Below are 72089 nucleotides of genomic sequence, written 5' to 3'. Positions count from 1 at the left end.
AAGCCCTATGAGGAGAGGCTGAGGGAGCTGGGATTTTTTTAGCCTGGAGAAGAGGAGGCTCAGGGGAGACCTTCTTGCTCTCTACAACTACCTGAAGGGAGGTTGTAGCCAGGAGGTGGTTGGTCTCTTCTCCCAGGAAACCAGCACCAGAACAAGAGGACACAGTCTCAAGTTGCACCAGGGGAGGTTTAGGCTGGATGTTAGGAAAAAGTTGTCCACAGAAAGAGAGATTGGCCACTGGAATGTGCTGCCCAGGGAGGTGGTGGAGTCACTGTCCCTGAAGGTGTTCAAGAGGGGATTGGACATGGCACTTGGTGCCATGGTTTAGTAGTCATGAGGTCTGTGGTGACAGGTTGGACTTGATGATCTTTGAGGTCTTTTCCAACCTTATTGATTCTATGAATAATAAAAGCTGACTCATACAAGGGTCATGAAAACAAAAGCAGGGTTAGAGAGAGACACTATTCATTCCCCACAGACAGAACCAGCAGCACCAGTGCATACTTCAAGCATCACAGAGATGGATTTATAAACATCTCAAAAAACACAAAACACTTCAGTGAGAGGTCATGCCTTCCTAGGCAGCATGTCAATCAACCATAAGACTGATACATAGAAAACTTAGATTCATGAACTGCAGTTCTCACTGAAGAAATGCTTTCTTGATAGTTACTGAATGTGCATTCTCTACTGCCTTCAGCAGTCTTGATACATATATACCCTATGATGGGAGGCCCCCCTCAACTTCAAGACTCCATATCACCAAGAAACACCATTTTGATAAAGCAAAGAGGAAGAAAAAGGCTTCTGCTTTTAACTGACAGCTAAAGAAATCTGAAGACTAGATCTGCATTCCAGATCTACTAAGCACTTGAGAGCTGATTTTGGCTCAGATGAACAATTTGTATGCCCTACGGAGGTACGAGGCTTAACAAACATTGCTGCAGAAAATTAAGATCTCAAACAAAACTCGAAAATAAGCTATTAGGGGAATTTGTTAATGCCCTCGATGTCTGGTGTCTTTAGCTGCTAATGTTTTAAGATGTCCACAACGTTCTTCTGAATGCAGAGCTAGGGGGAAAGTTGATTACTACTTTTATTTCTGTTCCTGCAACACCAAACCAGTCAGCTTCTGGCTTCAGAAAACAGGTAACTGTGTTATTGACACAAGGCACACTAAGACATGACCACCACTTGTGAAAGGTTACATAAAAGACTTCAAGACTACATAAACAACCTGAAGTTCATCAGTACATCCTTCAATTGCTTGAGGTCAGAGAAAGATTCAGCATAAGCTGGAGGTGGGGAGATTCAGACTGGACATGAGGAGGAGGTTCTTCACCATGAGAGTGGTGAAGCCCTGGAATGGGTTGTCCAGGGAGGTGGTTGAGGCCCTGTCCCTGGAGGTGTTTAAGCCCAGGCTGGATGAGGCTCTGGGCAGCGTGATCCACCACTTCCCTGGGCAGCACATTCCAACGGCCAACAACTCTGTCTGTGAAGAACTTTCTCCTCATCTCAAGCCTAAACTTCCCCTGGCACAGTTTGAGACTGTGTCCTCTTGTTCGGGTGCTGCTTCCCTGAGAGAAGAGTCCAACCCCCTCCTGGCTACAACCTCCCTTCAGGTAGTTGTAGACAGCAATAAGGTCTCCCCTGAGCCTCCTCCAGGCTAAACAACCCCAGCTCCCTTAGCCTCTCCTCATAAGGCTTGTGCTCGAGGCCTTCTCACCAACCTCATTGCCCTTCTCTGGACATGTTCAAGCATCACCATCCCTGGAGGTGTTCAAAAAGGGATTGGACGTGGCACTTGAAGCCATGGTTTAGTAGTCATGAGGTGTTGGGTGATAGGTTGGACTTGATGATCTTTGAGGTCTTTTCCAACCTCATTGATTCTATGAAATACACATTATGTGATGAAACAGTTTGACTTCTCTGTTGTCCCTTTTAGCCACCATCAACCATTTCAGGGTGTTGTTACAAAAAACAAGCTTAAGAATATTTTTCTTCTCTGAAAAGTAGTAGGATTATTCCATTAGCTGATCCCATCACTGTTCTGGAAGGTGCCAGTAAAATGGCAACTGACACCTTCAAAGGAAATCACTGCCATAGCTCAGGTCACACAGCGTGACAGTGACATGCAAATGCTCATTTCTGTGCACACCAAACCTTCTTTTTCACTTCCATCTCTTTTTTTCTTTTATTTTGTGGGGTTTTTTTTCCAGCCATGTGATTCCAAGGATTTTAAAGTAGTGACCCTCAACCATCTTAATCAGACCTAGAGCGTGTGCAGCAAGTTGCTTAAAGAGCTGGAAAACACAAAGAAATAACCAGTCATTTTCAGGGCCTCTGCCTCTTCCACTTGCACTCTGGAAGAGCACTGTGTGGACAGCCCTCATGTTTGAAGTACCTGCAGACAGTGTTCCTTTCTGCTTATCTCATTATTGAGGCCAAAATTCTGACATGTAATCACACAGTTCCTGTTTACAGCTAACGCGGCTGCAGAGCTTAAGAGCTGCATCAAGGAGCAAACTGGTGGCCCTCCCCTGCATCCTGCAAGCATTAAGTGGAACACAGGCTCTGAAGAAGAGCAGAGAAAAGCTCTGGAAATGTATTCCCACCACACTGGAGCACACACACCACTCTTGAGAGGGGCCTTTTTACCTGACCACTTTTTTTCTGCCTACTTTCTTTCTAATCCATGTTCTGATTAGCTCTTGACAACATCATCTTTCTCTGGGAGGCATTGTTTCTGGAGAGCATCTTGCTGTGCTAAAAATCTTTAATGGTCTCATCGTACAGGTGGCCATAACACACCCTCTGACTGTGATTTTTGTTTCCCATAATTATGCTCCTGGATGGAGGGCACTGCTAAAGGAATGGAGAAAAAAAGTAATTAATACAGTAGCTCCTGCACTGGCAGGATAATATAATTTAATCCTCAAGCCAAATGGAAAACAGACAAACAAAACCCAACAACAGAAAACCAAACTCTTCATCTGAGTCCCTCCACCTAGTGTGCTAGTTTTGGGCTATGCCTTTAAGTTTCTTCACAGATTTTGAGAAGAAGACCTATGAGGAGAGGCTGAGGGAGCTGGGGTTGTTTAGCCTGGAGAAGAGGAGGCTCAGGGGAGTTGTCTACAACTACCTGAAGTGTGGTTGTAGCCAGGTGGGGGTTGTTCTCTTCTCCCAGGCAACCAGCACCAGAACAAGAGGACACAGTCTCAAGCTGCACCAGGGGAAGTTTAGGCTCGAGGTGAGGAACAAGTTCTTTACAGAGAGAGTTGTTAGGCATTGGAATGTGCTGCCCAGGGAGGTGGTGGAGTCACCATCCCTGGAGGTGTTCAAGAGGGGATGGGACATGGCACTTGATGCCATGGTTTAGTCATGAGGTCTGTGGTGACAGGTTGGCCTTGATGATCTTTGAGGTCTCTTCCAACCTTGGTGATTCTGTAAAACGTAAATACATCACTATTGGATGTGAAAAAAGGAACATAAAGATAATTCTAAACAATCCCCTTGGAGAGATGTTTACCATAAGATTGGTTGTACCAAACCAGTTTTCTCTTCTCACTTCTTTGCTCTGGAGAGATATTAACTTGCTTCTGCTTGACCTTGGCTGCGTTGTTTTACTTAAGTCTAACAGCAACTTTCCCTGCTCCATTCTCCCTTCTTTTCTACAGGGGGGTCTGGGTAGGCAGAAAAGGAGAAGCTAACAGCTTCTCCTGGTGCTTGACCAGGGGGTTTCTTGCGCTGTTTGTTACTTGTAAATATCTGTTAATACTGTAAATCCTGTCTATTTTGTACATACTCATTTCATTCCATTGTAGAGTGTAAGCTTTGCCTGTAAATACAGCTTTCATGTGCTTCCACCTGAGCTGGTCTGGCAAAATTCATGTTGTGGGAGGGGGTGGGGGGTGGAAATCTGAACCCACCACACCTAGTATGCAACTTTATCTGAGCATGAAGTTGCTGGCTCAGGTCCCTCTGTTTTCATTTTCTTCTGTGCTCTACTTTATATCCCAACTTATGACTGTATTCAGAGGCACACATTAGTGATTTTCAAATCATCAGCTCATATTTAGTCCCTATTTTCAACTGCACACTAGAGACCTGCACCTATTCCACAAATAGAAAGAATCCAAATGTTTTCCCCTAGGCTCCTGCTTAAGATTTCATTATTAATTATATTTGAAGGTTATACAGTTAAAATACTAACTTTTTTTTTTTTTTATTATTATTATTTGAACATTTATATTAAGCTGCAGAGATTTCTAGCAGCTTAGCAGCATTATTTCTGTGTAAGAGAATAAGCCTCTTAAATTCTGCACGCAGGCCTGGTGTTGAAAATGAAAGATTTTTAGAAAGGCACTGAAAGGCAACACTGAGTTAATGATGCTTTTTTAAACTGAGACCTCAAAGACTGATCACACAGAACTCTTATCAGCTATGCACCCCCTTGACCTCAAACTCTTTCCTATGCTCCCCCAAAAGCACCTGAATTTGAATAAAGTTTAGCAAAAAGTTAGAAGCAGAGGATGCCTCATTGCTAGCTGCAGCTCCTGACATGGGTTTATTATTTCCAGTGCAATAAAGCATTTAAATATTTGGTGGCAAATCCCAGAAGATTGTATTTAACCATTTTCTCTGGAGATGACATCATGGTTTGGGCCCAGCCAGCAACTAAATGCCACACGGCCACTTACTCACTCCTTCCCCCAGCCCCAGTGGGATCGGGAGGAGAGCTGGAAAAAAAAAGGTAAAAACTCCTGGGTTGAGATAAGGACAGTTTTAGAGGATGACACAAGGAGAGAATAAGAAGAACAATAGTACTAAGAGAATATATGAAGTGAGTGATGCACAGTGCTGCTGCTCACCACTCAGAACCTAGCATCCCCAAGCCATCATCCCTTCTCCCCACCCAGCTAGCTTTCCCAGTTTATGTACTGAGCATGATGTCATCTGGTACTGAATACCCCCTTGGCTAATTTGGGTCAGCTGTCCTGTATCATAGTGTCAGTCAGGGTTGGAAGGGACCACAAGGATCATCTAGTTCCAACCCCCTGTGTCCCCTCCCAGCTTCTTGTGAAAATTAACTCTATTCGAGATGAACCCAGGAAAGATAACCAAGGCCAGGTAGGACAGATAACCAAGGTCAGGTAGGACAGATAACCAAGGCCAGGTAGGACAGATAACCAAGGCCAGGTAGGACAGATAACCAAGGCCAGGTAGGACAGATAACCAAGGCCAGGTAGGACAGTTATCTATCAAAAAAAGGTGGAAATTAAAATAATGCCTTTTTTTTTTGCAGGTGTGGATGCTGGCAGACAGAGCAGATGCCCTCAGCAAAGAGGTCTATGCCAAGCAGCTACCTCACAACCCAAACTGAAATTCACAATTTTTAGATACCTGGCCAAATTTCTGTTTTGGATCTGTGGTAGTGTAAATCCAGAACACTTGACACCTGTATGACAACCCAGGGCTACTGCTGATTTATGACTACATAAGACAAGAGAATTTGTTTCACTGGGCCAATTTCCTTTCTAGTGCTGTTCTTTAACAGATATAAGCCAAGAATTAGATCACAGAATCACAGAATCACCAAGGTTGGAAGAGACCTCAAAGATCATCAAATCCAACCTGTCACCACAGACCTCAGGACTAAACCATGGCATCAAGCGCCACATCCAATCCCCTCTTGAACACCTCCAGGAAGGGTGACTCCACCACCTCCCTGGGCAGCACATTCCAATGCCTAACAACTCTCTCTGTGAAGAACTTGTTCCTCACCTCGAGCCTAAACTTCCCCTGGTGCAGCTTGAGACTGTGTCCTCTTGTTCTGATCCTTAATGTGTCAAGTGCTATAAAAAAATCTAACTAAATATTGTACCTCCAATTGACTTTCTCTATTGGTTTTTTTTTGCCCATGCTTTGGTTCTGATGTACACAAAAGTTTGTTTTTTCCAGGGCAGCTTCAGATTTCACAGCTAGACCTATGTATTTATAAATCTGTACAATAACCATGTGAAGAGTTACTGCTATTCACTTCCTTCCTTTAAAGGATTCTTGCCAGCCTGCAGCACTAAAGGCCACTCCCTGATGGCCACAACTAGCTACCAAAAAAATCAAAACTAACTTGATGGTATTACTTCCAAGATGACAGCCCCACAAAAACATTCAACCACTCTGTAAAATGAACACTTCAGAAAAAGACCCAAAGGGTTGATCCTCTTACCTTGATGAGATAGAGCATATAAACACAGCAAACCGTGCTCTCTTCACATGACTACAGCATGCTTTGTAGCAGGTGACACTGGGTCAAATCAAAGGTTGCCTCATTACAACCACCCAGCAGTTACAATTGCATGACACCCTTGAAATCTCTCTCTTAAAATAATATTACTGAAAGTATCAAATAATAATATAATTCATACACTTAGAGCCTATTATACTGCCCAGTATCTATTAGAATAGAATAGACCAGACCAGACCAGACCAAGTTGGGAAAGACCTTTGAGATCGAGTCCAACCTATCATCCAACACCATCTAATCAACTAAACCATGGCACCAAGTGCCTCATCCAGTCTCTTCCTAAGCACCTCCAGGGATGGTGACTCCACCACCTCCTTGGGCAGCCCATTCCAATGGGCAATCACTCTCTCTGCATAGAACTTCTTCCTAACATCCAGCCTAAACCTCCCCTGGCACAGCTTGAGACTGTGTTAACTAATTAATGGTAGCTATTAAAAAGAAAATAAATGTATATGTTAAATGGTATTTCAACCTTAAACTGTATCAAAAACCTCAGTGCCTTTAGTTCCAATTTAAACAGACATGTACAAATAGCTTGATGGATTTCTCTCCACATAAAACTAACAGAGAAGTTATGTAAAATTCAAATACAAGTCCGTCCAAATTTGAGACGTGCAAGAATACAGAGGGCCATCAGGGTGCTCCTTCTGAAGCAAGCCAGAAACCAACCACAGCACCATTTGCAATAAAAGGCACAAAATGCTGGGCCCTTGTCCTTGCTCCCTTTCTGCCTCTTAAAGGAGCTGTACGCACCTCATCTCTTTTAACGCTGTCAGGAAGCTGCCTGAGGACAGCCGAAGTTTCAGCATAACTTGGAGAGACTTCATCTCCTGTGCCAAGTTTTAGCCTGGAGTGAATTTTTAACAGTTGAGTTATAAACCCGTGAAAATAGGGGCTTACAGCTCAACTGCTGACAAACTCTTCCCATAGCAGTGCACACGGCGCCAATAATAGACAAAACTGCCCCATTTTATAGGAGGCAGGAAGGCTGGAATTCAGCTGTTATCAGGGATAATAATAAACTGCTGCTGGTGACTCAGGCTCTCAGCCTCAGATTTACATTCCCCCTGTCACTAGGAGTTTTTAAGTTAAACAGTTTTACATGAAAATGCAATAAACAACATTTGTATTACCAATGGCATTTCTTTTGACTGCTCTTGCGCTAGAACACGGCACAGCTCTCCTCCTGCTCACCTCCTCCCCGCGCTGCCGGAACCGGGCACCAACCCACTCGTTGTTCCCTGGACTCTCGGGCAGCCGGGACGAAGCCCAGGGCTGCCTGTGGCACCCGGCCCAGCCCCAGGCCAGCTGCCAGATCTCATCGAGGGGAGAGGCTTGCATGCCCAGCACTGCCTGCCTCCATCACCCCCCCCCACTGCAAGGCAGTTCTGTGTCCCCTTTCTCCAAAAAGCAAAGGAAAAGCGCCACTAAGATTTTTTTCTTCTTCTTTTTTCCCCTCTCAAACACCTCTTGCATCACTCCTCAAGCCACCTCAGGAAGAAAAAGATTGGAAAAAAAAAAAGAGCTGTAGCTTCACATCGCATCCTACCACTTCAGCGTTTCCTCCTGCCAAAGAGCCAAGGTCAGATATGGCAACACCAGAGAGACAAGGAGGCTTGCTTCTCACGCAACTGACACTCGCTGTGGAAAGGAAGAAAACCTGGTCGAGAGGATGTGAGAGGCCTTGTGGAGCTGTCACCTACGCTGTCCCCAGTCAGAAGCACGCAGAGTCGGGCCACTCAGAGAACTTGTTGTGCACAGCTGAGCGCTCTGCCGAAGTTTCCTACAGAAAAATATCCTTCGCTCCACGAAGGAGCAGAATTACATCAGTGACCACCAAGTTAAATTTATCTGCCCAACGGCTGTATTTCATTTTTTAATCCATCTCTCAGGAGCAGCTTTTAATGCATTTGGACTTTTTGTGGCGGTTTGGGTTGGGTTTTTTTTTTCCCCCCCTGTCATAAAATATTCTATTTATTTCCCAGCAGCTGGTGTCACACACACACACAAAAAAAAAGAGTTGTTGTTTTCTTTAAATATTACTCTTAAATAAATAAAATCTGTTTTCCTATCGTGTAAAATTAGTTTTGCCTGCTGCGAGTTGGTGGCATTATGAAGTGATCATTTTTTTTTTTGTTTTTTCCCTCCCATGAATTATTCAAAACCAGGATGAAATAAAAAAGGGGGGGGGGGGGGGGGGGGGGAAGATGATGGACAATAGCATTGCCATTCAGTTGGTATAAATGCAGCAGTCACACTCATCGTGCACGACGTGCAGCGCACACGAAACCCTTTTTTTTCTTTGTCAAATGTAGCCAACTAACCTTAATTTAGGATTTCAGAGAGAGGTAGTGAGAGAGATTTGTTTCTTTCCTCTGTGTCCTCCTCCATTCCCCCCCCCCCCCCAACTTATCTAGCAGGGTCCCTTTTTGCTAGCAAGAGATCAATATTTTAGACAACAAGCTTTTTGTTACTCATCCTGGGTGCCATAGGCTACCATCAACTGGCCCTTGCGTGTTATATTTTTCATCTCTTTCTCTTCTATTTTAACCTATTCTTTGTTTAAACCTCTGGTTTGACAGTCTCTCTCTGTCTTTTATGGAAAAAAAAAAAAAAACTATTAGAATTGTTAACATTTCCTCTGGAGTCTTCATATTACCCTGTCTTTCAGAACTGCTGTAACTGCACAGCTGTAATTATTCTCACTTTGAATTCTGACTGTCGTATTTGGAAGGGGATGAAGGGTGGGGATTTTAATAAATCATTCAGGCTTCCCAAGGCACAGAGTATCTCACCAAATCTCCTATGAGCTTTTAAGGTGGAGGGGGCTTATAGACTGAATATATAGATAAACTGCTTAAGACAGAAACTGCCATTTTCATCATGAAGAATGGGAAAATGGTAATAAATTTGGGGGGGGAGGGGAAAAAAGTAAATTAGGGAAAAACCCCACGTTATTTCAAATGGTTTATCACTAAGAACTTCCCTGTAAAGGAATCTTCTCTTGAAACCAGAATACTTTCATTGAATTTCAGAAAATGCCTACTGAGTAAAGTAAGCCTAATGCTAAAGTAGGAGGTTTGAAATTCATGAATTTATTGCAACATGTAAATCACTTAAATTCTGCTTCTACTTCTTTGATCCATATAACATGGCAATCAAAATACTTGCATCACAACAATGTCCAGAGAGTCAGAGCAGAAAAAAACCAGTAGAGTAGAGTAGAGTAGAGTAGAGTAGAGTAGAGTAGAGTAGAGTAGAGTAGAGTAGAGTAGAGTAGAGTAGAGTAGAGTAGAGTAGAGTAGAGTAGAGTAGAGTAGAGTAGAGTAGAGTAGAGTAGAGTAGAGTAGAGTAGAGTAGAGTAGAGTAGAGTAGAGTAGGATAAAGCAAGTTGGAAAGAGAGAGTCCCTACCCCATACATTTTCAACAAGGATAACATAAGCCTGCCACACAATGTTCTCTGGACACATGGGCCTTCACTATGTCATACTTTGAACAAGAAGACATTTAAGTGTTCAGAAAGAAAGTGGGGATTGTTTGAAGGTTTAGTTGATTAGGTGGCGTTGCATGATAGGTTGGACACTATGATCTTGAAGGTCTCTTCCAACCTGGTTAATTCTATTCTAGTCTATATATGCTTTATGCCAGAGAAGAGTTTAGAACCAACATCAGCTTTGAAAGAAATCCCACATGGGTTTTGATGGATTACAATTCCAGTTAGAAGCAGGACCACTGTCCACTCTGCTTATGTTCACTGAGACTTAGCAGTGCATTCCATCCACAGCCACACAGAGAAATTACGGATTGCTCCTTCAAACATTAATGGTCTCTTGCTTATGTGGCTGCACCCTTAGCTTGATTTTTGCTTTATTCAGTTTGTGGTTGTTTTTTGCTGGTTTGTGTGTGTGTGTGGGGGGTGGTGGTGGTAGTGTTTGTTTGTGTTTTGTTTTGGTTTTGTTTTAGTAATACACATTCAATGCAAACACACTAAGTGAGCAAAAAGTACAGATCTTCTGACACATGTATTCTAACACTGAATATCCTAATGAAGCACTAAATCGTGGGGAAATCATTAACGTTAGTCAACTTGGGCTTATGGAAAAGATTTTATCAAACAAACCTGATTTCACTCGTTGGTAGGTATACATAGTTTCTAACCCTAAGGGTTAGGGTTAGAACTTGCAGTTCTGTAAGCATTTGACTTGGCACTACTACAGAACATTACAGTTCTGTCAATGAAAGTACATAAAAGCTAACTACTAGAAGGTCCCCATAAATATATTATATAGGGGTCTTCAAACATCAGTGATTTTAGTAAGATGCAGGTAAAATTAGTAATAACCCCACACTATTCAGCATTTTGATCAAGGACTCTTAAGTTATAAAATCACTGCTGACAAAAATTCCCAGGTGGCACAAAGACTGATAAAAGATCAGCACAGGGTATTGACAGATGGGGAACATCAACCATGTGCACAAGCTTCTATTCTTTCAAACAAAACCTTTTTAGTACAGCCTACCTTTAAGTAAAGAAATAACATACACTGTAGCCATGGGATTGGGCATAAGTGTGGTATGGGTGTGCTACACCCTGGAAAACAACGATTGTGAAAAGGATTTGGAGGTCAGAAGAAAGAAACAACTGGACTTCAACACCCAGTGCAACATGATGAAAGTGATTAATACATTCCCTGGAGGCATAAGCAGGAGGCAGTGGGTAGGTTTGGGAAGGCAGTTTTACTTTTCATTATTGCATTGATTTCCAAAAGGCTCTTCAATTGGGTGAAGGAAGGCATAATGAGAACAAAAGTCTGGAATGAAAAGCCAAGAAAGAAAAGTCAAATCAAACCAGAAACACATTTCACATTGGAAGCTGCATTGGAACAAAACTATCAATAGAAGGGAGGAGCTTTAAACTCCTGATGGTTTCAAGATGGAGAGCTGCTGTCTGTCCATAACTGGGTTCAAAACATGGGTGACCAGACAAATCTAATAGCTGTCAACACACAGGTGGTCAAAGTGGATGAGCTAACACTCTTTTAAGACCCTGAACAACACAATAGGTTTCACTACTTATGAAGATTTCTGAGAAGAACAACTCTGAAGTTTGGAGACAGCTTGGAAAGACACTGCTCACATCCTCTGAAAAAGTGCATTACTTGCTTTGTTTGTTAAGTGAATGCATTTCACCAGAGTGTGGCTCAGTGGAGAGCTATCAGTGAGAGCTCACATTCAAACACCTCCCATTGCTGGAATGTTTGCAATCCTCTCTGGGTCTGCTTCTGGATTCAACTTCACCTTGTACTGGAAGCCAAGTCTGGTGCTACCTGAAGGAATGCTATCCACACTGCATGGCAAAAATCTGACCATTTGTTGCCACAGTGGGGGTTTCCATTTATGACTCCTGGAATTCACAGGTCCTGAAACCTGCTTCAAGCTTCAGTTTCAAGTATATACACAACTCAAACTTTTAGATGTTGTTCTCTACTATTTACCACCCCTATGCTCCCAGAATGTATATCTTAGAACACTGCTACAGCTAGCAAAAAGCATTAGCAGGATTTGTATGGCAACACATAGCTAGATTTTCAGGTCCTACCTGAAAGGCAGAGCTACAGGAAGAAACAGACCCTGAATATCCTGCTGGGCCCACCATCAGAGCTGGCTTCAAGGGAACAGCACCACCTACTGAATCACTCCCACAGCTCCTTCCAGTCCTTCCTGGCAAATCTCTTGACCAACTACTGACCAGACAACTCTTAGCTAAATAAATCACACTCCAAGATGGCATAGCTGCAGGCACTGAAAGAGATAAGGGATGTTTTTCATTTCTAACTCCAGCTTGGAATTTTCCTTCTACCTGCTTTAAAGGGTTCAGCTTATAAACGCAATATTCCTTTTTTTTTGATGTCACTAAAACTGTTTTAGTTACAGTTACAAGCAAATGTCACTCATCTACACACTCTACCTACTGCCTGAAAACAATATGATTTAAGGAGTATGTCAGCAGTAAGAAAAGACTCTTCCCACTGGATTAAAAATGTGCATTTTAAGAAAGGAAACACTTTTAGAAAGAAGGAGAGGGAGTCTTCTGTTTCTGTAGTTTATTTTTCTGCTTAATGAAACAAGGTTTCCAGCTTCTACAACAGCAGCTGCAAAGGCACTTCATTAATCTCCCAAGTGCCTCTCCCTGCATACCTGTAGCTGCCCTGTTCTAGTCCCCTGAAAATTATCTGTTGGCATCACTTCAACATTCTTATGAAGTAGAAAAAAAATCCAGGAAAAAACAACAACAACCCCCCCCTAACAATCTACAACGTGCAGAAAGAATACATTAACCAAAGAGTTCATTGTTCAATACTTCTCTCCTTTACTTGAAGGCCTTTGGAAGCACTAAACTCCAGCTTGCTCCCATTGATAAATCATCAAAAGTCTATCCACAGAGATCCACTCAGGTGAACAACAAACAAGGAAAGAAGTCATTGCTGCAGTTTCAGTAGAGACTGCATCTCATGCCAAATGCTTGATTAGGCCACAGACTTCAGGGGTGACTGAAAAAAACCCACAAGAATTTTCAGAAGTGCTCAAGTATGTGAGGAACACAAATACCATAGGAAGAAAAGAGAGGTGATCTTCTAACACCATTTAGATGGTTTGAAAATCCCATCTGATGAGCTTTGGCCCAAGAATTTAGACAAACTCAAGTTTTCACCTTTGCTCTTATGAGACCCCCGCCTTGAATACTGCATCCAGTTCTGGTGTCCACATCATAAGAAGGACATAGAACTGTTGGAGTGAGACATGAAAAGGGCCACAAAGACGATCCAAGGGCTAGAGCACCTTGGCTATGGGAATAAGCTGGGGGAGCTGGGGTTGTTCAGCCTGGAGAAGACTCTGAGGGGACCAACACTGGAAAGGAGGCTACAGGAAAGTTGAAGAGGGACTTTTCATAAGGGTGTCTAGTGATAGGACAAGGGGAAATGGTTTTAAGCTGAGGGATAATAGGTTTGAACTGAATCTTATATAGAAGTTTTGCTGTACAAGGGTGATGAGACTCTGGAACAGGTTGCCCAGAAAGACCGTTGATGCCCTCTCCCTGGAGGTGTTCAAGGCCAAGCTGGATGAGCCTTTAAGCAACCAAGCCTAGCTGCGAAGCATCCCTGCCCACAGCAGGGAGGTTGAAGTGAGTAATCTCTGGGGTCCTTTCCAACCTAAGACATTCTATGGTTATTTACCTTGACTCACTTACTGAAAATTGGTAGGCATACATATATTATGCAACCTATTTTAAACAGAACAGCAAGAGTGTGCCTCAGACTTCACCATCTTGTGTTTCTTAAACACTAATTATAGAAGGGCTTTAAAGGGCTTTCAATCCTCTGCAAAGCCACACAGAGAAAATAAAAAGCCAGTGACAGGGCAGTGCTCCCAGGTCTGACTCCTAATTACATGTGCTTCTTTATATTTGTACCTGCCAGGATTATGATAAAGGATGGAGTTTCAGGTAGAGTTTACAGAAAATTTTATGATAGAACTCCTCACACTAGAGGAAAACACCACACTTTATGCACAAAGATATTTCATAGCATCCATGCCATGGCTAACCCATTGCATGAACAAAAAAATGATCTCTATGGTACAAAGCTTAGCTGATTGCAAATACAGGATTGTTTAATTGTGTGGAATGGGGGAAAAGAAAACTTTGCTTCAAATCCATTTCATATATAAGTTGGAGGGGGTTTTGCTGTTTGCTTGATTATTTTTCCCCCCAAAAATAATCATTATCCCACCAAGTGAAAATTCTGGCTCATGCTCTACTCAAGGCTTTAGAGAATGAAAGGGAAATTAATATGTACATTCCAGCCTATTCATGCAGTTACATTTTAACTCTGCAATGCAATCTCGCCTTCTTCACCATATCACAATATTTTTCCTAACTTATCTCCAAGCTCTTGAACTTCATTTCTGCATAAAACAGGACATGCTGTTTTCTACAAGTGTGCAGTGTACACAGTAATAAGGAAATAAAATGAAAACTATAGAAGCTGCCACAATGGAGATAAGAATGGGGGCTTCTTGGCGGCAATATTTTTCCCCCCACTGGTGGAGTAACTTCCACAATGGAATCCCTTCACTGGAAAAAAAACAATAAACCCCAAAATAGGTAAAATAGACATTGGAATGAGAAGCATAACTACAGGGAAAAGGTTTGGCAATGCTTGTTAATGCAGTAAAAAACCCAATAAGTCCCATTCTGCCATCAGGAGAATAAACCAGTTAAACACGCTGCTTTATTGTTTCATTTGCAGGAAAAACCAAAGGTGAATAGTCCCTCCCAGGGAGGAGAAGGAACTAGTCCCTCCCAGCAGCTACCCCCACTCCTCCAAATAAAGGGTTAAAATAAAAGAAAAGAAGGCCTTAAAGAATGGGCAGATGAACAGAGGAAAAAAAAATATCCCATGAATTGGGCAAAAGTCTGTAATATTGTCTAGAACAACAGCACAGCCATTGTTAGTGCTGCCAAGGCGCTGCATGTTTGCTGTATCACCCCAGGTCCTCAGAGAATAATAAACTAAGCAGATTAGACAGAGACTGATGTCTCTGTGCTGCTTCCACCTCCACTGAACATGGGCACTGGTTTGTGCTTTCAAGCACAGGCAGGCAGGTAAACCCAGAGAATGGGCACTCCATGTTGTCAGGGACTGGGGCGGGAGGGGAGGGGAGGGGGGCAGCTGCTGCCAACAACCAGGGCCTGTTTATTATTTAACAGTTGGTATTGCTAGAGGCCTGGCACTGCAATAGAGCAATCTCTGTTTCAGCACAAGTAAGCCTGATTACGAGAGCACAGAAGCCAAATCATGTTTACCATCAACGGCGAGAACCTCAGTGCCCCCAACAGGCATAGATTCATACATTCATAAAATGGTTTGGCTTGGAATGGACCTTAAAAATCATCTAGTTTCAACCCCTCTCCTGTGGACAGGGACTCCTCTGAACTAGACTTGGTTGCTTGAGGCCTCATGCAACCCAGCCTTGAACACGTCCAGGGAGAGGGCATCCCTGGCCAACCTGTTCCAGTGTCTCGCCACCCGCACTGTAAAGAATTTACTCCTAATATCTAGTCTAAAACTATTCTGCTTAAGCTTAAATCCATTCCCTATAGTCCTATCACTACAGGCCCTTGTAAAAATGCCCTTCCCAGCTTTCTCCTAAGCCTCTTTCAAGTACTGGAAGGCTACTGTAAGATGTTGTCAAAGCCTTCTTTTCTGCAGGCTAAACAACCCTAACATGGAAATCCTCACCACATCCTCCCTCCCTCCCTCCATCCATTTGCAGCCTTCCTCCCTTGGGCTAGGGATGGTGATCCCAGAGTGAGACAGGGAAGGAAAGATTTGGGCAAGATGATCCACAAAGCTGTAGGGTACCACCTGGAATAGCACTGGCCAGTTCATAACCTCCTCTCCGTTTTTGTGAGCCAATATGCCAGATTCCAATCACCGCCTCAAGCATCTTCAGTCACTCAGGGCTAAAATACATTCCCAGCTCTGGGGAGGGTGGGGCAGGAGTCAACAATACTCTTGGGCAAACAGCCTACTTTCTCCACCAGCAAGGACAGTGTGCCATAAAGCACTTTGAATGTGTAACTCCTATGATTTGCAGAAAGATACCAGTGACAAAGAACTTGGCACTAGAAGTTCTCTTAACTTTTACTGGAAGTCATCCTTGTGCATAAGAGAAACGTGGAACACCTCCCTACACACACAAACTTCCACCAACCCAATTTTTACAAACTGTTTACAGAAATGCTCATGCTTTAAAACAGAATTTGTGAAGTATGGGACCTACTGAGGAAATGCAATTATCAAGTGCCATGAATAAACAACAGTGGCTCAACCCTCAACCTATTGCTATAAAAGAATCAAGATAAAGAACGATCAGACCATCTTGGTGATATAAAGCCTTCAGTTTTAGCTTCTTGGTTTAAAGACCAGGTCACATTTGGGTATTGCATCTACTTCTCAGTCTGCATAGAACAAGCTCAGTGATCACCTTCCACTTCCTGATGAACAGGAGTCAACTTCTTCAGCATTTCTCCAGTGCTGGTGAGGCCCAGTGCAATGGTGGGCTCTTGAAATTTTAGTACAGTCTACATGAACCTCCACCACTGGCTTGCTACAAGAATCAGAGCTGGTAAAAAGTGACTTTTTTTGACATCCCCCTTCTTAAAAAGAGGATAATGAAAAAGCAAGGCATATTAACACTAACAACTGATGCTTTAATATTGATGAAGAGCTTAGCAGCACTGACATGGTACACGTGCTCATAAACACAGCATTTTATTGTATTTTTTCATCAGTAACAACAGATCCTGACTGGTCTTACCAGCAAATGGAAAAGCCTGTAGAAACTAAGGGTTTAATTGTAAGCTGAAGGCACTCCCAAGTCAGGAGAGCCAGAAGCAGGATCTGTGAATTCACTGGTTACGGTGCCACCATGGGGGGGACCATACTCAGGGAGAAGCGGAGCTGGCCCACGGCTTCTGGGCAGTACACAAAAGTGTTATTCAGACAGGTGGTTAGAAGCACCAGCCACCACCTGCTCCTAGATCTCTTCTGGCTGTTTTCCCCAGCTGACTCTGGCCCTCACAGCTTTCAGCTGGCCAACGGCAGCTGCCCCATACTGCTGTGAGCGAGATGGCTTCAGGCTGCTAGCAGGCAGCGGGGAGGGTGAAGGCAGCAGCTGTGCATCCCTTCCCTGCTGCTTACTAGCCTGGGTTCTCTCCTCCACTGGCCACTCACGCCTTATGAGGGGTACCTGACCTGGGCTTCTATTTAAATCCCCTAGATCAGTCAAAACTCTTGGCTGCAGCACAGATGGCCCACAGGAGGAGAGGGTACGATAAGCAGTGGGGGGGTTGTTTAATATTTGTTTAAAATTAATTCAGTATATAGGTTTAAAAGATAAACAAACAGGACTGCAACTAGAAAGCCCAAGATATTATAAAATAGATCCTTTGATGCTAGCAGGAGCAATGGCTGTGCAAGACTCTGGAGTGCATAGGCAGGTGGGCAAAGCACATTCACAGAATGGTTTGGGTTAGAAGAGATCTTAAAGTTCATCTGGTTCCAACCCCCACACTGGGGGAGGCAGGGACACCTTCCACTAGACCAGACTGCTTAAGGCCTTGTCCATCCTGGCCTTGAACACCTCCAGGGAGCGGGCATCCACAAGCTCCCTGGGCAACCCATTCCAGTGCCTCACCTCCCTGGCCGTGGCACTCACTCTATGGATACATACAGCAGACTTCAGTCCCCAGACCTGCCAATTTGGCACCAACATGTAATTTGTACTAAATAAGAACTCAACACAAATAATGTAATCATAGCAATTAGACCCTTTACCAGGTATAGCTGTAGCAGACCTGCAGTCCAGTCATTTCACAGAAGGTAAAAGCACTTGATGAAGGGATCTGCACCATCACAGGCACCAGTGGTGTGCAGGTATATGCAATAATTGCATTTCTTGTGTATTAATGTTTGCATATAAGAAAAGCATGCTGAGCTAGCATTACACCTCCTTCCTCAAATAATAACTAAGTTTCATACTGTGCCTGAAGTGCTCTTTATATAGTACACAGAAATGGGTTATGTAAAGATTAGAGCTGTGAGAGTTTTTCACAACATAACTGAAAAATCTAAGCAATGAAATCCAATTCTAGTCAACACAAAACTCAGGCCAGCTTCACAGAAAGGTCTGTGAATATTTGATTGGTTTGACACTAAAATCATACCAATCTTGTATGCAGGAAGAGAAAGGAGAACATAAGGAGAACAAGAATAGAATAATATGGCATGGGAAGAGGCTGGAAAAGAACATGGGGTGGAGGAGGCAAAGGAAAAAAAAGCAGCCACGAGCAGGTTTCTTCCCTTCTTCCTGTGCTACTGCTCTTCTTTCCCATGGTGGAAAGCAGAGCAAAAGCATTCAGCTTTCAGGGAACACATCCTGTTATACTGGAGCCACGATGTGATGCATGGTGCTCAGGGTGCTGAGCCGCTTTTGTGCGTACGAGCAGCGTTACTAGGAGATGACTCGATTTGGTACCAGGATAATATTCCACCATTGTGTGGCGAGTTCCCATCTGATGTTGCCTTTTCCTCAGTTTGAAAAAACAAAACCACCCAAAAACCAAAACCCCAAAACCTAATAAAAAAAAAAAGAAGAAGAAAATTAAAGAGAGATACAATAATTGTTACTGCACACACTAATGAATTATTGTGTTCAAGGTTCCTACCCAAAAAAAAAGAAGAAGAAGTAATATTATACTCGGCTTATGTTTTAATTGATTTATTAATATTTTATCACAGGAATGTAATTTAAGCTCCTCATGATTTAGATCTCATAAACCTTTAGCATTTTGCAAATTCAAATTCCAATTTAAAGCCAGGGCGAGCAATTAACTTTTCTATCATCTTGTCAGGGGAGAAGGTTCGTGTTTAATTTGAGACAAAGTGACAGAAATATATATACACTGTATGTATTACTCAAATTTAATTTATGAGTCAGCACCATCCACCTTCCAAATGTAGATTTAATGGAAGGGGAGGAGGGAGGAGGGGGGGGGGGGGAAAGACCCCGCTATGGTGGCACTTACTGCGGTATCTGCCCCAAACTCACGATGAAAAAATGTCACTGGTTTATGGAGGTACTGGGCTAGATTGATCACAGCTCCATTTTCAACCCTTTTGTTTTAATTTACATCCACTTTCTCATATGAAGCTCGTTCTCTCAAATGTCAGCTAGCAGTTCCCAGCCAGCAAGAGAACATTCCTGCCCCATCAGTCCCCTCGGAAGGCAGGCGGCAGGCAAAGAAAGGTCCTCATAGGATTGGCACAAGCTAATACCTGGGGGGACCAAATCCTGCAGTCCTCACTGATGCAGTTGGACTCGCTGAAGTCTGTATAATGCTCACATGATTATGGAGAGAACAGAAAAGAAACAGTGATGCTAAACTATCCTTGCTATTATTCCCCACTCAGAGGGACATCCCAACCTCTTTACATGTAACAAAGGAAACCTGCAGCCTAAATTTGCATGAACAAAAAATTTGGATGAACAAAATAAACATCTGGCTAGCATTTGCATGTGCTGGTTTAAGAAAGGAAGGGAAGGGCTAATTCGTGGCTACCTGCCAGAGATTTTTCAGATCTGCTGTCTCCACAACGCAGCCAAGAACTGCACAGGAGATAGCTCATGAGCTGCAAAGGTGGTCATTGAGAAGCTGCCCCACATATTACCTACAGGTCTTCATTGTGTCTTTACCTACATAAAACATGCTGTATTTCAGCTTTCAAGAGGAGGAGAGTTCTTTCCTTGATGTGGGAGAACTTTGTCATTACTGCTGATACTTTCAATAGAAATATCGTATTAGATGAGATGGTTTCAGAAGGAGATTAAGGGCTCAATTTCAGTACTTCCATACACAATCTACTTGAACCTCAAGACTCCCACAATCTTGCTACCACAGACTTGGGGCCCAAACACTCCAAGGCAGTGGAATAATCAGATCTTGTTCCAATTTACAGAGCTGTGACACACACTGCAAACAGAGATCCAGCTCTACATCCAAATCTCCCTCAGTATAATGGTAACCTGCAGGGTTCAACAAGCATGTCAGCTGAGTCAGAAACATCCTTCCTTCTCAGGAATACAAAGGAATACATAAGCCTGCAGTGTGCCCAGGCAGCCAAGAGGGCCAATGGCATCCTGGCCTGCATCAAGAACAGTGTGGCCAGCAGGAGCAGAGAGGTCATTCTACACCTGTACACTGTGCTGGTTAGGCTGCACCTCGAGTACTGTGTCCAGTTCTGGGTCCCTCAGTTTAGGAAGGATGTTGACTTGCTGGAGCATGTCCAGAGAAGGGCAACAAAGTTGGTGAGGGGTTTGGAACACAAGCCCTATGAAGAGAGACTGAGGGAGCTGGGGTTGCTTAGCCTTGAGAAGAGGAGACTCAGGGGTGACCTTATTGCTCTCTAAACTACCTGAAGGGGGGTTGTAGACAAGCAGAGGTTGGTCTCTTCTCCCAGGCAACCAGTATCAGAACAGTACCAGTCTCAGGCTGCACCAGGGGAGGTTTAGGTTGGAGGTTAGGAGGAAGTTCCACACAGAAAGAGTGATTGCCCATTGGAATGTGCTGCCTGGGGAGGTGGTGGAGTCACCATCACTGGAGGTGTTCAGGAGGAGACTTGATAGGGTGCTAGGTTGCATGGTTTAGTTGGTTGGGTGGTGTTGGATGATAGGTTGGACATGACGATCTTGAAGGTCTCTTCCAACCTGGTTTATTCTATTCTATTCTAAGGTTTCACCTTCATCTTAAAAACATTTGAAAAGAAAAATCAAAACTTCTTTGAAGTAAATGAAAAATCTCCACTAGTTTAAAAGGAAAGACTTGGTTTCAATAACTTCAGACCATTTAATTGGCAATTCTCAGGCATCTTTGGGAACATTTTCTTTCCTTAGAAAGAAATTTTCCTTACATAAATAAATTGTATGAAAAGGCCAACAAAAAAAACACAAAACAAAACCCCTCTCTTGTATTAAAAAAAGAACAAAACACAATTCCTAAGAAAAAAACAAATGTGTGTCTTGGACTTGATGATCTTTGAGGTCTTTTCCAGCCTTATTGATTGTATATAAATATATAGAATACATATATATTCTATATGAATATATATATGCATACAGAAAAGCTTTGGAAAAACTTTTGATCTCCAAATAATCCTTATGTAGTCTTTGATCATCTTACAGTTGAAATGGATGTAGTGAAGACCAGACTCAATGTACAGGCATTATACAAGAGCCAAGATGCAGAAGCTCTCTTATACTCGAGCCATACTCCACACTCAATACACGCTGGACTTAGAGCCAAACTTGGGGGGGTGGGGGTGGGGGGGAAATATCTTGTTTCATGCCTGATTCATTTATGAAGCTTCACTCTAATTCAGAGCCTGATCACTTTCTATATTCAGGTGAAAAAACAGCTTTGCTGTCATGCATATTTTTAGACAAATTATAGCAGAGTGTCTTGCAGTTTCCATTACGTTGTGGTGTCTGCACTGCTGATAGACAACATCCCACATTGGCATCACTGCTGAAGTGTCCTAATACTCCTCTGAAAAAATACTATTAACTGTACATCACAGGCATTTGAAGTGCATGAGAAAACCATAAACTTAATTACTCTGAAGGGCCACTCTGATCTCACATGAAATTTGAGCTACTGTTATTAAAAACAGAGAGGTTGCATTTACTTAATGCTTCTTACAGTAAACCAGTCAGTTTTGAAACTTTCAGGGTTGCACAATCAGACAAAACAATATTGGGGGGAAGGTGCTGTCTGTTGAATTTACTTGTACAAGCACTTCCTATGTCAAGCAGCAAAAAATGTGTTTTTTCTTCTAAAAAGAATATTCCTTACTATTGTATAGGAGATAGGAGAGTTATTCAAGGCTGCACAGGAGTTAGCAGAAAAGATTGGTCAGCATATAGCATTCTTCCTTACCTCACCCACAACCCCCCCCCCAACCTGTTCTGGATTTCAAATAGCTTTTTTAATTCACAGATTGCATCCAGGTGGAAGGGATCCTTAAAGGTCATCTTGTCCAACCCTCCTGCAGTAAACAGGGACACCTCTAATTAGGTAGGCCCAGGGTCACATCGAGTCTGATCTTAAATATCTCCAGAGACAGGGCCTTAATCACATCCCTGGGCAACCTGTTCCAGTGTTCTACCCCTTATATTGCAAAGAATTTCTTCCCTATACACATCCTAAATTTACCCTGCTCCAGTTTAAAACCACTGCCCCTTATCCTATCACTACAAACTAAACAGTCCTTCCTCAGCCTTCCTGTAGGTCCCCTTCAGATACTGAAATGTAATTATAAAGTGTCCCTGGAGTCTCCTCTTCTCCAGGCTGAACAGTCCCAATTCTTTCAGCCAGTCTTCATAGAAGAGGTGTTCCAGCCCTCTGATCATCTTTGTGACCATCCTCTGGACCTGTTCCAGCAGGCCCACTTCTCTCTTGCATTGGGGGTCCTAGAGGTGGACACAGTACTTCAAGTGAGGTCTCATCAGAGCCGAGTAAAGTGCCAGAATCACCTCTCTTGATCTGCTGGCCATACTTAACGCAGCTGAGGATGCAGTTCTCAGACCTGTTCTTAATGCTGTGTAGCTATTACATCTACTCATCATACCATTGTCGTCCTCTTCCATGTGCTACCTGCTCCTAGAGGGGGAAGAACTTCCTGGTTTTGCCTATTTTCTTCACTTTTCTTCTGTCATCTGAGATTTACCTGAGGGAGAGGTGAGAGGAAATGAGGGGAAACTGAGCAACCCTTCCACTTCCAAAACCTCAGCTAGGGAAAAAGTGGATTGTACTTAAAAAGGAGATTTTTACTTAAACTAGTAACATGACTCCATGGCATTTAGTTACAGCCAGATTTCAGATACTGAGCTCAGGAGATGCTCCTTGGAATGAATCATATCCAGAGACACTCACTTCCATATGGATACCCTAGCACTTGCCATGTCTCCATAAAGAGGGAGAGGGATTCTCTAGTAATGACTAGATGGATTAAAAAAATAAATTACACAATGTCTCCCTTACCCTCAGAATGGAAGAGAAGTTACATTATACAAGGCCATTAAACCATCCTTTTACTTGGAGAAAAGTAGAATCAGCCCCCCTCAATTTTTCTTCCCATTCCCACCAACTCTTCCCCAGACTCCCAGCCTCTTCAGTCTCAAGGACTTTGGTAAGGGAATGAATGTAAAGGCAAACTGCTTGCCAGGCAAATGCTCACCAAGCATGCCCAGCTCATGAAAATCAGGAATGTTTATGGTTTAGCTTCAAAAATACCTCCAAAGCAACAACAACAAAAAAAAAAAGACTAAAACAGAGTTCCACCTTTCCTAAATTGGTAATTCAGGTGGACAATAAAAGTGATTAAAACTGAAGCAGCAAAATAATCTTAGAGGTAAGGCCACTCTTTCTGAGGGGGCACTCTTCAAAAAGCAGCTTTGAAACACACCCACACAATTCATACACCACTTTAGTTAACGTTCCTTTTCATGTTTGCCCAGGTTCATGTCAAGGGTACAGCAATCTAGGGTGTTTCCACAGCAAACCTTCCTGCCTGCTGCAATTTTCCCTTTCAAATCCAATCCAGGAAAATGAAATGAAGCAAAATGAAACAATCTTTATACACCAGTTCAGCTAGCATTCCCTAGCCCTCATTGTGCTGCATCTCTCATCAGCTCTCATTTACTCAGACAAGACAGAAAAGATTTGCAGATCCCATTACATTTTCCCACCCTATTTCCCATTCTCTGTGTAATTTTTTCCCTTCAAATAATACTGATTGTGTCAACTGGAAGAGGGAAAAAAAAAAGGAGAGAGAAAAAGAGAAGGAAAGAAACAAGCACTCTTTGTGTTCTCTTCATAGTATTCAAATATGAAAAGAAGAATGTACAGAAAAACAGCTGAATTCCCAGTGCTTAGAAAATGGACCTGGCTACAGACAGAGAGAGCCTTAGAGGAGCATCTCCAACTAAAGTGTCAGGAAGCACTGTGTGCACTTTTGTCAGGGAATAGCGTGGAACATAGTGCACTTCCTATCAACTCTAGGTCAAAATTGTGGAAATTGCTGTTTTATAAATAGGAAGGGGGGGAAACAAAAATAATGAACCAACCAACAGTCCCAAACAAACAAGGGAGAAAGTCTTTTGGATACCAACAAAGTCACATGAAAGGTGACACCACCAGGGTAGGCTGCTGCTGCTACTACTGGTATTGGTATTTTTTCCTCCTAAGTAAAAAGAACAGAATGTGTTAAATGGCAGAATCATAGAATGGTTTGGGTTGGAAGGGACCTTAAAGACCATCTAATTCTAACCTCCTGCCATGGGCAGGGACACCGTCCACTAGACCAGGTTGCTCAAGGCCTTGTCCATATGGCCTTGAATGTCTCCAGGGAGGGGGCACCCACGACCTCCCTGGGCAACCCATTCCAGTGTCTCATCACACTCACTGTAAAGAATGTCTAATATACAGTCCGAATCTACCCTCCTCAGGCTTCAAGCCAGTCCCTCTCAAATAGTGAAGGGTTAAAAGAAGGGAACTGGCAAGGGAAGGCAGAAAGAGTAGCTTTATTTGTAATCTACCTAAAGATGCCTGATTTTACAAGTAATTTGACTGAAGCCTATTTTTGGCTTTAAGCACATGCATGCTCTCACCATAATGGTGAGAAAAAAGAGCAACCTTTCTTTCTCCACTATCACCTGCCTCATTTATTAAACATTTACCTGTGTTTGCAGTAAGTGAAGCAACAGATGTTAAAGAAAATAGCCTCTTATTAAAGAGCTGCTATTCAGCCTCAGAACAGGTCCATTAGGTGTACTATGAGAAGACTAGTTCCCACAGAAAACAGCATGTGATCACATGATTCAAAACTGGCAAAGCACAAGCAAGTTGAATTAAGGCTGCCCTGCCAGCTTTAATTCTAGTATTTACAGATACTTACTATAGATAAGCAAAATATTCGTTCCCCTTTTTTGTGTACTTATTTCCCTCAATTTTCAAACAGCCAAGTGACAAAGAGAATCTGCTACACACCACAGATCAGTGCTTTGTGCTAATCAAGGTTTGGCAACCTTCAGACCCACCAGGCAGACCTCCGCCTCTTCAGTTAGTTAAGAAGCTGAGAAAGGTAGCAGGTCACACAGAATCACCAAGGTTGGAAGAGACCTCAAAGATCATCAAGTCCAACCTGTCACCACAGATTAAGTGCCACATCCAATCTCCTCTTGAATACCTCCAGGGACGAGGACTCCACCACCTCCCTGGGCAGCACATTCCAATGGCTAACAACTCTCTCTGGGAAGAACTTTCTCCTCACCTCAAGCCTAAACTACCCCTGGCACAACTTGAAATTATGTCCTCTTGTTCTGGTCCTGGTTGCCTGGGAGAAGAGACCAACCCCCTCCTGGCTACAACCTCCCTTCAGGTAGTTGTAGAGAGCAATAAGGTCTCCCCTGAGCCTCCTCTTCTCCAGGCTAAACAATCCCAGCTCCCTCAGCCTCTCCTCACAGAGCTGTGCTCAAGACCACTCCCCAGCCTCGTTGCCCTTCTCTGGACACGTTCAAGTGTCTCAATGTCCTTCTTAAATTGAGAGGCCCAGAACTGGTCCTCCTTATTTTCATAGAATTCTTGTTCTATGAATCCTCATGAACTACTGTCAGGGTGGTCTTGATCTATAAGCATCAAGAATACCTGCCTGCCACACATGTCATTCAGCTAATTTTTTCATTAAACATCATTCCAAACCATGAAAAGCAAGAACTCTTAGATAATATTATCAGAATATTTTAGCATGAACAAACCCAAATATTTTCCTCTAGACTCAGATTTGTAAACAGTACATTCACAGCAAAATAAACTCTTCTTATGCTTAAAGCTAGGAAGGCTATCTACAAATATTTAATACTCAGTAAAATTTATAAGCAATTGAGAGAGGTTGTAACAGTAACTGCAAGGCTGTGAAACCTGCATATAATAGATGTAGATAATGTGCATGAGACACAGCAAAAAAAGATACTAGGCAGTGTCTTCTTTAAACAATTGGGAACAGCAGAAACATAATTTTAACTTGCACAAACATGACAAAACATAGATTCAAGGAAAAATCCACCTAATACGTTAAATGGTGCAAGCTGAACTCTTCTTACACATAACATCAAGTTCAAGAATCCATGCCCATTCAGTCTGGTGGACAGTGAAGTGCCTGCATCAGTTCCCATGTTTTCTGTGGCACTCCTACTGTCCTAGGGATTGAGATGCTGACTACAACAGTAAGTGGAAAAAAAAGGAGTAGATTTTGCTCAAAAACAAGAGACAACTGTGAAGCAGCAACAGAGGGGTGGGGAAGAGTGTTGGCCACAAGGAATTTTGTCATCTGTAACAACTTCAGTCACTTCCTTTAGAGAGAAAACACACACCATCCTCTTCATAAGAAAAACGTACAACTGTTGGAGTGAGTCCAGAGGAGACACAGAAAGAAGATCCAAGGGCTGGAGCACCTCTGCTATGAGGACAGGCTGAGGGAGCTGAGGTTGTTCAGCCTGGAGTAGATAGGCACAGAAAGAAGATCCAAGGGCTGGAGCACCTCTGCTATGAGGACAGGCTGAGGGAGCTGAGGTTGTTCAGCCTGGAGTAGATAGGCACAGAAAGAAGATCCAAGGGCTGGAGCACCTCTGCTATGAGGACAGGCTGAAGAAGCTGAGGTTGTTCAGCCTGGAGTAGAGAGGCACAGAAAGAAGATCCAAGGGCTGGAGCACCTCTGCTATGAGGACAGGCTGAAATTGTTCAGCCTGGAGTAGAGAGGACTCCAGAGGCAGAGAACTTATAGCTGCCTTTCAATATCTGAAGTGAACCTACAGAAAGGCTGGAGAGGGACTTTTCCCAAGTGTCCAGTGATAGGACAAGGGGAAATGGTTTTAAGCTATGGGGCAGTAGGTTTAGACTAGTACTTAGGAAGAAGTTCTTAAATATGAGGGTGCTGAGACTCTTGAATAGGATACCCAGGAGAGGTTGTGGATGCTCCCTTCCTGGAGGTGTTCAAGGCCAGGTTGGATGAAACCTTGAGCAAGCAAGTCTAGCTGGGTGGCATCCCCGCCCATGGCAAGGAGGTTGGAGTAGATGATCTCTGGGGTTTCTAAGCCATTCTATGATGATCATCACTGAACAAGCTGAGAGCCCAACACCCCTATTTCTTAATGAGGTGAAAAGCTAAACTAACTTGATTCCTACCAGATGAATTCTGCATGACTTTCCCCACACACCTACCTGGGTTAATCTGAGCAAAGAAGGCTCAGCTTAACTACGGCCTTGCCATTATGACCCTCTTTCATTGAGAGCACAAAGATGAATTCACTACTCTGGAAGAAGAAGAGGAAAAAAAGAAAAAGAAAATAAAAGAAAAGAGAGAAAGAAAGAACCAACCTAAAACTCACCCAGTATTCATCCAGTTGTGTTCACAAAAAGCACTACCTTGACCACACTCCCAGAACTGCACTGCTCCTGTAAATGCATACATTACAAATATACAGGTCTGGAATTTACAGTCAAACAAACAGCAATACAAACTACCACCAGAGAATGTATAAACACTTGGAGGAGCAAAAATACTCAGCCTGGCTGCACCCCACACAGTGTTTATTTATCTCCCTTGCAGAAGATCAATGGGAGAAGACATGCAAAACAACTTTTTAAACAAAATGTCACTTTGTGTTAGTTTATGTCAGTGGGGCTCCTTCCAAGTACTTGTGTCACAGTAAGATATGGATGTGTTTAGATAGTCGTGTTCCTTTAGTCTAGTCATGGCAGCTGGGCACAGGCGAGCAGAGAGGAGCAGGGCTGCTAGCTGGATCGAGTTACTGATTTAACATTTGGAGTCTTCCACAGCTCAAGAGAAAATTGCTGTGTATTTGTAACCTGAATGCAGGTCAGTAACTTTAAAAGGTCAGACTGAATATTTACATATTTTTTTGCTACTCATTCCCCACCAGCTCCCAGTTTTGTGAATGCCAACAAGCAGACTCAGCATCCACAGAACAAGACGACACAGTCTCAAGCTGTGCCAGGGGAAGTTTAGGCTCAAGTTCTTCACAGAGAGAGTTGTTAGCCATTGGAATGGGCTGCCCAGGGAGGTGGTGGGGTCACCCCAAGATGGGGCTGGATGTGGCACTTGAAGCCATGGTTTAGTAGTCATGAGGTCTCGGGCGACGCCATGGTTTAGTAGTCATGAGGTCTCGGGCGACGCCATGGTTTAGTAGTCATGAGGTCTTAGGTGACAGGTTGGGCTTGATGATCTTTGAGGTGTTTTCCAACCTTATTGATTCTATGATTCTAGACAGATCTAAGCACCAGTCTGCCTGCACCTCAGAAGACCAGGTTCTCAAGTAGAGGAGAAAGGAGTTTAGAAGCAGTGACTGTCTACCACAGAAGCAAATGAATTCTCTGCTTACTTGAGACCTGCTTCTTAAAGCAGAAGAGTCACAGAATTCTTGGGGTTTCTTCATTTGTTGCTAGCCCATTAGCCTACTGGCAAAGAACCCAAGTTTGCACCACACACTTACTTCACTTTTGAGAAATACAAAAAAATACTTTGGTGCCCCCTTGCACTAATTAACACAATAACACAAGATTTGTTGATACTTCTTGAGAACACAGTAAGCTCCCATAGTACTCAGCGCTTACATAACCCCTTTAAGCCATCACAAACAATCCATTTGTCTTACAAACTGCCCCTGCCGTGTTAGGTCTGTATCACAATCCATACCATCAAGAAAAATGAATGCAGAGCAAGGGAATACAATTTAGTTTCCTAGTTGAGTGGAATTCAACACTGGTCATGGTTGTGCCTCAGGTAAATTTACATTTCTAACATGCAAACACTAATGTGTGTGGTTTATGCTGCTGGCCTTTCAAGATTCCTCTGACTCTAGAGCAGCTTTTAAATGGGGAAATACTCACAGGAACAAGAAAATTTTGGGAGCTTCCTTCAACATGATGAAACTTCTGTTTGAAAAGATGTGGGGGATAGCAAACAACATACCTTAAGCATTACAATGACTTTCAAATTAATTCCTTTATGGTACAATATGCCCAGCCTCCAAAAGATGAAGAAATAATCCAGAATGGGCATGCCTGCTGGTTTTCTGTCAGTACAGCAACCTAAGCAAGCCATGTGCTCCCTGAAAGGCTGTGTGATGCCAAGGGATCACCTGAAGAAGCTGGAGTCTTTCCTCTGTTTTGGTAGACCACACATTCTCCTATGTTGTCCCATAAAAAAAAGCTGATGAAAGGTAAGATGAATGCACTGAAAGTACAAAAAGGCATTAGAGCCACTGACAATAAATGGATGCAAAATAGTAAATCTATGGAAGTAGTCTGGTTGTGGATCAGACTACTTCAAGACAAATTCAGGTTTGAGGCAAACAGATCAAGTTCTCCTGGAACGGCACCTAGAGAGAACAGTGACCTGATTCACCATCAGTTCATAGGAAGCTGCACATTAACTCCAGAGGATTCTGATCAGACAGAAATCATTTGATGTCTCAGGACACTGGTGCCTGCTGTATCTCCCTCTGGCTTAGAATGTGTGTCACATATTCTGCCCCTTCTCCACATTAAAAGCATTGGTATGTCTAGGTTCCTAACACCAGAATGAATTTGCAACAATAGATGAGTATTTGTGACTGCACCTTTGGGAGTACAGCTCTTAGGAGGGTCACTGTCTCCTGGGGTAGTCACAAAACCAATATGGCAATGTTACTAATTTCCAGGCTCTGATTTAAGCCATAATTTACTGATGCTTTGCTTCACTTCCTAGCCATACTTCCCATATGTGAGCACCTTCAACAATTAATTTCTCAAGGACAATTTCTCTGGCATTGTTGGTGCAGTAACATTCTAGTACCAATGAAGCAGGTGCTTTTGGTTTAGTGACTTCAAAACAATCTCTTAGCACCCTTTACTCAAGACTTTTCCAAGCAAGTAGCCCTCTCCTCTGGGTATGTACACGAAGTGTATACCACACCAACCCTGAAATACAATCAGGAATAAGGAATAGTGGTTAGATATCAGACACAGCACAGTTGAGAGGCAACACTGAATCCTCAGTTAATTGTTAGAAAAACACAGCTTACTGCTAACAGACCCTGTTTCACAGGAACACAAAATTCCAGTTTATAAGTTAGCACTAGAGAGGAAGAAGAAACACAGCCTAATGTACTGATAAGGACCCAATGTTCTTACAGTCTGGAAAGGCTGAAAGGAACACATTTTACATGCTCATGCAGTACCTTCAACCGTACAAACACAGGATCAACAGCCACCCGTGTTACATTAGCAGCGCTACTTACCAGCACTTAAAAGGCATTCTTACATTAGATTGAGCAAACTCCCCTCATTTTTATTTTCTTGCTATTCATCCTGACTTATCAAGTGGGGTAACCTGTATTCCACCCATTGCAAGACTCCTCTGCACTGTGTTTGCCCAAATCAGCAAACTCAAACTCCTGGAGAAATTATCAAACAGCGTGATATGGCTTGGAAGAAAGTCTGCCTTGCTGTGAAAGGACATTAACCCCACCAGAACTAGCACACTCAATGGCTTGCTTTCTTCTTCTTCTTTTATTTTTTTCTGAAATTCTTTTTTATTTAGTTATTTACTTTTTAATGGAAGCAAAGCCCCCTGTCATCTCACCTACTCCTCTTTTAATAAGGAATGACTGCCGTGACTACCCCCATCTAGAACCACCGTTCGCTGCCAGCACCTCTGCTCTCCTCGTGTGCTTGGAGAATAACTGATTAGCACTTTGCATAATTAACCTGATTAGCACTGTGCATAATCAAACTGATTAGCACTTTGCATAATTAAAAAGAAATAATAATAATAACAATAATAAGCAGTAGGTAATAGCAAAAGCTGCTAGTCCCAGGGCCTGTTCGTTAGGATTAGTTTGGTGCAGCAATATTTTATTCCTTAAAACTTTCCTTTTTTAAGATGCACAAGCTAACACAAAAGTTTCCTATTTGCTTTCAAGATTACTAGTGAAAATATTGGTTGTTCCACTTCAAGTCAGGATTTCTTACACTTCCCTCTGCAGCAGCAGAATCATAGACTCAATAAGGTCGGAAAAGACCTCAAGGATTGTCAAGTCCAACCTGTCACCCAAGACCTCATGACTACTAAACCATGGCACCAAGGGACATTTAACAGGACAATGCCTGACCAGATGGAGCACTGGTCCAATTCCCACATCCATCTACAGTACTGCTTTTGGATTCATTAATCACAGGAAACAGAAGCCTTGTGCCTTCTAATGCATGTATCTTCTCAAGATACTTCCAAGAGCAGGACAGCTATATTATTGTTATTGTCAAGATGGGCAAGGTAGGAAGATGCATATCCTCAAAAGTGCATATGCACTGAAGTCTCTCCTGCCCTAAACAATTACTCCAGACCACAGGAAGCTGAAAGTTTAGTTGATTAGGTGGTGTTGGATGATAGGTTGGACACGATGATCTTGAAGGTCTCTTCCAACCTGGTAGAGGACCATCATCAGATTCCTGCCCTAAGCCTGTATCACTCTTACCCCATTTGAGCATCCTTCTTGTATGTTTGTTTTGTATCCTGTTCAATAATGGGAGAGACAGAGGTGGGGTTTTCTTTCCCCCACAATCTCCAGTGTTATGTCCCAGACAAGGTTTCAGGATTACCAACCACCTCCCAACGTGTGATCTAGCTAGGTGTAGCTAAACTGTGTGATAGCATTGGTGTTAAACGTCTGCATCACTAGTGGCTCAGTTCTCCTAGGACATTCAATGCCAGCAGTGCCCCAAGTGAGTGGGTAAACTACTAACATTTTCTATTTACTGATGTGGCCCCATCACTCACAACAACCACCATGCACCTTATTTCTTCTCACTTTATTGATCTCATCTCTCTCTAGCATCTTTGTATTACAGCTCAGAGTTTCCTTCCATTCTCTACAGAGCAATTTTCAACTTATATAATCTATTATACCTTCAACAGTACCCAAATCATTCACTGCAAACCCTTCACCAGCTCCTTATGACGACCCTGCCCATGGTTCCTCCTGGATAGCAGACATGTTATGGCTTCTCTGCTGACTCCCCAGCCACTATGGTTGGGACATTGGGCACTAGGGAGTCAGGTTGCTTTGAGTGATCAGTCCACTTGCCCTGCAGCTGCCCAGACTGGAATTGCTGCTTCTGGACTGCACACAACCCAGATGCAGCAAATTTACAAGACAGCCACCTATACTCACCTATATTACACATACAGAATTGACCAGGTTGGAAAAGACCTTTGAGATCAATTGCATGGACTTGTCCTAGAACAGTGACAAAAATATCCCCCACTGTGCTGGAGTTTCTCTTATAAATGCTATCAAAGTAAGCCAGTAAGAAACAGTGAGGGGAAAGAGCAACAGAAGAGAATCTTAACATAATTAACTGGAGATCTATTGCTCATGCCAGAGACCTCAAGCTGGAAGAACCCATTTGAACAGCAAAGGCTGCAGAGCTACTCACTCATTTCACAAGTTGCTTAGTTTCAAAAAGAAAAAGTGTTGCTGTAGAGATTTTTCAAGTCCAAATGTTCCTGGGGAAGGTAGTTCCAGTAATTCTGGGAAGGAAGCCAATCTCTTGGCTTTATATGTAAATATTTAAACAACATTATTTTTATATATGTATATTTTTCTACACACACACACACATATATATATATACACACATCTTTAGAACTTCCAGACTTGCAAAACTGCAACAGAAAAAAAAACCAACATGTGCCAGGCGATGTGCAGCTGTTGGCTGAACCACAATAATTGACCAGCAGAAACAAAACACAACAAAGCCTTCAAAACAGTTGAGACGTGTCATCAACCTGTCCACCCAAACAGAAGAGCCAGAAAGAGTGGGACTACAGATCCTGTGGCAGAGAGATTAACATCTTAAACTGCATCTCCTCAGAGGTGGCAAGAACATAAGGTTCATCAATTTTAAATCTTGCAGAGAGGCCTGATGGATGCTGAGTGCTGCATCCATAGGTGTGGAATCTCCAGCTTTTGATGACACAAAGCTTCGCATCCCCAGCACCTCAGTGCTCTGACACCTGGCAGCAAAGCAGGCTGGATGAGGCTCTGGCCAGCCTGATCTAGTGTGGGGTGTCCCTGCCCATGGCAGGGGGGTTGGAACTAGATGATCCTTGTGGTCCCTTCCAACCCTGAATGAAACTATGATACTACATCATGTTTAGAAAGGTCACTGCTGCTTAAGTCAGGTCCCTACCTCAGAAGGGATTACTTGGTAGCAAATGTAAAGGGAAGAATGGAAACATAGCTGGCACTGAGATTCAGTGAATAAATAAAATGGGAAGGAAAAAAAAAACCAACCCAAAAAGCATTAAACATTAAGGAGGGGCTTGGCAAAATGGAGGAAGATGATTTAGTGAGAAGAATGTATGCAGTCAGAGCACATGACAGATAAATCAGCCCAGGAAAATAAGATTTACCATGTGGATTCCACCTGTACATGCTCCAGAAACACAACCCCCCCACACACCCTAACACAAGGTGCAAATTCAGAGCCACATGATCTAAAAGAAAACGTATTTATGAGCCTTTTGCATGTCTATTCATGTGTGCATGCACAGCACAGCCAGGGTGAGTTTTCAGATAACAGAAGTGTACATACATATACATTAAAAAAAAAAACAAAACCCTGAAGAAAAAAAAAATGACTAAGAGTAGGGGCAAATCTTTTAGGAAACATTTTAATGGCTTTATGAGAAGCCCTGACCCAAAGTTTGAAGGGCTTTTGCAATCTCCCATTTTTATATTGGAAAATACACCTGCTTTCTTTTCTTTCTTCCACCACCCCCCCTCCCCAAACTAAATATTTCTTCCATCTAATGACTCTCTTTATTAGACAGCATCTAATTTGCATACATTTACATACAATTTAACTGCTAGCTTGTGAGAACAAAGAAATGGCTCTGCATTGTACTGAAGGACAATACTCAGAAAGGGAAGGTATAAAAACCAGCTCCCTCGGTGGCTGTGTATTCTCTTTGTTTCAGAAATACCAGGATTTTTAAACACACCACTTAAAGGGTGAAAAAGATTATTTCATCAAACAATGAAAAAAGATACAGTGCAGCTTCCTTTTAACACATTCTCTCTCTGGCCTGGTTAATGGGATTTAAGGGTCCAATATTTCTTTGCTTTCTTCCGTCTCCTTTATTAGAACTGATGGATTTAATTCTGCCACATATTTTCTTTTTCATATTTTATTCCTGTAACAATCTATGCTCCAATGCCAATTTCAACACTATCTTCCTTTCCTTGCAGTAAGCCTGGAATACAACTGAAGAAATCTTTGATGGGCATGAAGCACTCTGCCCTCCATGCCCAGTGCTAATGGATTTTTGAGAGAGTCTGCCAGAATTTTACCTTGTGGCAACAAGTCCAGAGATAATGAAAACTTACCATGGAGCTGACTGGGAATCAACAGGAAGGGAAGCAGGGCTGAGCTCCACTTGTGAGAGCAGGGAGGGACTGTGGTCAGAGTAAATGCAGGATGTAAAGGATGTGTCAAGCCCTCTAGTTCCCTAAAAGGAGAAAAGGATATTTAAGATCTCACATGAAGCAAAAACCTTTAAAAACAGTTGGCAGCAACTCCAATACAGGCCCTACCAAAAGCACAATACATTGAGAAAGGTTTTTTTTCCAAAGGCTTTGTGGTGGGACAACCAATTTCAGAAGACAGCTACAAATCTAATCCATGGGGACTTAACATAAGTCTTTCAGGGAAAGAAAGTGTGATTTCAGGCTGCACGCTGCACATCTCCACGTCCCCTCAAACCTGTGAAACCCAGCAAAACAGAATGGTCTGCCACTTATTACTGCCTGCATAACAGAGCCGTTAGCTTCACTTCCAAACTCTTCTCCTTCCTAGCATCATACTTGTGCTCAGTGGAACAGAAAATGTAAAGTACCAACATTCAGTGGTGCAGGGATCAGGGAAAGAAGACCAAATCACTCTGCTGGCATGTTATATGAGACTGTCCTACATAAACACAAGGAGTGAAACCTTTTCTGGTGTAAGCATACTTATTGAAGCCTAATAGAATGGGATCCCTCATGGCAAACAAGCATTAAAACAAGTTAGCTTGCATACAAAGCAGATGTAGTATTTAAGGTTGATCTGTGGAAATGAACCCCACAACTCCAAGAGAGTTATGAAGCAGGTATGTTTATTACAGCACTGGGTACGGGGGGGATCTTTCCACCAAACCGGTATGCCCTAAGCCAGTACACACAGGTATTTATGTGATAAAAACATACATTAGCTTTCTGAGAACAGGTGGAGGAGGGGAGATTCAGACTGGATGTGAAGAAATTCTTCCCCATGAGAGTGGTGAAGCCCTGGAATGGGTTGTCCAGGGAGGTGGCCTCATCCCTGGAGGTGTTTAAGACCAGGCTGGATGAGGCTGTGGCCAGCCTGATCTAGTGTGAGGTGTCCCTGCCCATGGCAGGGGGGTTGGAACTAGATGATCCTTGTGGTCCCTTCCAACCCTCACTGATTTTCTGATTCTATATTCTTTGATTATACATTTCTCCTTCATCAGGGTCCAGCAGTCATCTGCCCCTTTCAGTCTGCCCCAGCTAGCCACATGGTGTGTGGCAGACTGGCCTTCTACAATCAGCAGAAGGCCAAATGTTAATTTGATGGGCATTCTCACCACCAGCATATGCAGCACAGTAACACTGTGCTTGAAGATACAAGATTCACCTCACGAGCCACACACAGAAGAAACTTGTGCTATGGCCCTGATGTGCTCACTGGCACTTTAAATACATTATAGATTATTTTCAGACACACATTTTAACTTAAAGCTGGCTGAAATGTTAATGAAGTTCTAGCTCTCTTTCCAAGGGGAGAATTCCCTACTGCTTACAAAAAAATGTTTTCTTTTTTCTTTTTCCCCACCTGATCTGCTTCTAATGACATAGAGCAGCCAAAGCCCATAAGAGAAATTAATCAAGCCTTCATATTATTTTCCATTTGCAAGGATGGAAAGGTTCAGTTGTGTGATCTCCAGAGTTTCTGATGTGTACAAAAATGTAGATTTTCAGAAAGCAGTGGAGAAACTAAATTCCAAAGCCACAGGCCCTTTAACTATCACATCCTATGCTCACAGCTATATCTTGCTGAAACCACTGGGTTATTATTTCCAGAACATTAAGAGTGAGACTGCACTACAATGTAAGCTGATTTTAATTGGACCTGCCACAATCCCACTCATTCCTCATCTCTTTTCTCTCCTCACTACATGTCCACAAGTCCATGCCTGAACCAGGACTGGATAAATGTTTGGTTCAGACAGCTCTCAGCTGAATGAACATTTCTTTTCTGTGTGTTTTCTGACACATCATCTCCCAGTTGAAGCTCAGCATCCAGGCATTAAAGTTGAGGGTTAAAGCCAAGAGAGCTGCAGAGCAGTACAACTGGAGGAACAGCAACAGAGCCACGTCAGCATCCATCAGTTTAAGCTGCTGTAGACCTACATCTTGAGAGGTCTGGGGCTGCTTTGGTATGACATGGAAGACAGGCTCTTATCACATAGCTGGAAGCCAAACCAACCACGGGTTTATAGGTTAAAAAAGGCCCTAACTACAATAAACTGGCAAGCCATAGAGATCATACAGAACAGATGCAGTCTGCTTCTGATGAAAAATAGTTTGAGATAATGGTGCATTGCTACAATCTGCACCAGGGGCAATTTCCAAGTGGCAGGTTGAATTAGCCTCAAGTGACATGCATTACAGCAACGCTTCCCTGAGGCAATAAAGCAAGGTCCCACATTCAACAGGAAAGAATTGAGTTTTCTTGCCAAAGGCAAATGATAAAGTGCATGATTAAGTGCCACTGTTACCAGGACATCCAGAAGCTCCTGAAAAAAAATAATAAAACTCTTTCAAGGACTTCAGAAAATACATCTGGAAATAAAGCACAGGCATTTCCTTTTACATCTCCACAGTTACAGTACGAAGTGTCTCTTTTGCAACTTTCCTGGAGCACAAGTCTCAATTCCTTCCCGAATAGAAACCAAATTTCCTAACCCTAAGCGTTTCTGAAGTCACATTTCCCCCAGAGCGGTGCAGGAGGCTGTGGGATGTGTATTTGGATGCCAGCTGAACGTGGAAGATTATTTTTCTTTTTCTCTTAGGGAAAGAGATTTGGCTGCTCTAGGTGTAACAAAAATCAGAACATTTTAAACCCTACAAGAAAGATCTTTTAGTCGTATGGAATAACCCAACACTGTTATCTACACGTCTTCAGGAGAAGGAACTGCTAAGGAATAGCTTCACTAGCAAGTTCATAGATTCATAGAATGGTTTAGGTTGGAAGGGACCTTAAAGATCATCTAGTTCCACTCCCCTGCCATGATCAGGGGCAACTTCCACTAGACCAGGTTGCTCAAGGCCTCATCCAACCCAGCCTTGAACACCTCCAGGGAGGGAGCATCCACAACCTCCCTGGGCAACCTCTTCTAATGTCTCACCACCCTCACTGTAAAGTTCCTTATATTTGGAAATTGCAGTAACTCAGAGGAATATAAGAATCAATGTGGACACTTGATCTTCACCCATTTTGACCAGCTCAACAACCAATACCTCCAGAAACAGAGGACAGTCTCAGGCTGCACCGGGGGAGGTTTAGGCTGGAGTTTAGGAGGAAATTTTACACAGAGAGAGTGATTGCCTATTGGAATGGGCTGCCCAGGGAGATGGTGGAGTCACCATCGCTGGAGGTGTTCAGGAGGAGACTTGACAGGGTGCTTGGTTGCATGGTTTAGTTGGTTGGGTGGTGTTGGATGATAGGTTGGACGCGATGATCTTGAGGGTCTCTTCCAACCTAGTTTATTCTATTCTATTCTATTTCAGTACTGCAGTAAGAATTTTTATACTCTGGCCTTAAGGACAGAGGACCAGACAGGAGTGAAGAATTTCTCTTAGTTTTTTGTTGCTGTTATTTTTCCTTCTGTCATCAATAAGCAAATAACATTTTCATACACAGCACTACATACCACCACACATGGTGAAGCCACATCCACAATGCCACGGTACACAGGTACCTCCAGCCATGATGGTCTTAACTCAATGGTTGGATTCAATGATCTCAGTTGGATATTTCAGTTGGAAAAGACCTCTATGACTCTATATGCAGAAGTACATAAAATTCTTTGGGCAAATACCTGCCATTAATATCTCATTATGACAGTATCATTGGCTTGTCATCACAATTATTTGATTAAATTAATTTTATTCTTTCCAGATTACAACAAGTGCCTACATCAGCTTTGATAAGTCTTTAGAATGATGATGAGAATCTAAGAATTTTAAATGATGCCAATATTTGAATAATTCCCATTCAAGTGCTCTTGATTGGTTTAAAAGTGTATTGCCACAATACCAGCCTCAAATTTTATCTTCAGTTTAACAATTCCTCTTGGAGCTAAAAGCAGTTCATCAGATTTCCCCCTTCCTTTTTGTTCTTATATACCCTGCTGAAGCCAAGATATGACAATGTGGAAGCTGGTATAAACAGAAGCATAATTCAGTGGAAAGTATCAACCTACTGAATTTTGGCATTTATGAAGATCCACTTTTTGTAAACAGCTGTCTCATTACATTTTGCATTAGACATTGGGGTGGGATAATCCAAAGGCATAGGGGCAGGATTCTCTTTCCACTCAAATCATAGAATGTTATGAGTTGAAAGGAACCTCTAGAGATCATCTAGTCCAACCCCTCTACAGGATCACCTAGGGCAGACCACACAGGAACACATCCAGGCAGGTTTTGAAAGTCTGCATGACTCCACAACCTCTCTGGGCAGCCTCTTACAGTGTTCTGGCACCCTCACAGGAAAGAAGTTTCTCCTCCTGCTGAGGTGGAACCTCCTGTGTTCCAGCTTACACCCACTGTTTCTTGTGCTATTACTGGGCACCATCAAAAAGAGACTGGCATCTTTGTCTTGACACCCACTCCTCTGATATTTATAGACATTAATAAGATCCCATCTTAGCCTTCTCTACTCAAGATAGAACAGCCTTAGGTCTCTCAATCTTTCTTCATAAGAGAGATATTCAAGTCCCTTCATCACCTTTACAGCCTCCATTAGACTCTTTCAGCAGATCCCTGTCTCACTTGAATTGGGGAGCCCAAAACTGGATACAGTGTTCCAGGTCTGGTCTCACAAGGGCAGAGCAGAGGGGGAAGAAAACCTCCCTAGACCTGCTGGACACACTTTTCTTGAGCATCCCAGCTCAAGTTGAATCCGCCAGCAGCACATTCAGGCCAGTTTCAAGTGCTTTTGAAAATCCTCCTCCTTCACAAGCTGCCTAGACAGTAGCAGAAACAAATAAAATTCCATCACGTTGTGTCTGGGAAACAACACCTACAAGTTGCAGCTTCTGCTGTTCTGTCAAGTTAAAGATGCTGAGAAATCCCTTTTAAATACAAACAATCTTTCTGAAGCTAGTAAAGTCTTTCAAACATTCCCTTTCATTTGATAAATTGTATTTAATACAATTTGCCCCAGCAGCATTTCAAACCACGACAGTCAGAGCACGGCTAGGTCATTTTTACACATAAAAGTTGTGTATACAGGCTAGATTATGTATGCAAGCCCACACTCTCTGAGATAACAAAATTACCCAGCTTGCACTCCAAGCCAGTCAGAAACTCTGTAGTCACAGATCACAAAGTCAAGCCTGAGCCAACCAGTCCTGCTAAGCAGCTGCTATCTCAGTTGCTTATTAGTTCACCATTACGCTAGCCACAACCAAAGGCTTCCGATGAGCTTACGGTACGCACGCGGAACAAAACCGTCTCTGCTTTCAACGTGCAACTACAGATGAATATTATCAAAGGTTGGAGAGAAATCTGGCTTGATTTTCCCCTCAAAACATTAATTTTTTTAACACTAAAGAGAAAATCCTGACTCTTGAATGCTGTGGACCCAAACAGCATCACGTTGTTTGTTGGCAGAAGGCTAAGTTTCATTTTATGCAGAAAGAAAAGAGAAATTAAATCTGTAGTGTAATTCCCCCCCCCCCCCCCCCCCCCCCCCTTCTAGATGGGTTTTAGGTCAACCTTAGCTACACACAAATGAATGTTTTGTTCAAATCACAGGCTAATTTTAATTAGGACATCCTGTTAAGACATCCTGTTGTTCCATTTAATGGACTTTCTCAATTAGGAGAAGAAACACCTCCTCCCCAACCCGCAACTTGAAGTAAAAATTGTGCTGAGTAAATATGCCAGGATAAAAAGGTAGGATAAAGAATACATAATTTTGATTTCTGTTAGTCCCTCTTTGGCAACTTCTGTATCGAAAGGGCAGAGTTCAGAATTCCACACCCATTAGACACCTGTTTAAAAACCACTTGAAACACCGGGACCGGCCAAATATGTCCCAATTAAGCAGATATGTTGGCACTGCTGTCCTGAGCAAGGAACACCCATTGCCATTTGCTCTCATTAGGTTAAATAGGTTTCTTGGGACATAGCTGAATTCCTGATTATGTGCATTGCAAATGGATGGAGAGCACCAGAACAATAACATTTAATTCGGCGTAGCCTTCTGCCCAGTTGTCAAGCACAGAAATTTGGGCAAAGTGAAAGCTGAGGCTCTGGGAAGCGGCTGGGAGTTAGATGCACTGCAGGACACAACAATTCTTTCCAAACCCTGCCCGCCTGACAGAACAGAAAGACCTGAACTGGGGTTTCTTCCTTGAAACTGCACCAAGATTAACACCTGGTTTCCTTTTTAACGCTTCCTCCTCCTCCGTACTTTGTATTAGTTTGATGCCTTCACAGAGTTTTGTTTGTCAGCTGTAAGCACACTAAGGTATCCTCTCTACTCACTTTAGTGTTAAATTGCTCACTGATGTCCTGATTTTGTACGTTTGTGAGTTGTGATGGAATGAAAGGCCCACAAAATAAAAGCTTTGTTCACAGATAATACTGCAAATACTCCAAATATTTTTGTCAACTCATTTAAAGACTCTTCTGGAGAGACCAACTGCACGGCAAACCAAAGAATTTCATCTCTATCATTCATTTATCATTCATTTAGCCTCTTGGCCTCCATCAAGGATGTGAACATCCTTGCCCATAAGCCACAAGTCAAGTGGCTGTTTTCCAAATATCCAACAATGCACTTCAGGGTGTTGCCATGAGAAAGCTGCTAGACAGAATCAGAGCAGAGTGGTAGTGATTAAAAAGTATGCCTGAAATGGTGCTAATATCCATGCTCAATCCTCTATAATCCCACTGCATTATTAATTTGTTAACTTTCTTTGCTGTCCTTTTGTCACCCTCCTGTGCCAGTCGCCAATGTATCTTAGTTTGAGAAGCACTCTATTCCACACGCACAAAAAGCTAGCCTACCTCACATAAAGCTAAACTAATCAGTTAACTGTTTCCAAGTAGAAGATATACAGAGTCTGTAAACAGACACCTTAAAATTAAATCTATAAAAAGGATGGTTCAGCACTACAAACACCACGTAATTCATAACTCATATAGCCAGGGTGGTAGCAGGCTGAACAGAACATCTCTATCTTTTTCTCTTCACTTATGCCACACAGACTTAATAACATAAATCCCATTTGTTTTCCACTACCTCTGGCACTTACCATAGAACTCACAATTATTTAGTGCCTACATTTCTAAAGTAAACTTTAGCACAAGTGAAAAAGCATTCTAGGAATAAAAGATATCAGCTAGCAGTTGCTGCTGACCTCAACCTATATTTATTTTCAAGACAACCATAAGACTGACAGATGCTTTATGTTATGGCTGGTTACAAAGGGCACCAAGGAATCCTAAGACAAACACTTGAATACTTACTCTCTGCTTGATCCCCCCCTCTGCCACTACTAATAACAAGTATTTTTTTATTACATAAACAACATTTTCTGCTGTGCTACTGCTCTTTATTTAGATGTTCACAAGTGCTGTATTCATACATTCATAAAACTGTTTGGGTCAGAAGGGACCTTAAAGATCATCTGGTTCCACCCCCAGTGCCATGGGCGCCTCCCATTAGACCAGGTTGCACAAGGACTCATCCAGCCTGGCCTTCAACACCTTCAGGGAGGGGGCATCCATGGACTACCTGTTCCACTGTCTCACAATCCTCACTGTAAAGAATTTCTTCCTAATCTCCCGTCTAAATCTACACTCTTCAAGCTTCAATCCATTCCCTCTTGTCCTATCACAACAAACCCTTATAAAAAGTCCCTTCTCAGCTTTCCTGTAGGCCCTCTTCAGGTAATGGAAGGCTGCTATAAGGTTTCCCAAGAGCCTCCTTTTCTCCAGGCTGAACAGCCCCAACTCACTGCGGTCTCAAAACCAGCTTTTCTTCCTTCCATATTGCTACCGATCTCAACAAGAACACAGGGTAACCAAAACACCTGAACAAGATAAATATTCCATGTTTATTCTCCATTATTATATTCACACCAAGTGTCACTGCTTATAGTGCAAATGCTTTAAAACAATACCTCTGAACACTGAGAACCACAGTCCCCAGCCATTGAATTTAAGCTTTAGTAACCTTCTCTTAGAATTGGTGGCTGACATTTTATGCATAAGACATCTGTAGCTGCAGCACTTCCAGGTAACAAACCTAGAAATGCTATCACTACACATGGAGAGGGTTTCACTGGAAGATGCTTTAAGTGACTAGCCTGAAAGGAAGAGGAAAGCAGGATCGTGGGTGGGAAGCAAACAAAGCAAGCCCCCAAACAAACAAACCACTACAAATCACAACAGGACAAGAGAAAAATCAAGTAGTGACATCACCTTACTGGGTTAGTAAAAACAATTCTGCCTTGATTGGAATTCCAGTTGTTGGTTGTTTTTTTCCCCCTCTTTTTATTTCCATTAGACAGCTATAAAAATATTTAGCTGCAGCACTTTCACAAACACCCTGATATACTATCTTCTATTACTTGTATCTAAGCACACTTAATGCAACTTAAAAGTAGTAGCATTCTGTATGGTAAAAGGAAATAAAGGGGAGCAGCTCCCCTGTGCTGCACTCTGAAAAAGCAGAAACAATTAATTCTATGCATTCCAGCTGGTACTTCACTTCTATTGCCTCTAAACTGTATTTTGGACCCTAGAAATTGCCTTCAACAACACCCTTCAAATGCCCATGGTCAGTAAAATGCAGAAAGCTGTAGCCTGGCATGTGGCTGGAGAAGTGATGGAATATTCAATGAGAGGAAAGAATTTGCCTACATCACAAATATCTGCAGGCAAATCACATCATCTTTTTATATGCAATATAAATAACAGATATAGGTTAAAAGGAGAGAAAGAAACAGCTTCAGCATCACCTGGAACATTCTGTGGGACAGACTTTTAATTGCCTCCAACAGCATTTTTTAAAGCTTTTGCACAGGGACATACTTGTCTCCTGCATCAGCAGAGGACAAGGCCCCCCCCAGTCCTGGAAATATGTTGTACCACCCAAAAGATGAGGGGAAGAGGGAAAAAAAAATGAGGAGAGGCACTGGAATAGGCAAATATAAGGATTTCTACAATACAGAAGCCTACCCAAGTATTTAAAGCCAAAGACAAAACAACAAGAGGTCATAATCCCCCTTGTGTTAAGAAATACACTCTTCCTCATTGTCAGGATCCCACTGTACAGGAGCATCTTTCAAGAAGAAGTCAAAAAACTGTAGACTGTGAAACAGAAACTAAAGTAAGGAAGGAAAAGAGCAAGAAGTGAGTTGGAGAGTGGAAAACAAAAAATGGAAACACAGAATGAAGAATTCAGATGCAGCATCTGTCTCAGGGCCCAGGGGGAGGGACTGAAACAAAACAAACCCAACACCACGACAAACCAAGCAAACAAACAAAAAGTAAAACCAAGGGAGGCACATAAACTTCATGCACAAGGAAGAGAAAGTCAGTGATGGCATATGTTAAATAAATACATGTTTCAATATGTCAGCTTGTAATATCACATTGAAATCCACCTGACTGTGTCTGGTACTGTATTTGGCCAAAGGCACCATTGTGTTCAATTTGAACATTGATGGCAATAAAACACACAATACAGGGAGGCAACCAAGTGACTCTCAGTCCCTTCTGAAGTCTTACCCTATTAAAACTTAGATTTTGGTTACTGTGTTCCTACTACAGTCTAAGTATGCTACACCCGAGGAAGGGAGCTCAAGGATGGAACTAGCTGGTCATTTGCTAGACATGAACAGCAACTTTGCCATGCCAGCAATTAAAGCAGCAGATAAATTTAGAGCCTGCATCAGACACAGCAAAGGAAGGGCTGCCCAATTTTCTAAGGAGGGCACAGACGCTCTGCACACCTGAGCACAATTAAGTCTTACTGCTGCTGAAGGATAGAGTCAGGATTGGCAATGCCCTGGCTCCAAGGGGAGGGAGGCAGTTGGAGGAGAAGCATAAACCTGTTCCTGCACACTCCCAACAACATTATTGCCGGCATCAGTAATGAGGTGGCTATGCTAGAAGGGGAAAGGGATATAGGATCTGGAATGCTTTATCAGCTCCAAGACCAACGCTGGTTTTGGCACTATTTTCACTCTAGTGGGTTACAAACAAAAAAAAAACCCCAAACCAACCAAGCAGGTGCTAGCAATCTGAGAGACCACATGCCAGCTACAGCTGCTTCAAACTGATTCAATTACATCTGCTTGAACAGTCCCAGGACACTGAATCCACCAAAGGGAATCACAGGTCAAAGGGAGACCCAGCAGTGTGGGATGTTAACACTCCATTAAACTGAGGTGGAAGTCCCCCAGCAGAAACTGGGGGAGGATATTCAGAAAGGGTCCAAAGCATGTGACCACACTCAGCCTAGGCTAAGATGGAAGCTGGGAGACAGCATATGCGTGGCACTGGGACACACAGTAAAAGCTCTTTGGAAATAACACCTCAGAAATTTCCTGAAGCAGGCTGACAGCACTGCCTTGTTTCCCAAAACACTGGGTGCAGTACATTTGCTTGAACACGCTCTTGGGATTGGGACTTCACTCCAAACCTTGTTTGTACAAAAAGGGGCCAAGCAGCTGGGAAATTCTGGAGTGTAGTGTGTCCTCATTAGCTCCCATCTGCCATCAGAACTCAGCTCATGGCAAGTTTGGCTAAATCCTGGTGTTCTCAGGTCCAAATCTGGGTCAGTTTTAATTACACTATACAGAATTCAGTGTGCAGTTTTCAAATCCTTATTATACAGCGCAGAAGAACGGGCAGCTCTCCAACTAATCAATTTTTTAAAAGTACATATATAAAAATTTTAAAGCAGGCTAGACAGACAGTGGGTGGAAGAGGGGGGAAAAAAAAAAACCTATAAGCGAGTACAGGGGTTAGTTAAGAGAACTGTTAGCAAAAGTGGGTCATCAGCAAGTTCTGCTTTAAAACTTCAAAGGAAGGGGAAAAAGGAGGAAAGGAAAAAAAAAAAACCCCACTCTTCATTTTTTAAGACAGTGAAACTGATGTGCAAGATGTATACAATTCACACTGCTTTTCGAAGCAGTGTGAGTTGCAGGCAACAATACTGTAGGCAGATTGATATGAAGGGAAAGACTTGCGGCTACAGGACCATATCAGGCGCTGGCTGAGTTATTCCCATATCCTCTTAACAGTGTTATTGCCAGGAGGAGACTTGATGGGGTGCTTGGTGCTATGGGTTAGTTGTTTAGGTGGGTTGGATTGGTTGATGGGTTGGACATAACGATCTTGAAGGTCTCTTCCAACCTGGTTTTGGTTTATTCTAAATAAAAATGAAGATGGCAGCGTTAACCTTTGTAGGCATAGAATAAGTTCATAGAATCATAGAATCAACAAGGTTGGAAAAGACCTCAAAGATCATCAAGTCCAACCTGTCACCACAGACCTCATGACTACTAGACCATGGCACCAAGTGCTACATCCAATCCCCTCTTGAACACCTCCAGGGATGGTGACTCCACCACCTCCCTGGGCAGCCCATTCCAAAGGCTAACAACTCTCTCTGTGAAGAACTTTCTCTTCAGCTTGAGCCTAAACTTCCCCTGGTGCAGCTTGAGACTGTGTCCTCTTGTTCTGGTGCTGGTTGCCTGGGAGAAGAGACCAAACCCTCCTGGCTACAACCACCCTTCAGGTAGGGAATTTGAAGGGAATTGTTATCCTTTTAAGTTTTTCTCTGCCTGATCATGCAACACATTCGTTCTCCATGCTGACAATGTTTTTGAGTCTCTAATTACTCCTATTGCCATATCCAATGTGCTACCCTGGAGAGTTTTCCAAAAAGAAGAACTATGTATTTAGATTTGTTTCTACAAGGTGTGGTGGTTAGAAGTGCAGTTCAATGAGATTTTTGATGGAGATATTGAACTGCAGGTTGCTAGTCTAAATTGTTACCTAATTCATGGGTTTTTTTTTGTCTCTGTTGCTTATTTCCTCTTTTTCTATGCCATCAAATAGCCACCAGCCAGGTCAGGACTTGAAAGGAGTTTTGCTTGCCAGGTTGCTGGCAAACGAAATGATAGGAGGCAGAGAGAACGGCATGTTTTGCACTGAACAGACACTTGGGGTAGGAGAGCACGCCAAATCTTATCTATGTAAATTGGGCTAAAATCTACTCTCAAAGTCAACAACCAGAATCTGCCCTGTTTACAATCTTTGTCAGATGCAAGGGAGCAAGTAGAAGGCTTTAGTGACAGCTACCGACACAGAGGTAGCTCAGAAATGGAGAGGGATGATCAAGGAGCAGAGCAAACAGCGATGAAAAGATAGGCACTTGTTAGAAGAGCATAATATTCTGCCATCCCCTACAGAAAAATTACACCTTCAAAGGTTTCCAAGTTTGCTTTAACCACTTCTATGAAAAAAAAAATTGTTACAAAAGAGAAATTTCCCTTCATGCCCCTTGCTAGTATTATCATAGCTTTCACTTTAGAGCTACAGCATAGCAGAAACACCACACAATCCTGCACTCTCTCTTGGAAGGCATTCTTCACCTAGTGACTAATCCACACATCTCCAGCTACTGGGTCAACCTACTCTATTCTGACAGTAAGAAACACAATACTGACTACTTCAGGATCAACAAAAGCTACAAGGCTGAAGTAACCAGACAATTCTTTTGGCCCTGAAAAGGAGCTTTTTCTTCAGTGTAACCCCTACTCACTCACACACCACCTCAAACAGACAACAATCCATCCATCAAGCTTGCATCACAGAACAATCCAGGCAGAAATAAGAGCAATAAAACTTACCAAAAGGACATTGCAATCTTCAGTACCATCAGCTCCTCCATTCTGCTTCCAGCTCTCAAATGTCGGAGGGCTTCAAGCCCATACCACCTGACTCGTCCCAAGCTCCCACTATCCCCACCTGGGCCCACTTGTACTAATTAGGACAATTAGCCTCACCCTCCCTGGGATAATTTAGTTGAACTGACACCAGCTGAAGCCACAAGCAGGCTGGGCAAGATAATCTCCCCTTCCTGGAGAAGGAAATTACCCTGGGCAAATCTCTTTTCTAAGGGCCTGGTTTCTTAGCAGAACTTTTTGCTGTGAAGTTTCTGTGCAGATCATCAACAGAACAAAACTATGCAAGAGAACAATAACACAGCAAATGCCAATAAATGTAACTCAGCTATTATCATCATATTATTCTTGTAGCAGAGATGGTGACCTTTGAGGTCTCTTCCAACCTTAGTGATACTGTGATACTGCAGTCATAAGGTCTGTGGTGAAAGGTTGGACTCGATGATCTTTGAGGTCTCTTCCAACCTTAGTGATGCTGTGATATTTCAGTTCTCAGATGGACTATGCTCTCTTTTAAAGCACTGATTTGATTGACTGTTTGAAGACATGACCCACCAGTGGCCATGTAGAATTGATGACCTGCAACTGACACACAATGAAGAGTGGAGTAATAATGCTATCTAGTGCTGTCCAGGCTCTGGAATACTTGAAAAGGAAGTTCAATGGTGAAACAGGGTAGCTACTTGGGAAAGGAGGACTGCTATGCAGAAGGAAAGTTCAGCTTCTAGCTGACTTTTGAGTTTTATATCATCTATCAGTGCAGCCTTATTAAATTATTTCACATACCTCTTTCTTTGGCTTCTTTGCTTTCCTACTCCTCCACCTGATATGTATTACAACAAACCATGCCAGAAGGTAAAAGCCAGAGATGGATAGCATTGTATTCAAGTGCTAAACTAGCCTCTGACTAATCTTATGGACCACATATGTGACAGCAGGTGTCACTTACTACCTGCTGCAATGGTAGCACCACAGAGAAGAAGGAGGAGAGGCTGAGGAAGCTGGGATTGTTTAGCCTGGAGAAGAGGAGGCTCAGGGGAGACCTTATTGCTCTCTACAACTACCTGAAGGGAGGTTGTAGCCAGGAGGGGGTTGGTCTCTTCACCCAGGCAACCAGGACCAGAACAAGAGGACACAGTCTCAAGCTGTGCCAGGGGAGGTTTAGGCTGGAGGTGAGGAGAAAGTTCTTCACTGAGAGAGTTGTTAGCCATTGGAATGTGCTGTCCAGGGAGGTGGTAGAGTCACCATCCCTGGAGGTGTTCAAGAGGGGACTGGACGTGGCACTTGGTGCCATGGTTTAGTCATGAGGTCTGTGGTGACAGCTTGGACTTGATGATCTTTGAGGTCTCTTCCAACCTTGGTGATTTCTGTGATTCTGAAGTGTCTTTACAGTCCATTGTCTGGACATGTGGAAGCTGCAGTGTGGAAAACAAGGCACCCACCCCCCAAGAAATAAATATAGAATCAACCCAAAAACTCCCCAAAGAAACATGACAGGAGATTTCAGGGTGAAAGGACAGGCTCTGCCCACACTCATGTCCCTAGAGTCTGAACTCTTTTTCTTTCCTCTTCTCCCTCTAAAATGCTGTTCAGATGTGGCCCATGTTACAGTCACTAAAATGCTTCAGGAGTTTCAGCTGATAACCCAGCCACTTCAGAGTTGTCAATTTTCACACTAACTTGTCCAATTTATATTTGGTAGCCCTGAATTCTGACCAAGGAGCCTGTGGGAAAGAAGACTGGCTGCTATTTCTCAATTATCCATGCTGTTCTTGCATTACAAGGCTCCCACAGAAGCACATCTTCCTTCCACAGTTCTGTTCAGGGGGAAAATGGTGAAAGATCTGGCATGGCATATGAATGCAGACACGCTCCCCTAGTAACATAGCAAGGAGGCCACTCTGAGACAGGGGACATTTCATTTTGCAGACTGCCAGCACCTAGGGATGTTAAAAAAATGAGAGTAATTTACAGAATGAATTAAACCTTGGTGGTCCCAAGTTAGAAATGAAAGAGAGACTCTAATCAAACATAATCTCCACTAAAATTTGATGCTGTTGTATTCATCTTACTTGTACCTACATTTAGCAAGCCACATCATCATAGAATGGTGGTGGCAGTTTTGGGCTATGCCTTTAAAAGTTTTTTCACAGATCTTGAACTGCAAAGTAGTAAAATGTAAATAAATCACTACTGGGTGTAAAAGGAAAATAATGATAATTCCAAACAATCCCATTGGAAGAGATAAGGGACTAAACCTAGCTGTCCCCAAACAATCTTTCTCTCTTCTCACTTCTTCACTCTGGGAGAGATACTAACTTGCTTCTGCTTGACCTTGGTTGCACTGCTTTTGTTGTGACTGGTATGAATTTCTCTGCTTCTGTCTTTTCTCCCTTCTGTACTGGGGGGTAAGGGGGAGGCAGGAAAGGAGAAGCTAGTAGCTTCCCCTGGTCTTTGACCAGGGGGGTTCTTGTGCTGTTTGTTAATTGTGAATACCTGCACATACTGTAAATCCTGTATGTTTTGTACATACTCATTGCATTCCCTTTAGATTGCAGTTTTGCTTGTAAACACAGCTTTCATTTGCTTCCAACTGGGCTGGTCTGGCAAATTGAATGTTGGGGGGGGGGGGGGGGGGAGGGGGGATTTCATCCCACCACAAATGGCTTAGGTTGGAAGGGACTCCAGAGATGATCTATTTCAACCTCCCTGCTGTGGGCAAGGACACTTCTCAGCTAGACTTGGTTGCTCAAGGCCTCATCTAACCTGGCTTTGAACATGTCCAGGGAAAAGATAGCAACAGTCTCCCTTCAGGTATTGGAAGGCAGCTACAAGGACAGAAGAGTCTTCTCCAGGCTAAACAACTCCAGCTCCCTCAGCCTATCCTCATAGCAAAGACGCTCCAGCCCTTGGATCATGCTTGTGGCCCTCCTCTGTGTACTGTTCTTATAGTAGGGGCTGTCCTTTCCACTGTGTGAGCTGGAATGCCTGAGACAACAATATGATTTATAAACAGAATGAGTCTCTCAGTTTTGTTGTCTTTGTTGCAAGAGTTTTAAGTCATATCCTTAACATTTGAATGCCATTTTTCTACTGCAGTTTATTTGTGAGTGGGTGGCTTTGGTGCTATACAGTCTACATAAAATGAATCAGTACACACAAAAATGCAACACCTATTATCATGTGTTTCATAAACAGCCAGCCTGTGGCTCGTGTGCGCTGTGCAGCGCAGTTGTTGTCACCAGCTAACAACGTGTTCTAAACTAACAGCACAAGCCCTACAGAGTTCATTTTGGTGAATGTTTAAAACAGTGGAGCAGGATAAAGAGGATTTTCCCCAATGCTCCCTGTACCTGCAGAGGGGGAGGAAACATGCAATTCTCTCACTGCAGTGAGGAGATGATATCATAGAATCCTATAATCATTAGGGCTGGAAAAGACCTTTCAGGTCACTGAGTCCAACCATAACCCAGCTACCATGACCACTAAACTATATCCTGAAACAGTATATCTACCTGCTTCCTGAACACCTCCAGGGATGGTGACTCCACCACAGTATCACAGTATCACAGTATCACTTAGGTTGGAAAGGACCTCGAGGATCATCGAGTCCAACCTATCAACACAGACCCCATGACTAGACCATGGCACCAAGTGCCACGTCCAATCTCCTCTTGAACGCCTCCAGGGTCGATGACTCAACCACCTCCCTGGGCAGCACATTCCAATGACGAATGACTCGCTCGGTGAAGAACTTCCTCCTCACCTTGAGTCTAAACCTCCCCTGGCACAGCTTGAGACTGTGTCCTCTTGTTCTGGTGCTGGTTGCCTGGGAGAAGAGGCCAACCCCTTCCTGGCTACAACCACCTTTCAGGTAGTTGTAGAGGGCAATGAGGTCACCTCCCTGGGCAGATAGTTGCAACACCTCACCACTCATTCTGTAAAGACATTTTTACTAATATCCAAGCTAAATCTTCCCTGGCACATCTTAGGCCCATTTCCTCTCATCCTACCTTACTGATTCTATGATTGTATGATTCTATCACTAGTTAGCTGGGAGAAGAGAGCATCACGAACAAGGCCAAAGAAAGGGATCACAAGCACTTTCCTAGAGAATAACAGCCTATATATATTGTACTCAGATAACAACTCCTGACTAAAGTGGTATCAATTTGCAAGTTTTCATTTTTCAGCCTGCATGACAAAAGATGGCTAAAAAAGCACAGAGACTTACATACAAGTCTCAGTTTATTCCTTTCTATTGTTTGATAGCCAAACTCATGTCAGATGATGAATTCAGAATACCCTCTATGGTAAGACAGAATAAAACCCACATTTAAGGCAGAGATGGAGTGACAACAGATAAACACAGGATAACTGTGAAAAGAAAGTTTACAGTATACCGGGTTTATATCTCAGTGTAAGATATAAACACCAATTATCTCCATCTTCTGGGTGAGGAAACAAATAGCTGTGGTCTAGACCACAAAATAAATCAAGAGATTCATACCACATACACCTGATTACGTTGTACTCTGGTTTCAATTGATTTTATCACATTCACCCTCAGTACCTGACAACCAGAGCTCTCCTGTATTCAGCTAAGAAGTCACCAAAAATAGGCAAGCACTGGAGCATGGGTCATCTGAAGACCTGCTGTATCCATATCATGTCCCCTTGCAGACCATACAGACAGGCTCAACAGCATGTTCCTAACACAAGTAACATGGCAGTTACTTACTGAACTTGTGGGCAGGCCAAATGAAGAGTATTGTTGCCCTTCCCAGTTGCTGGCAAACCACTGGCTAGGGATTTTCTGTGGTCATATTTGTACCTCTGTGTTACACGCCCTCGATGGACTTTTCTTTCATGAGTGTATTTAATTTACTTAGTAGACAGATTTCCTTCATCTTCTTCTTCATCTTGGCTTAATGACTTCTACTGTTAATATTTGCACTGAGCCTAAAGATTTTCTGGAGCTGCAGAAAAGAGATCTCCAATACAAACATAAGGAAGAGACTGGTCTATAGATCACTCTTCCTGGGCTAAGCTAACAGAGTAGAGTATAAGCAGATCTGAAGACAGCGTCAGATCTCTTCCTGTCTCACGATGAAGATTTCAGCAGATCATAACAATGCTTTAGCTTTGTGGTTTGCTTCCAATGATTTGTAGCATGCTAACTTTCCTTTACAAGAACGAAGAACATGAGCCAAGGGTCACAAACTAAGTTGATATGAAGGTGAAATGGTCTTACTTGCTTGTAACTAGCCAGTGGCTGCATCTGCTGCTTGGATGCTGCCTAAACAGGCCAATATCAAGATTGCAAGGATTAATTTGATTCTTCATGATTTGATTCTTCATGATTTGATTCTTCTTGATCCTTCAAAGCAAACAAGGCCCAGAAAACAAAGCTGATAATAAAACCTAAAATCATCCCATGTCATCTTGTATTTCCACACTGCAGTGCATGTGTCACGTGTGCACAGACGCACACATTCACACTCAAATCCATGTTACTCCTGCATTTGTATGTTGCACCATTGCAAATGTACTCTGAAAGAGCATAACTGATGGAGGAAAACAGCCCCCATTGGTGCAGGGAACCTGTGCTACTGTTGCCCTTTACTAATAAGAAAACACTGATTCGCATCTACTTGCTTTGCCTCCCTGCCCCTTTTCCATCGAGGCACTCACCTTGCATTTCTATAATGCTTTCCTTGGCCAAGTTTGCAACCCCAGGCAATCCAGCCTCCATTGCAGAGGGCAGGGAGCTCAGCTGAGAGTTTACCATGCTCAGTGCGTGTCACATAACACAAGCAACCTGCTAACGAGCTGCTATGTGCTCTCTCAAAGTCACAGCTGCCAGCAACAATTGAGCAAGTGCAGCCTAGCTTTTCAGGATTCCTGCCTGTTGCCCAGGAACCACACAAAGCGCTGGAGATTTTAAACAGGTGCAAACAGCGCTTTTCTCCCATGGTTTGTCCTCCAGAGCGTCAGACTGCACAGCCTCTGCAATGGCAACACAAGAAGAACCAGAAAGCAGGAAATGAACTTTTAAATCGCGGTCGGAGTTTCTGCTGATAATCAACACTTTCCGTGACAGGAGAAAAAAGGCTTGTGCGTGGCACTAAGCAGATGCAGAAAGGCTTGGTCAGGCTTGCCTTTGTGAAGAGCTGCCTTTTCAGAAACAATCAAGCAGCATTGTAACTCTGGGTTACCTGTTTTCCTCTAAATTTGACAGTATTTCTCACCTGCAAAATATTTTGTTGATATTGGAGGTAATGTTTCACAACGTGGCATGATTCAGGACATGTAATGAGCACCAAAAAGAAATGGGAAGGGAGAAAAAAAAAAAGGTGAAGTTTTAAAGCTTACTTTTAAAACACTTTCATGGCTGTAGAGGGATTTTTTAAATGCTCAAAGCCATCTGTTAAATAGGTGTATTTATGGGCATAACATAAATCACACAGTTACCTAATTTTGTGTGTGTACACAAAGTAGGTATGTGCCATGTGTTTGCAACCCACTGCTTCAACATTCTAAACTTGCACATAAACAGCTCAGTGCATAGGTGGTACCCTAGGTAGACTGAAAAGGTGTTTCCTGAACTGAAAATCCACGAGGCAATTTGTAACAGCCTTGTTAGAAAAGACTGCAGCAGCTCCAGAACGGTTTGTTTTGTCAATACTGCCTACACTGTGTTAAGGTCATCAGTATGAGTTTATTAGCCACGTTCCCATGTTGGTAATCAGGCAAATTCCTGTTAATTACAGGCGGAATCTTGCCTGAATTGGAGGGGAGCAGGAGTTGGTTAACACTATTAACCAGATGGCCATTAAGATCTGGCACTCGTATGTTACGATCGACTACGAGTGTGGTGCCTACCTGCTACTTACAAGCCTACTTAGGAGAAGAGGCACAGGTCAAACCTTGAGCAAGGCTCTTTGGCTGTTGGTTCAGCAATGTCACAATGCTGACATGCATGCTAAGGGCTTCTGTTTAAAATGAAACTGCTCGGATAAGTTTTACCTTCCCTTTTGGATTCAGCTTTCCATTTGGATGGGAGGCTGGAAAGGCTAAAGAGTTCTCTTGTACGGATGCCAACAAAAACAAAGGTAAACTTAGAATTTTCATTAACTGTAAATTACAAGAGCAAACAGAAATAAGGATTGATGTGAGCAACAGGGAATGCTAAAGCTTCACCAAATATAACGTGTAATGCCTCAACCCAAACATATTTTGGGATGACTGCCAAGAAGATGGGTATAAATGTGGGAGGCTTAGTAGAGTACAGTTTGAGCTAAAATGTGTAAAGTTTTCACTTGTGCTAAGGAAACATTCGTAGCTAGGTAAAAACAAGTCCTTATGAAAAACCTAATTTTGCCTCTAATCTAAATTTCCCTGGGCAAAGCAACTGCTTTCTTCCTAAACTGATCCTCAAGATAGCTGGTAGTAGCAGATAAATATTGTGGATCGTATTGCCATGGGTTAGGCTCTAGCTGAATATTGTAAGGCCTAGAGGTGCCATCCATTTGAGGTTACAAACCTGAATTAGAGTTAAGCATTGCAGTGGTTTTATTCCTTTTGTTTTTTGGTCCAATGGCGCCTGAGTTTTAGATTGGGTATGAGAAAAAAAATCTTTACTGAACGAGTGGTCAGACATCAGAATTGGTTGCCCAGGGAGGTGGTGGTGGTGCTCAAGAAACATGTGGAGATAGCACTTTGGAACATGGTTTAATGGTCATGGTGGTCTTAGGTTAATGGTTGCACTTAATGATCTTAAAGGTCTTTCCCAACTGAAACAATTTTATGATTCCATGAACTTTCATGTCCTATCTTAACTTACCCTCTTATCTTAACAGATCTTTTGACCCAGATTTTCCCAGTAGTAAAGTATGTAGCATCCCAAACCATTAGAGCTTTTCCAGTGAAGAATAATCACAGTATCACAGTATCACTAAGGTTGGAAGAGACCTCGAGGATCATCGAGTCCAACCTGTCACCACAGACCTCATGACTAGACCATGGCACCAAGTGCCACGTCCAATCTCCTCTTGAGGGATGGTGACTCCACCACCTCCCCGATAATGACAGTGTCCTGTATGTTGTTGGGTCTGTAGTGGAAAGGGAATTAAATAACCCAAATAATCTCTCTTTGCTGCTCAAGCAGAAGACTAGTTCATGAATTAGGACATCTGATAAACAATGGACAGTTCTAGTACTGCCAAGAGGCTGGAGAGTAAAAGGCTGTAATTTCTATAGGTATGTTTAACATAGGCTCATTTCTCAGCTTATTTTGAGCTACTTTCTTTTTGAGTAGATACATCAAAATTTTTCAGCAAAACAAAAAAATCTCAACAGCAGTAAAGCTTCTTACCTATTTTTTCTGCACAGACTTCAGAAAGCATACACAGTGATGAAGCTGCAAGAAGTCATTTTAGTGGCCACCATTTCAGTTTTATTTCTGTGATTTGTTCCAAGATCTTGAGACATCAACAAAAGTTACTTCACGTTTCTCTGTGTTAAGGGCAGGGTACATTCCTCCCTTTCTATGCCTGTACAGAGGCTGTACAGCCTCTGACAGAGATGGACTTTTCATTCTCCTTAAAGCACCACCCGTTCTACAGATGTGGAAGCATGACATGCCTATTGTCAACACAGTAGGAGAACTGTACTTGGCAACACCCAATGCATCCCACTACCTGGCACATAAACACGACCCTCTGGTAAAGAGATGGTGACAACAGAAAATTATCCCATCTAAAAGAGAATTAAAGTCTCAAAAGACACTGCCTATTCATTCCATTGCTCAATAGGAAGATCTGTTCAGCTAGGAGAACCAAAGGTGACAAGTAACCCTAGCAATGCACACCATAATACTGCTTATCACCAGAAGTAATAATACAGCCTGCACTGGTAGGAGAGATTGTGTGTTCCCTTTCATTGGAGAATGTCTTTTATAAGGCTCAAAATGGCAAGAGAATGGTGGGAACATTTAGGAAGGACTCTAAGGTAAACGCAGCCCAGATTTGCCTCCATGGTTGCCAGTGACCAAGCGACAGGCAAACACATTTGTTTGGTTGTCCAAGAACAGAAAGTATACAGTGTGCAATGGAGTTTAATGGCAACAGTGATTCAAAAGCCTCTCCTTAAACTCCAAGTAAGGCTCACAGACACTGTTGAACAGGGAAGGAGACACTATTTTGGCAAGAATCTTACAGTGAAGTAACACTGTAAACTGAAATCTTACTTCAAACTACATCCAGTCTATACACTTCAACAAAGCTTAGGGGAGTCTGAGAGAAAGAAGAATGTATCCTTCCTGCAGTGGTTTCTGTAAAATAAGAAACTGGATTAATCATAGTCTTCATTGGTGCCAGCCAGCCCAGAAGAGTGTACTATCAACACTCTGCAATAAGGCAAAACCTGTTGCGATTTTAAGAGCGTACCAATTAAAAATCCCACCCCAGAAGTGCTGTAACCTGACTTTGGATTTCTGATAAACCACGTCTCCTAAAAATAACACCAGAATAAGAAGCATCAGATTACTTTCTAGGATATATTTACAAAACTCTGGGATATTCTAAGCAAATATTATTATTCTGAATAGCGCCACAAGCTGCCCTCTATCCACAGCACCCTGCAGGCTGTCATTTTTTGTAGTCAGGATGCATTTTGCAGCAAGACTTAACTGTACTTTCAAGTGCACCGCACTGCTAGTTGTCACAATTATTTATAACCAGGGACATCCATCTCCTACTAACCTTCTGTTCTGGTCCAACATACAGGAAACAGTACTTGGAGGGTTGAATTACATTTATAAGTATTTCAACTCAGTATTTCTCAGGCAGATTCTGCCCTCTGTTTTTGACTGCAGTCCCATACAAGTCAAAGATGGTATTCAGTCTTTCTCTCTATTGCGCAGTGTGTAGTGTGTGTGTGTGAAACAACCTGATTTCTTATTAAATGCAAGAATGGCAAATGAAGATGTTCAGCTAAAGAAATGCTTTTTCCAGACACTTCTTGAAAACATGAGCCCACTGGATGGGTTGCTTCTTTAAACTGTATCATAGAGGTACTGCAACATTCTTTAGCACAGAGAAGTGGTGGAATAGTGCATCAAACACTCAGTGCTAAGAAATGATCTATACCTACCATGGAATGGAATGGAATGGAATGGAATGGAATGGAATGGAATGGAATGGAATGGAATGGAATGGAATAGAATAGAATAGAATAGAATAGAATAGAATAGAATAGACCAGACCAGACCAGACCAGACCAGACCAGACCAGGTTGGAAAAGACCTGTGAGATCATCAAGTCCAACCTATCGTCCAACACCATCTAATCAACTAACCCATGGCACCAAGCACCCCATCCAGTCTCTTCCTAAACACCTGCAGTTATGGTGACTCCACCACCTCCCTGGGCTGCACCTTCCAATGCCCAATCATTCTTTCTATGAAGAACTTCTTCCTAACACCCAGCCTAAACCTCCCCCAGCACAGCTTGAGACTGTGTCCTCTTGTTCTGGTGCTGGATGCCTGGGAGAAGAGACCAACCCCCACCTGGCTACAACCTCCCTTCATGTAGTTGTAGACAGTTATTCTACAACCTTGAGAAAGTTGCTCAATTGTTCTGGGTTTCAGCTTTCCCAGCTATCAAATGCAGGCAAGGATACTTTGTAAAACCACTCTAAGGTTCTTTAGAAAAGAAAACAAACCAAACCAAACCCAAACCCACATATTATCATTTGGAAACTTGTAAAGTGTGCTGGAATTTCTACACCCCCCCGCCCCACCCCTGAGAATACAGGAGTGGGTATTGCTTTAAATGTTTATTGCAGTATTTTAACACAAGTCATGCTTTCTGGTAAGTACTTTATAATGCTGTCAAGTGTTTATATGTACTATTGAAGTGATCCGACTACAATTATCATACCTCTAGTGTTTAATTTTCAACGTGAAACTGTTGGTTGAAATACAAATCCTTCAATGGACCTCAATAAGATATCTACTCCTCTTCCTCGGCCCTCCAGCTGAGGTTGCACTGCCTTCTTTGAAACATACAGTAACTAAGAAACTGAAAGAAAAGAGATGAACATTGTGTCCTGCCTCCCTGTCATCCTTTTCAGCACCTAGGTGATACAGATGCCACAGAAGACACCCTGACTTTGAAGTGCAGGAACATATATATAGTAAGAGACTGTCATTCAAACCATCCATCCTTTGAAACGTCATCAAAACTGCAGCTGAGCTTTTTATCTGGACATGTTTTAATTATTAGTTTATTTTTCTGTACTTTTAGAGCACAGAAGAGCAAATTCATTACATGCTTAAAACTCCACAGACTGTGCAGCCTTTATACACTCAATTTTTTCCATTTCTGAAAGTTTATCCTTCTCCTGCAAGAGGAAGCTCAGGGGACACCTTATTGCTGTCTACAACTACCTGAAAGAAGGTTGTAGCCAGGAGGGGGTTGGTCTCTTCTCCCAGGCAAGCAGCACCAGAACAAGAGGACACAGTCTCAAGCTGCACCAAGGGAAGTTTAGGCTGGAGGTGAGGAGAAAGTTCTCCACACAGAGAGTTGTTAGCCACTGGAATGTGCTGCCCAGAGAGGTGGTGGAGTCACGGTCCCCGGAGGTGTTGAAGAGGGGACTGGATGTGGCACTTGGTGCCATGGTTTGGCAGTCATGAGGTCTGTGGTGACAGGTTGGATTTGATGATCTTTGAGGTCTTTTCCAACCATATTGATTCTATGATGCTATGATTCTAAATATGTATTTTCAGGGTATAATCCAAAAGTGACTGACACAGATTGTAGGTCAAATTTCAAGTCATCAATCATTTAGTTGGGTTTTTTAAGGCAGGTGTTTCAGAGCAGGAGTGGGCTTTTTCCTCTACTTTCTATTACAGGAATGGATCACAGTTTCTCAAATAATCAACGTTACAGATGGGACCAAGCACGGAAAATGCCAAGCCTGAAAGATTATTTTCTCTGGACATTATTAACAATCAAACCCAAGATGTCAGAGTTTGGCATCTGACACCACCCATTATAGAGCAAACATTACAATAGTTATGTTGCTGAAAGAGAAAAGAAGGACTTCTCAGGATCTCAGGTAGTGATAGGACTAGGGGGAATGGAATGAAGCTGGAGGTGGGGAGATTCAGGCTGGAGGTGAGGAGGAGGTTCTTCCCCATGAGAGTGGTGAAACCCTGGAATGAGTTGTCCAGGGAGGTGGTTGAGGCCCCGTCCCTGGAGGTGTTTAAGACCAGGCTGGACGAGGCTCTGGCCAGGCTGATCTAGTGTGGGGTGTCCCTGCCCATGGCAGGGGGGTTGGAACTAGATGATCCTTGTGGTCCCTTCCAACCCTGAATGATACTATGATACTATGATACAGCCATTTCAGCTTTAGTATTTCATTCACTAACTCTGTACTATGGAGAAGAGAATTTCTATCCACCAAGGTATTCAATCATATTTTCAGCAGATAAAAATTTACAAGCATTAAGTTACCTACAGTCACCTTATCTGCAAGTACAAAAAAAAATTACTTACATATTTTAACACAAAGGCAGCAAACTGCATTTTCTTACTCTTATCAAGATTAATATAATACTTCAATGCAAATAGGACAGCTAGATAAGAGTTCCAAGAGCAATGTGTGAAATTCCCTCCATTTTTAGGTATGATTCAGAAAGCAGTAGCAGAAATAGAAGCAAAAACAGAGAAAAGGGGGGAAAGAAAAAAAGGGCATCCAAATTAAAATGGTATTTTGTTTTAAAGGAGCATGATCCTGAATCTGTGGTGGACCTGAGAGGAGGAACCAGAAAGAGAGTGAGGTGACACGCTCTATGATGTTCAAGAGCACAGACTGTGCCCATGCAGGTCATACTAAGAGGTTCAGATGTCTTCAAGTGACTAATATGAATGTGCAGAGAGCCAACCACTTCAAGCAGAACTTTTTACTGATTAAGTCACTACCATAAATCTCAATATGTTCCCTGCCATATTGGCAGCCTGTCCCTTCTATCCTTTTAACTGTGGGCCAGATCCTCAGCTGGCATAAGTTGGCATCGCATTTTGTTGCCTTCAATGGAGCTAAGCCAATTGATGCCATCTGAGCATCTGATATTATATTTCTGTAGCAGTTTAAAAACAATACAGTTGCATTAATTACCACATAGCCATGTCTCATAACCTCATGGCAGGGGTGGAAAGACTTCTCATTGATTGCCACCAAATACACCAAATACAAAGTAGAAGGGTCAGCTGGCACTCCAAGCTCAGTTTGATGGCTGTAAAGCTACTAGTCATTCCAAACAGAGGAGAAAGCATTTCTCCTTTTCCTGTGTGATTCAAATATTTAAAATTGGTTAACTCAAAGGCATGCAGTAGCTATGCTGTGTCCTTAAAGCCACACAAGCTGCTGTATCAAAAATCATAGAATCATAGAATCAATAAGGTTGGAATAGACCTCAAAGATCATCAAGTCTAACGTGTCACCTAAGGCTTCATGACTATTAAGCCACGGCACCAAGTGCCATGTCCAAACCCCTCCTGAACACCCCCAGGGATGGTGACTCCACCACCTCCCTGGGCAGCACATTCCAACAGCTAACAACTCTTCCTGTGAAGAACTTTCTCCTCACCTCGAGCCTAAACTTCCCCTGGCGCAGCTTGAGGCTGTGTCCTCTTGTTCTGGTGCTGGTTGCCTGGGAGAAGAGACCAACCCCCACCTGGCTACAACCTCCTGACATGTAGAAAAAGACATGTAGAAAAAAAGCAAACTGGGGTAGACAAAAATTTGTTTAATTGTGAAACCTGAGACCCACTGCCAGCAGTTCATGCTAGGATAAAGAGGGTAAATACACCTTGCTCTGTAAGCATTCTGATACAAACTAACAGCACATCAGAAATGCAAACTGAAAGATGCTTGAGATAATAGCTGCAGGTCAAAAGACACCTGTACTTTCAAACTGAACTGTTAGGAAAAGCTTTACAGCGGTAACTGTGTAACATTATGGTCTGAAATTGTGCTAGGGAAGTTTAGATTGGATAGTAGGGAAAATTTCCCTACTGAAAGAGTGGTTAGGCATTGTAAGAGGTTGTCCAGGGATGAGGTGGAGTCACCATCCCTGGAGGTGTTAAAGCAATGTGTGAACATGGCACTTCAGGACATGGTTTAATGGCCATGGTGTTCTTAGGTTGATAGTTGGAAGCCCTATGAGGAGAGGCTGAGGGAGCTGGGATTGTTTAGCCTGGAGAAGAGGAGGCTCAGGGGTGACCTCATTGCCCTCTACAACTACCTGAAAGGTGGTTGTAGCCGGGAAGGGGTTGGCCTCTTCTCCCAGGCAACCAGCACCAGAACAAGGGGACACAGTCTCAAGCTGCGCCAGGGGAGGTTTAGACTCGAGGTGAGGAGGAAATTCTTCACCGAGCGAGTCATTCATCATTGGAATGTGCTGCCCAGGGAGGTGGTGGAGTCATCGTCCCTGGAGGTGTTCAAGAGGGGATTGGATGTGGCACTTGGTGCCATGGTTTAGTCATGGGGTCTGTGTTGATAGGTTGGACTCGATGATCCTCGAGGTCCTTTCCAACCTAAGTTATACTGTGATGCTGTGATACCGTGATTCCATTAATCTATGATCATTCTCCCCTGCAGAATGCAGAGGAACCAGAAAATGGAAGGCAGTCTTCTAAGGTCCAGAGAGACAGTGGCAGCAGAACTCAGAACATTCTCTCAGTCTTTCTGTATTCATATTTTTCTGGGTTTTTTTGGTGTTTTTTGTTTGTGGTTTGTTGTTATTTTGTTGTTGTTGCTGTTGTTGTTTTGTTGTTGTTGCAAGGGGTTGGTGGTGGTGTTTTTTTTCTGATAAGCCACCTGCCCTGTAGAGCTAGCTAGCTATATTTTAATAGCAGTTGGAATAGGGTCTTTGGATTTCTCAAACCAGTCTGAGAACCCTTGCCTCAGACACACTTCCCAATTTATGAACACATCCCGTGACATAGCATTTCCTACTTTCTACCCAAGAGAAACAAGTGTTTGGGGATGCCAAATAACAAGGTTAGGCTCAGACATGCAAATGTCCAGCAGAAGTAACAATCACTTGTATCAACATTTCATATGCAGCAAAATGTTCTTTAACTCAAGTAGGTTATTGTAGGGTATTCAAAGGCAACAAAGCTGGGGAGAGGTCTGGAGCACAGCCCTGTGAGGAGAGGTTGAGGGAGCTGGGGTTGCTTAGCCTGGAGAAGAGGAGGCTCAGGGGAGACCTTATTGTTGTAGCCAGGAGGGGGTTGGTCTCTTCTCCCAGGCAACCAGCGCCAGAGCAAGAAGACACAGTCTCAAGCTGTGCCAAGGGAGGTTCAGGCTGGATGTCAGGAAGAAGTTCTTCCCAGCAAGAGAGATTGGCCATTGGAATGTGCTGCCTAGGGAGGTGGTGGAGTCACCATTCCTGGAGGTGTTCACAAGGGGACTGGATGTGGCACTTGGTGCCATGCTTTAGTCATGGGATCTGTGGTGGCAGGTTGGACTTGATCTTTGAGGTCTCTTCCAACCTTGGTGATTCTGTGATTATTATTCTGTGATTAAAGAGAAGGGTAAATGAGGAGTTACCCTCTGGCACTGACTTGATCATGGCCTACTTTCATTTGCATTCCTTGCCCTTCACAATATTTCCTCTTACATATTATTTACTCAGCTCCTATGACACCCAAAGAGTCACAAGGTAAAGGCAAGGGGTAGTGGGTACAAGATGCTACTGGGGAGATTCAGACTGGACATTAGAAAATGTTTTTTCACCTTCAAACATTGGAATAAACTCCCAAGGAAGGTGGTGGATTCCCCTACATTAGACAATTTCATGGCCCAACTTGACAGGGTGCAAGCCATCTCATTTAAACTGAAAGGTTGGACTAGATGATCCTTAAGGTCCCTTCCAACCTGGCATTCTGTGAGGCTACGAACATCTCCTGGACACTCAGCATTGAGATCCTATTGAACATTTTTAACAAGAATATTCTTACCTTTGTCTTTATGGGTGCAAGTACTAACTTACCAGGCAAGAATATACTTATTCTCCACCTACTCACTAGAACTTGCACACTACAGCAGCATGACTACTCCTAACAAGCCTCCAAACGGGGGATTGGAAGTAAGCAGACTCATTTGACAAGTAAACATAAAAGCAGCAGCCTCGTGTTGGCTGAAGTGTACAAAACACAAACTGCGATGGATATCTTGTAACTACCTGATAACAAGTGAAGGCCAAAACATGGGAAGATAAATCCTAGCTTGACTGGCTTCAACAGGCATTTTGCTTACGTAAGGACAGACCATGACATTCAGGGCTTTAGCCACAAAAAAGCGGAGCTAAGAGAAAGAGGAAACAGAGAAAGAATTAAAACAGAGAGAGAAGGAAACATTAAAGAAGACAACGCATGGGTAAGCGTAAACAGGAAAATGTCAAGGGAGTGCAAAGGCAACAGGAGAAGAAATAGGCATGTTTTGATTTGTTAAAGCTTTTACAGGATCGACTGCAAGTTTCCCTGCTCAATACACAGTAGTACTCAACATGCCAAAAGATGAGTAACCCAATTTACTTATATAAACCTGGAAAAGCTGCCTCTTTTCATTCATACCAACATGGCAGTCTCCAACTTTCTCCCACACTCTTCCTCCACCTATATTCATAGACCGGCTGCCCCTCTAGCTCTCATCCAAACAGTTTGCTGATAAGGAATTATTCTTTTCTCCTGCTAGTAATGGATTGTGTCCAGTTCTGGGCCCCTCAAATTAAGAAAGATATTGAGACACTTGAAGGTGTCCAGAGAAGGGCAACAAGACTGAGGAGAGGTCTCAAGCACAAGCCCTGTGAGGAGAGGCTGAGGGAGTTGGGATTGTTTAGCCTGGAGAAGAGGAGGTTCAGGGGAGACATTGCTCTCTACAACTACCTGAAGGGTGGTTGTAGCCAGAAGGGGGTTGGTCTCTTCTCCCAGGCAACCAGCACCAGAACAAGAGGACACAGTCTTAAGCTGCACCAGGGGAGGTTTAGGCTAGAGGTGAGGAGAAAGTTCTTCACAGAGAGAGTCATTCACCATTGGAATGTGCTGCCCAGGGAGGTGGTGGATTCACCATCCCTGGAGGTGTTCAAGAGGGAACTGAATGTGGCACTTGGTGCTATGGTCTAGTAGGCATGAGGTCTATGGTGACAGGTTGGACTTGATGGTCTTTGAGGTCTTTTCCAACCTTGTTGATTCTATGATTCTATGAAAAGGCAGCAACAGCCTCTCTTTCTCCCTATCAGGCTCCAGCTCAGCAAGGAAGTAACATCAGAAGACTGCTGAATTAACCCGCCGATGAGCAAAATTTGCAACCAAGAAGTAAGGAGTCACATTAAAGCCACATTTTCTCGAGGCTGTCTGCTTACATACCAGGAAGATGCCAAAAGGCTGGTGAAGTGTCCTCAGATTGAAAAAACAATCCCACTGTGATGAAATGTCTTCACAGCCTCACACATTTGCTATTAGGCTCTGACACTATAAATGATGGAAGCTCTGCTACTGACATTCTGAGAGCATTTCAGTAGGAACAACTTTGGATGAAGAAATGAGACCTGACTGAATCTGAATCACAGTATCACAGTATCACAAAGGTTGGAATAGACCTCAAAGATCACCAAGTCCAACCTGTCACCACAGACCTCATGACTAGACCATGGCACAAAGTGCCACGTCCAATCCCCTCTTGAACACCTCCAGGGATGGCGATTCCACCACCTCCTTGGGCAGCACATTCCAATGGCGAATTACTGTCTCAGCTATACTAGCTCTGAAAGCTCTGAAATCTCCTACTGGGTTTGACATCCAATAGAAAAATGTAAGAAAGTTTCCAGGAGACATATTCTGCCCAACTCAAAATTAAAACAGTTGATTAAGAGCATGTCTTAAATTCACATGGAGATTATCATCCATCTTCAAAAGTTCTCTCTCCCATTTTTACCTATCATACTCGGTAGGAAATATGTCTGTATTGATTCATTTTGCCTCAAGTCTGTCTCAGGATGCATCTGTTCAGATATTGATGAAAAGGAAAATGTTAATCCTCTATTATTTCATTTAACTATAATTTAAGAATTTTTTTTATTTGTGTGTGTGTGTCCAAATTGTATGACAATCCAAAAATGTGTTTAGTCATCCTTTCCGCAGGGGAAGAAAGTAGGGAATTTCTGCCTGTCAGAAAGCCTGCAAGTGATAAAGCTTCTAATTTTGACTACAGTGGAAATTTTGCCTCAGTATGGATTCACAGGGTTTGGCCAATGCTTTGCAGAGATGACTGGGATCTTGAGTGTGCTTGCAGAAGAACTGGAGGGAAAGAGGTAGCCAAGAAGGCCAGTGGCATCCTGGCCTGCATCAAGAATAGTGTGGCCAGCAGGAGCAGGGAAGTCATTGTGCCCCTGTACTCTGCACTAGTTAGGCCACACCTTGAGTACTGTGTCCAGTTCTAGGCACCTCAGTTTAAGAAGGACATTGAGACTCTTGAATGTGTCCAGAGAAGGGCAACAAGGCTGGGGAGAGGCCTTGAGCACAAGCCTTAAGAGGAGAGGCTGAGGGAGCTGGGGTTGTTTAGCCTGGAGAAGAGGAGGCTCAGGGGAGACCTTATTGCTCTCTACAACTACCTGAAGGGAGGTTGTAGCCAGGAGGAAGTTGGTCTCTTCTCTCAGGCTACCAGCACCAGAACAAGAGGACACAGTCTCAAGCTGCACCAGGGGAAGTTTAGGCTAGAAGTGAGGAGAAAGTTCTTCACTGAAAGAGTCATTCACCATTGGAATGCGCTGCCCAGGGAGGTGGTGGAGTCACCATCACTGGAGGTGTTTAGGAGGAGCCTTGATAGGGTGCTTGACTGCATGGTTTAGTTGATTAGGTGGTGTTGGATAATAAGTTGGACTCGATGATCTTGAAGGTCTTTTCCAACCTCGTCTCGTCTCTTTCTCCTCTCCTCTCCTCTCCTCTCCTCTCCTCTCCTCTCCTCTCCTCTCCTCTCCTCTCCTCTCCTCTCCTCTCCTCTCCTCTCCTCTCCTCTCCTCTCCTCTCCTCTCCTCTCCTCTCCTCTCCTCTCCCCTCCCCTCCCCTCCCCTCCCCTCCCCTCCCCTCCCCTCCCCTCCCCTCCCCTCCCCTCCTCTCCTCTCCTCTCCTCTCCTCTCCTCTCCTCTCCTCTCCTCTCCTCTCCTCTCCTCTCCTCTCCTCTCCTCTCCTCTCCTCTCCTCTCCTCTCCTCTCCTCTCCTCTCCTCTCCTCTCCTCTCCTCTCCTCTCCTCTCCTCTCCTCTCCTCTCCTCTCCTCTCCTCTCCTCTATTGACTCCCTGTGACATCTAGATGATAGGTCTGGGGAAATCTGGCCAGGCACCTTGATAGTAGAAGAAATATACAGGCTATTCAGCCGCATGACTTCCATGTCTTAAGTCTCTTTCTCCTCTTTCTTCCCTTTGAACAGATGTGGAAAGGAGGCTGGAATAGAGCAACAGCCCATAACACAGTTGTTCTAAATCTCCCTGAAGCAGCAGACAAAACAAATGGTTCCACAAATGTGAATCTGAGATGAAAGCTTCTTGCTGTAGTTCTGTAGTCCTAAACATGGGAATGGATGCAGACACCCTTTAGGCTGGCACAGCCTAGCCTCTAAAATTGTATTTACTCCAATAAATTGCTCTTACTTTTACCTGTGTGATTTTGCTAGGTAGTAATAACCGTGCCCTGTTGCTCAGAGAACATCTCTTTGCTTTGCTAACTGTTGTGACGTGCACATCATTGCAGAATTTGGCCACGTAAATCTTAAAACTAATTTGCAGCTCTGAAACTCAATTCTGATGTATTCCTTCAAATCCTGTGCTGTCAAAAAAAATAATCAGAGAGATTGCAAAAAGGATACGAAGATCACATCTACAAACACTGCAGATGGGTACACAAAAAGCTGTAGAGGAAGAATAAGGGCTACCAGAGCAGGAAAACACTGTTAATTATTTATCATTGTTTCTTGAAACACAATACCCATACCTGGAAACAACACATTCCTGCCTGTGCACCACATCAATATTACAGGGGTAAATCTCAAAGCAAAAGGAGACCAAAAAGAGAAATGAAACAAAATTTAAGAGAGACTCACTAGGTAGTATCTGCAGATGTTGAACTAGCAACTTCACTTTCCCCACTTCTCCTTTCTGCAAAACCCTTCACTGTGAGCATTGCAAACACTCCATTTTCCCTCTGATGTGCCCAGTGACTGAAGTTCACAAAAAGTTAAAAGGCAATGCTCAGCAGGAGCCAATAATAATTTGGGGTTAAAACATCCACATAATAAGAACACCACTGTGATGGTAAATGTTCACCTTGGGTGCTAAATACTGGTGCACTCAATTTTCTCCTGTACCTGTAGCACAGGCAATGATCTGCTCAGGAAGCTCAGGAGAAGTCTGTCTTCCCATCACTTGGCTGTCTTCTAGCTCAGCAGAAGAGACTCTTATTTTCAGTATGATTCAGCCATAAAGAACTCCAGACAGATATACAAGGAAACAGAAAATACCCCACAAAGAGCAAATACATCATTATTACATATTCAAATGTAAAGTGTTTACAGGATTAAGCAGTAACAGCACTGCCCCAGTAACAGACCACAGAATCACAGAATGGCAGGGGTTTGAAGGGGCCTCTGGAAATCATCAAGTCCAACCTCCCACCCTGCCAAGACAGGTTCACCTAGAGAAGGTCACAACAGGAACACATCGAGGCAGGGTTTGAGTGTCTCCAGAGATCAAGACTGGGCAGTTTGTTCCGGATAGCACAGCCTCATCCTGCAAGCCTCTCTCCTCTGAATAACCTGAAGGTGTGCAGTCTTTTTCAGGGACTGTAAAGTGTAGAAAACTATGAAATTTGGGAGGAAACAGACCACAAAAACGCAGCACACAGCGGCAACGTGACTCACTGGAAATTCTACAGAAAACAAGCAGAAATTCATAACCAAATCCGTTCCTGACTTTTGATCTTCTCTGCAGGACACGGGATCTGCCCCATGAGAATAAATACCCAAAGCAAAAGCAACCCCTCCCTTGACATTTCATTATATTTCTGTAATTGTCTCCCTACACCAGATCAATTGCCGTTGAAAATACAGCTATTAAACCGTAACTAAGCCATCTTCGGAGTCTTTGTTTGTCAATTGCATCAAACAACAATTCTGCAGACAAGAAATCAGACTGTATTTCCCTCCCCCCTCCCCCCCCCCTTCAATAATTGTAAGTCATTTCTAGGAGAAAGAGGGAGCAACAATACCCAAGGAAATAACACACTTTTGTGCTTTCCCATCAAACCTGATAGTGGTATGGGTTTAAATCAGTCAGAGGCAGCTACGCATGAGAGATTGCACTCTGCAGGCTCTATCAGTCAGAAGTCAAGGATACACGTCCATGATTTATCATACTTTTCATGGTAATTAGCTAGAGTGCCATTTTGCTTCCAGTAGCATCACTCAACTTTCTTTTTTTAATTTGGTCTCTTTTTTTTTTTCCCTCTCTTTCCCCTGCAAATGAATTTACATATTTCTCAGTCTGCCATCCCCTATTATGTTTTATTTATGACTACAGGCCTTCCTGGTGGTAACTTTAATGTGAGGAAGGTAGTAATTAGTGTACCCATCCGCTAAGATAATCCTTTTCTCACAATGTCTGCAAAGAAGTTTAAGGTATGTAACAGTTTACAGTCAATATTAGGTTTAATTATGCTTAATGAGGGTAACTGTCTCTGTTTACTAACTGCACCTAGGTGTGTAGTTCCTATATGAGATTCTCTCTCAGCCTCATTTGGCACCGTTAATAGTGCCACTGTGCAAGGTATGTGTGGTTCTTTAATCCACAAAACTGCTCCAGGAGAGCCAAGCAAGTGAGGCACCTGTTTCAACACAGGTTTGGAGGGAGCAGAACGGCCTTAAAATAAGGACAGCTTTATATAAGAAGAAAGTTTTACTGTCCTGTGTTTTAGTGCATGAAGTGCTTTAGAGAAAAGAGAAGAAAATCAAACAAACAAACAAAACACCAACCCAACCCAACAGATGTTCCCCAAGCCTCTCCTCTTAAAAAGTACACAAATACAGCATTTCTTCCCAGTTTGCAGGGACCAGCCCCAAGAATGTTTCCTGTAGGAGTGACTATGTTCTTTCAGTTCATCAGAAGCTCTGCTAACAATTAATACCCTCGAGTTAAAACAAAGAAGGAAAACTTATTGTCGTACTCATACTCTTCAAACAGGTATCTTCCACGACTAAAAAGATTTGAGAGGCAACTAAAGGCAGCACCAATCTTAACTTAAAACTCAGTATTAGTAAAAGGTCAAAAGCAAAACCTCAGCTCCCAAGCCAGTTCTACTTCTGCTGCTGTTTCCAGCCTCTGTGCTATGTTGCTACTTCAGCCTGCTTGTTCCTAAAAGGAAGATCTAGATCTGTGTGAGTTTACTTCGTTACTTTTGGCCATAACATTTTCCTTTGTGAGTTCATGCATTATCCTCTTAGGAAATTAATGCAAGGGAAATTTTTTTTATACATATTTATAACTAGCTATGAAAAAAAACCCTGTACCTTCCTACATTTCTGATTCCCTAGGATGCAGGGATTTAGGGGGTTTTGCGTACGGGTGCACAAGGGACTAAGTTTACAGGAGAAAGTGATGAAAAACAAAGTTGATGATTTCTAGTAAGTAAGGGAAGTGGAACACAGAGAGAAATTATTCTGCAAGTGGACAGGATAGTTAATTTGATTTTTTCCAAAGGAGTAAGAAGTGAATTCTGCATTTCATTCACATCAGAGAAATGTTGACTTTTGCGCAGACATAGTTTAGGGATTGGATAACAACCATTTTTTTTTTCCATTAGTGTTGCCTCCACACATCTCTCTGCTTAGATTCACCAGTCATAAAGAAGAACCTTGGTTATTGCAAAATAACCAAAGAAAAGCTTTTAAAGCTTTTTTTTTTTTCCTTCCCCAAGATCTAGGGAGGTTCATTCACCCCACACATCCAGCATAGCATCTCAGTAAAGAGAAAGATACTCTGAAGTAACAATGAGGTTCTCAAGTCTTGGTGGGGAATCCTGACAGACAGGCAGCCTGGTGGCCACTAGAATCTCAAAGAGGCTTAAAGCTTACACTGAAATGTTTAATCTCATCACAGGGCTGAAGCACCTCCCCTATGAGGACAGGTTGGACTTGATGATCTTTGAAGTCTTCTCCAACCTTACTGATTCTATGATTCTAAGCAACCCCAAGAAGGCTCCAGGAAGACCTTATAGCAGACTTCCAGTGGCCTATCAAAAAGCTAGGGAGGAACTGTTTACAAGGGTGATAGGGGAGGGGGAATGGCTTTAAGCTGGAAGAGGGAAGACTTAGACTGGATATTGCAAAGCAATTCTTTACAGTGAGGTTGGTGAGACTCTGGAATAGGTTGCCCAGCGAAGTGGTGGATGTCCCCTCCCTGGAGGTGTTCAAGGTCAGTTTGGACAGGACCTTGAGCAACCTGGTCTAGTGGGAGGTGTCTCTGCTGATCCAAGTCCCTTCTGATCCAAAGCATTCTATGACTATGATTCATTTCATGTTCATAGCACAGCCAAGCAGGTGTGACTGGAACATTTTGTTTTAGTTACACACAAATCAAACCATTAGAACATACATTTACAAGAGAACTCTTGGACATGGATAGTGAGGTCTTGGGGAAATCCCATCTCATAAAGAACATTTACCTGTGGCTATAAACATTATTGTAAAGATACTTTAATTCAGAGGAAGCAAAAAGTTTCTGATCAAAGTTCTGCAAATGATCATAATCCAGCTTGTTAAAAAATTAAAGGAACATTCCTTATGTAATTAAAATGCTCTATAAAGTCACTGAGTAGCAACATTTCAGGCTTCTTTATTGTTTTCTTCAATATTGATTTCTTGCCAGGAAAAAACACAAGCTTTCACATGCTTCTCTCTTAGAAGACCCTTTGCCTACTTCTGTGAATTCTTTCTGCCATCCTTAAGATATGCCTTCTGAAGGCAAAGAGGCTTGTATCGTTCCCAAAGCACTACTAATTTCAGTAAAAATTATACAGGATTGATTATAAAGCAAACACCAAACAAAACCAACCAACAGACAATAGGAATGGCTAAAATGGCCTCAGAGCTGTTTTTCAGTCAGATTGTTCTGCCTCATCTACTTGGCACTAAAATGTGCTGCTGTCTCATAAATGTTTCAGGTCATTCTACTGTTGACTTCTTGCTGTCTCTCACTGTGATGTCTACTATTTTATTTGCTGGTACTGGAAGAAGAGAGGGTTGGTCTTAGAATCATAAAATCATTAAGGTTGGAAAAGACCTTTAAGACCATCAAGTCCAACCAGAACTCAACTAACATGATCACTAAACTGTAACCTGAAGCGCCACACCTACACACTTCTTGAACGCATCCAGGGATGGTGATTCCACTGCCTCCCTGGGCAGCCTGTTCTAATGCCTCACCACTCTTACAGGAAAGATTTTCCTGACATTCAATCTAAACCTCACCTGGCACTAATTTAAGCTCATTTTCTCTCCTCTTATCGCTAGTTACAAGGGAGAAAACACCAGCCTCACTACAACCTCCTTTCAGGTAGTTGTAGAGAGCAGTAAGATCTCCCCTTAGCTTTCTCTTCTTTAGACTGAACAATCCCATTTCCCTCTTATAATGACCTGTGC

This window comes from Melanerpes formicivorus, unplaced genomic scaffold (genome assembly GCF_026170545.1).
Source record: "Melanerpes formicivorus ecotype bairdi unplaced genomic scaffold, bMelFor1.0.p_v2 SCAF_51, whole genome shotgun sequence".
Classification (NCBI taxonomy): domain Eukaryota; kingdom Metazoa; phylum Chordata; class Aves; order Piciformes; family Picidae; genus Melanerpes; species Melanerpes formicivorus.
The sequence above is the reverse complement of the archived record's forward strand: the minus strand, read 5'-3'. Positions refer to the sequence as shown.